Source organism: Lactuca serriola, chromosome 4 (genome assembly GCF_051521515.1).
Source record: "Lactuca serriola cultivar US96UC23 chromosome 4, Lser_US96UC23_V15, whole genome shotgun sequence".
Classification (NCBI taxonomy): Eukaryota; Viridiplantae; Streptophyta; class Magnoliopsida; order Asterales; family Asteraceae; genus Lactuca; species Lactuca serriola.
The window spans coordinates 53,623,428-53,695,516 of record NC_136411.1 but is presented as its reverse complement, the minus strand read 5'-3'; the positions used below and the strand labels follow the sequence as shown (position 1 = coordinate 53,695,516).

Below are 72,089 nucleotides of genomic sequence, written 5' to 3'. Positions count from 1 at the left end.
GTTCCAACCATTAAGGAGTCGATGGAGCTTTTATGTGATAATAAAGGAGCGATTGCCTTGACAAAGGAACCAAGAGATCAAGGAAGATCAAGACATATCAACAGAAAGTGCCATTTCATCATACATAAAGTAGAAGAAGGTCACCTCATTGTGAATAGAATATCATTCGAAGAGAATCCTGCAGATCCACTCACATAGGGTCTGAGTAGGGATAAACACATTCAACATGCCAGGAGCATTGGTCTAAGAGCTGATATTAGTTTTAGTACTTTGATAATTATTTTGAAACTTGTAACAAGGTAAATGTAAGTAACTTTTGGTCATTAAATAATAGAGAGTTATTTATGAGTTTGTTTACTACCTTTTGTCAATTGTGTATTCTTGTGTTTCGTTTTTGCATGTTTGTACTTACCAAATAATTCGATTATTCAAAACTCCATAGTTGTTTGTACTTTTAGAAGTAAGTAGTGAATTAAGGTTTTCATGAATTAAATTGTAGATTGTCTAATGAGTTTTAGACATTGCATTTGTATTGCTATAATGTTCATGAGTACTTACAAATGGAGATTTAAGTATTGGATAAACCCACGCTCAGAGAATTACTTCATGGAATTTATCATGAGTAATTCTGAGATGATAATATCTTATAATCTTAAAACAGAGATATATGAGTTGTAGTTTACAATTTGGTTGTACATTGACAATGTGTAAACGAATTAGAAAATTGATGTTATAAAATGTGTTGTTATGCATGATTTGATGAGTGAATGGTGCAAGCATATAATTCAATGTTTATTCGTTCCTTTTTCCCTAACAGGAAAAGTGATATCTTAGGCGTTGATTTATAGTGTCAAACCCGACCAGGACTGAATTGATGTGTTCAATTTGAAGTTCTATGTCGTTACAAATCATAAATCGGGAAACAAAGTCTTGGATAATGAGATTGATTCTATTCCATGTCTCATGGTCGAATGATATCTTTGAGAACGGAGGATTATATGATCACTTATCTTCAGGCACGTAACTGATTGGATCACAGTTCGACAGCGGGTTTTGAAAGCTACAATTCGCTGATCGATTCAAAAGTTTTACTAGAAATTATACTTATAGACTTATCCAAGTGGAGACCATTGGATTAGCTGTCTAATCCCATAACTAAAATTAGGTTTCCCTAAACCTAGCAATTGGACAGGATGATTTTTAGAGAGAGAGAGAGAGAGAGATTAATTTATTTTGTGAATAATAAATTAAATAAATATATTATTAAGGTGTTATGAAAATAATATATTAATTAGAAATCATATTATTTAATTAATAATTACTTAGAAATTAATTGAATTAAATTTTGGATTAATTGGATTAACTAAAAGTACAAGAATTGTTTGGTTATTTATTAATAGTTGAGAAAGGAAGTTCCTAGAACGTCATAGAATGAGGTGGACGAAAACCTCTAGGGAAAGCCTAAGAGATTTCGTCTAAGGCCCCTTGGACAAGGAGATTGGGCTGCTTGGTCACCAAGCAAAGGAATCAATGGCTTAACCCTTAAACCCTAGCTTTGGCACCAAGTTTCCTCAACTATATAAGGAACCTCTTGGCAATTGTTTTCATATACTGCTTCCCTCTAGAAGCCTTGGACAAAAATCTTCTCCTCTCTCTTATATTATCCTCTTGCTAGCTTGATTGTGATTCCATAAGAGGCACGACACTTGTGGTGCTTCCTTCCAAGAGATCAACAAAGTAGAATTCTAGTGGTTTTCTAAAACAACTAAAAGGTATGTAATTCAAAAACCCTCTTATCTAATTTTTAAAAATATACTAGGGTTTCTAGGGTTCTTTTGATGTTCTTAGTTATAGGTTCAATAGAGAAACCATAAATCCTATTTAGGTTGCATGCAAACTTAAGGGTTTTAATTTTGTGTGTTTATCTAAATCCCATTAGATCTGAGGTGCCAAGTTGAGTATCTGATGAGGTTGGCAGTTCCGCTTATTGTTAATCATGCAAACTCTCTAATAACTACTACTCCACCTCCAACAAAGGCTCTTACAGAAAAAGTAAGTAAGTGAATTTTTTATGATAGTTTTAATACAATAGGTTGCTAATTAATGATTTCATCGTATATTGTCATCCCAGAAAAGGAAAAACATTTATGTGGGTAAATCGACATCTCAAATACCCCCCAAATAGGTTGAACACCATGTAAGTTAATTAATACAATAATATGTTTTGTACACTTCTTTTCCAATAATTTTAACTATATTTCATAGACTAAACATGGTAAACTATTTTCAAGAAAGTCTGAATGAGGGTGAAGAGAATGTTATAGCTACGTGTGAGGAGCCACAAGCTAGGAATTCAACTGAAAAAGGAATACCGACACCTCAACCCAAGACACTGCAGCAACTGAACAAAGTAGGTATATTCCACTTGTTTACATAGATATACATGTAAGATAATTAACTTTGTACTTGTACATTTATTAATAATATGTACAAGTATATGTAGACGATAAAATGTTCACTGTTAGTGGCTCAACGTAGCAACGTCGGTGTGAAGGGTTTTGTCATGTATTCTACCGATGAAAATAAAAAAATACATGGAAAGCCACTGATGGCTGATTACTATAAAGTTTCTGTGGATGAAGCAGTAAAGCCATCCACCTGCATACCAAACGAAGAAAACAAACGCCCATTAACAGTTAAGAATGCAATAGGTTCTTTTGTGGCTTGGGAAAAATATCTTGTAATTTTGGATCCTAAGGTACTTTATTTGCATAAGTTATATTAATATTTATATTCATTGATTAAACATTATAAACTTTTTTAAAACGATTCTATTAGTTAATTACACACACTAATTGTGCATGTTTGCTTCAATGCATTTTCAACACCTATTTTAATTAATGTTGTTACAGAATCCGGATATACATGTAGTTGAAGCAAATAATGAAATACAAAAGCCCAAGAAAGGACAGCCTATTTAAAAGTAGCCCATGAATGATTGCCCAACAATTGAGCTAAGGAGTGCAACACCTATTTTAATTTAAGTAGAGTTTAATTTACCATTATATATTTGTATGTATGTTTTCTGATGTAATAACTTCTTAATTATTATTATTAAAAAATATTTTTTTGTTACATTATATTTTATATTTCCATTTTTGTGCTTCATAGTAATGAAAGGTGGTCAATATATGTATAATATAAACAATAGTAATGATATAAATATTGTCACAGCTACAATATAAATAACAAAAAACATATTGTGACGGCTTAAACATGTCAGTGTATGTAAACAATATTAATGATAAACGATTAAACATGTTAGGAAAGATAACTTATCATTACAGCTTAATTACATTTGTGTCTCCAAAGTCAACAATGATAGCGATAATATTTATAAACGGTCACCGTAAATAAACATTTATCATTCTACATGAAAAAACATATCACTATAAGTATTTTATGCTCAACGTTTAATTGTTTGTGAGTGAGTAACGTTCACAATATTCACAATATAATATTAAGCATGTCACTAAAAGTGATCAATAATCATAACAAAAGAAATAAAATGCTAGTATAGATCATTTTGGTGACGTTTTAATTTATTTATTTGTCAGCGTATGTAAGCAATAGTAATGATAAATGATTACAAATGTTATGAAACATAACTTATCCTTACATCTTAATTACATTTGTGTCTCCAACCGTCAACAATGGTCGTGATAATATTTATAAACGGTTACCGTAAGTAAACATTTATCACTCTATATGAAAAAACACATCACTATAAGTATTTTATGATCATTGTTTAATTGTTTGTGATTGAGTAAACGTTCACTATATTCACGATATTATATTAAACATGTCACTAAAAGTGATCAATAATCGTAATAAAAGAAATAACATGTTAATATAGATCATTTTTGGTAACATCTTAATTTTTTATTTGTTGGTGTATGTAAACAATAGTAATGATAAATCATTAAACATGTTAGTTAGGGATGAGTGTAGGCGGGTACCCGCCTCATTTGGCGAGAACTAAAACCGGAACCGGAACCGACGGTTCCTAGAAAGTTAGAACCGGAACCGCTCTAGGCAGCTCTTAAATGTTTGGAACCAGTCCTGGAACCGGCGGTTCCGATTCCGGGAGCAGGTAACCCGGTCGCATTAATTTTGTTAACTTTTTTCGACAAAACCGCAATTTAGTTCGATCTAAATCAAATCAATTCGGACCAAAGACGGACAAAATTGGACCAATATATTCTAAACTGGTCTAAGTAACACACATTTATATGAAATTTTATATATATATATATATATATATATATATAAACCGGTTCCGGCGAGTACCCAGCGGGTAGCGGTTCCGAAAAACGAGAACCGGAACTGGAACCACTTAAGGCAGTTCCATAACTTTAGGAAGGCGGTTCCGGTTCCAAAAGCGGGTACCCGGTTCCGATGCTCATCCCTAATGTTAGTAAAGATAGTTTATACTTATAGGTTAATTATATTTGTGTCTCCAAAAAGTCTACAATGGTCGCGATAATATTTATAAATGGTAACGGTAAGTGAATATTTATGACTCTAGGAAAAAAACCACATCACTATAAGTTTATTATTCATGACGGTTATCAATATAACATAGATATATCTCCAAAAACACCCTAGCATGTAATGACGGTTTGATTTATAATAACGGGTTTTCATGAGTTATACTCACTACAATTGAACAACAACATATCTTATCTTCAGTGATGCGACAATTCCTCTCATTTTCTTCAAAAACCCCGATATAAAATGTCTTTAATGACGGGGTTTTTACGTGGATAAAGCCCAGTTTTGTACTAATGATAGTTACTTTTAGCTTAGCACATGTCAAACTAAAACCATAATCCATAAGAAGTCCGTCATGTAACTTTTCCCTTTTTACCATTTGGTTCCAACACACAAATCAAGGGCTTAGATCTCACAACCAATATTATCAACTCTCCACAAGATCTAAGTATTACTTCCTCAAAGCCCATATCCTTTATATGATCGAATTACGGTCCACAAACCGTTGATTAAGAAAGATCCTAAAACAAGGTGTTACATTTGATCTCCTGATTTCCTCACCATAACTCCACAACATAGAGTAATGTTCCTTTAATGATCCTTCTATATCGTTAAGTGCATGCTTCATGACCCTCCTACACTGAGATAAGCTCACTTTGGTGTTCAACCTCTTTGTGATTTTACACTTCAGTTCCCTTATGCATAGATTCCTAGTAGTTAACAACTCTCTTTGAAATGATTGCCAAGTCATTTGTAAGTGAGAATGGTGCCAATAGTGAATTATCTAGAACAATTATGTGTCAAAATTGAAAGACTTGATTTGGACCACCTCTTCATTCTCACCCGTCTAAGATGCCCAAAGCTTAAAGGGAAATTATTCCTTATTATCCTTAACATATTTACCACATGTCACCAATGACATAGTATGCTCATTCTTTTGAAACCACAAGGGATAACCATTTGCAACAACATAGTTTTGTAACATATGCTTAAGCTATTTTGGAGAATCAAAACAAACACCCAATATTGGTTTTTGTGATTTCCAATGTGTGTTAGGATCAACGATAGGATATAAATTTGGTCGTTAACTTCATTTTGAGTATCAAACTGGGAGTCATGAATGTACTCTTCCTCCTCAATAGTAATCACCAGTTTAATAAAAAAATGTCATTTAGAGTGTTGTAGAAAGAAGGATTTATCTGATCTTCAGGAGTCTGCAAAAATGGGATGCCAGCACATGTTAAGGATTCCTCTTGCTCAGATTCCTCATCAGACGATGTATGGATGTTGTCCTTAGCTTCTACTACAACTTCACCTCGAATCCAATCAAACAATGGATCAATAAACTGATCCACATACACTCTCATTAGTCCACCAACTAATATCCCATAATCTACAAATTGTACGTAGTCCACTTCATCTTGAAGCTTCTTCAACCCCTCTGTTAATGTCTCACCAGGAAGAGCATAATAAACAGAATCACATCAATTTTTGATAACTTCCGTCAGTTCATCCTTGAAGTTGTCGTAGGTAAGAGTCACATTGTCGAATTGCGCTATTATCTCACTGTATCCACAGTCATAACTAAGAGGATTTGGGATGAATACACCATGGTAGTTTATCTCAATAGAGAACTCACGACTCCCTTTTGGCTTAGTAGTCATCACTCTCGGAATATGTTTTTCAACTTTAGGGTTCGTATTTTTGGAGTGGGATGATTGGAGGGAGAAGAAGAGATGTTTGTAAGTAAAGAAGATAGAGAACATTGGTAATTTGTATTTGACATGTTGTCGGTTACGAATGTTCAAAACAAATCCGTTAAAGCATTTGTTACCGTTTAAACGCAATTAACGGAGTCCTTTCATAGCCATTTCAGATACCACATAGGCATTGATACCGGTTAATTGGCTTCCCCGGGTTGCAAGGGACAAATCGAGCCAAAACTAAAACTTTAGGGTCCAATTTAGCGTGATAAAATCTTAAATGGCTAAATAGAGCCAATTTTGATACTTCAGTGGTCAAAAAAATCAAAACTCATTGTTTTTTGGATGGTTTTAAACCGCATAACTTTGATGTGGGTATGCACCTTACTTGCGAGTTTAATACGTGACTTTACATCTTTATGAAATATATACACACACTAGTATTTGAGCATGCGCTTTGTTGCGGGTTATTACATGTGTTTTTCTTGCGTATTAGATTAGGCATGAGAATTGATTAAATTAGTATAGCATATCACAACTTCAAAACACTAAAGTTTAAAAGAAATAAATGCACAGTGATTTATCAAAAGTTGAGAACAGTTTACAGACTATATTTGTAAGTTAGATGTTTTTTGAATAATCCTTCAAAACGTATGGGGCATAACTGTAAAAAAACATAGTACAATGCGCGTTATACAAAGTAGAGGAGGGAAAATCATATGATATATATATATATATACACACACACACACATTACGGGGATGGAGGATAAACACGAATGTTTAGAAAACGAATGGGTAAAAGTGACATCTTACAAACTTGAAGGTGGAGGGGGTGAAAGTGATATTTTAAAAATTAAAGTGATAGAAAATATCATTTTACAAAATAGAGGGGTTTCAAGTGTTAGATTATACAAAATTAAGAGATTAATTTACATTTTACACATTTCTTTGACAGTGTGCATTAGTTGGTTGTACTATTAGTTACATTAATATTGAGTGACGAAACGAAAGTTTATATTTTATATATATTTATAATAACTATAGGGACAGGGCACAAACATGAAAGTTTAGAAAATGAAGAGGTGAAAATAACATTTTATAAAATTGAAGGTGGAGGGGATGAAAGTGATATTTTAAAAAGTAAAGAAATAGAAAATATTATTTTACAAAATAGGTTGCAAATGACGGATTATACAAAATTAAGTGACTAAATGTGAACTTCATGCATTACTATGCTTGTGCATTGTGCTTTTAGTTCGTGCATTTAGCTATAGTGAAAACACTCACAACTTGAAAGTTAAGATTTGTATATATTTATAATACAAACTAGATGAGGAAGCCCGCTTTGCGGGGTATAGATTTATTAACAGTATAGAAAATAGGGGATTATTGATCGATATGGGGAAGATGGGTCATTATTGGATTTAATACACAAACATAAAAATTCCTCAAGATTTGATGGACATCAGTTGTGTGTGGAAAATTGAATAGATCCGAAAGTGGAAAATGAAATTGTAAGAAGCTTATCAACACAACTAAATGAATCTATTACATTATAAATCATCAAGTGTAACAAATTGATTCAAGTGGAATGCAACATTCCATTCCTCTAATTACTTCAAAAAAGTACACTACTTACATTTGTATGGGTTACATCTCGATACCCAACGTTATGAACTTCAATCATACATGACTTATCACCTTCCGCACCAGAATCACAATATTACATACAATTTTTTTAAAATGTCAACTTTTTGTCCCTTTTATATATACTAAAAAACTATGACCCTTGTAAAGAGATAGTTTTTAATGGTGTTGAAAGAGAATGAAAAGTCAAGAAACTAGCATCATGATTTTGTAAATATAGGACCATAGGGATTATATATATGGGATACCTAGAAAAAAAAGTGCATAAAAGTTAGAAAAGATTGCAAGAAAATACTAAATTAAGTGTAAAAAATAGAATATTTACAAAGAAACAGAACCCAACTCCATTGACATTAGTAATCAAGTGAATCACCATAAATAACCTTAAAGGGGTTACCTTGTTAACTAAAGGTGCACGATGATATGGTAAGGCACGTTCAAAATATTCAAAGATTAAAAGCCCGGGAGGATTTCAAATTTGAACCATAATAAGCTTCTACCATCAATCTTACTGAACATCATAATGTATTCTTTTATTATTTCATCCTACTTTCATTTATAGTAATTCTCAAAAAGATTGTGATAATAAAAAAATGAATTACACTGCTATAACCGGGTAGAATTTTCGATTTACAATGAATTTTTTTGAAAGTTGAATGTTGTAGTAGCAAGAAATGAAAATAAGAAGCTATAATTAACAAATAAATGAAAGGACATTACTATCAATAAAAACAAATCAACCATGGTCTTTCTCAATGCAACAATTGGATTCTAATTTTTGAAAAAAGAAATTATACATATTTAACATAATAGGTGATGAAAGTAGTTGAGTAAATTTCATTCAATATATCTTTAAGAGTAGTAATTTATAAATATAAACACCTGGACACATCTATTCAACCCATTTGTATCTGTAATCCCCTGAAACATCAAATTGTTATAAAGAAGTTACTTTCTACACAAATACTATCAAAATTAATTATAATTGAAACATTTTATTTGTTAACCAATGGAAGACATTGCGTCAAAGTCTCAAAGATGATGTCATTGTTTATCAGTCGTTCTTGGGGGAGTTTCTTAAGGATGTGATCTAGTTATGTTGCTTGTGTACACATAGTATGTAATCATGGAGGAAATAACAGAATGTTTGATCTGCTATAAATACGTAGTTTTTACACAAAAAATTTACCCATTGTTTCTTGTATACAAATCGAACACTAATTGAGCCATTTTCCTCCTCTATGCTTGTTCTTTGGGAACCTAACAACAAAAAAACTTATGTTACTGGCATAGTATCTCATAGAAACTACAAATCATTCGTATTCTAAATACAATAAACAGCAACATAAATGTTTAATCTATTGTAAATACATAGTTTTTACACAAATAATTTACCCATTGTTTATTTCCTCTATACAAATCAAACACCAATTAATCCATTTTCCTCCTCTATGTTTGTTCTTAGGGAACCTAACAACAAAAAACTTATGTTACTGGTATAATATCTCATAGAAACTATAAATCATTCATATGTTAAATACAATAAACAAAAACATATTTTTATTTTTATGTCAAATATAACATCATACTTTTTATTATAAAAAAGACATTGCTAAATTTAAAAAATGAAATGAATTATTACATGTTTTAAAATTACAGGAATGGTCTCTCTCCTAAATATATTTAATAGTAAGTATAGTCCATATTTAAATAAATTTATAGAAATGGTCCATGTTTAAAAATATTGTATAAGTAGACGTTTTTAACATAATTAACATATGAGTTTATTGTTTTTGTTATCTGTTTAAACAGGTCACATTGCGGAAAACAAAAAAAAACAATAAAAATGACTAAATTGGACAAAAATGGCAAAATGGTCATTTGGACAAAAAAACTAAGAAAAATTAAGCTTTCTGTTTTAAAAGTTTCATATCAATATTTTTTGTCAACTTAAGTATGCCAAGTTATAAAACAACTTTTTTTATGTAAGAATAACAAACTTGACCAAAAAGGTCAAAATGGTCATAAGATGTAAGAGCAATGGGGTGCAACTTATTGTAGAATGATACAAGTTCATAAGCTTCATATTGTGATTATTGTCTGCTTTACCACAGTTTATGATTCCTTGAAGATCTCCTATAGACTACAAGGAAATGTAAGAAAAATAAGTAATTAAAAACTCTCATCCATAAATAACAAAAATGTCATCAGGCTCACCTTTCCAAACTTGAAGAAACTCATCACTAACAAATGAAGCCCACCCCATGCCAACAAAGTTTGTCATATCTATAATAAGATTCTGCATGATTTGTAACTCTATTCTCATAAATTATTGAATTAAGGATAAAGCATGAGGAAATAAGCTTCTATTTCGGCTTTGAAGTTATCTATCGAACTTATCTAAGCTTTTAATGTGAATTGAACCAAATAAAACAGAAATTGGTGAACTGAAAAATGAAATAAGCTTTTGTCTTTTGTTAACTATTTCTGAAGAGGCATAAATAGTAATTAATTTTGTTAAAAACAGACATATAGTAACTGATATTTATGTTCAAAGGAAGAAATAAGCTACAATAATAAAATCAATTACTCGATTAACTTTTAATGACATTACTTAGAAAAGTTGACACAATATGGAGAAAATTTTATCAAAATACATAACATAACAGAAATTATTGAATCATAAATGAGAAGTCGGAAATTACCTCAACATTATGTAGTTCTGTCATCCTCATTTGGTAGTTTCATAGGCTCAAACTGAAAGAAAATAAGAAATTGCAAATATAATTTAAAACCAAAAGTACTTCAGAAGAGCAACATATTATAGAGGTTGGAAGAGGAGAAAAGAATCAGGTCGAACATCACCAAATTAAGACGCTACAACAATATGCATGACATTTTATCAGTATCAGATAGTAAATATATTAAAATTCCAACAAAACCTTTTGAAATGTGACATCGAAAGTTAGTCTTCCATACACATTCCAATGGGTCAACACGAAAGGCTTCATATTAAGAAAAAGATTCTTCATTACAAGAAGGAAGATGGATAACACTACTTATAATTCAAAAAAAAAACTACCAATGAAGGCATAACACTTTTTGTTACAACTTTATAATACCATGTTTCTATTAAGGCGTTGTAATTTGAAATTTCTATCCAAAAATAGAATTGTACTTTCAAAATAATTATAAATGAAGAAATAAAGTAGAATGTTATAACAACTAAATCAACGAAAGTGGATTGCTATATCTTGCATTTAAACCAAAAAGGAAATGGAAATATACCTGACAATGAATTAAAGGAACTGATAGACAAAGTGGAGGCCATGAATCATGGAGTTGATGCAAACCCATAAAATGTCATTGATGGGTGATCTTGAGAAAAATGTAATGGCTAAATTCCAAAAATGGTAACATAATTCTGTTAAATTGAAAATATGACACCATAAAAACAAATAAACGAATATACATGATGCTATTTTTAGCAATTAACCCAACTTGTAATGCTAATAATTTTTGCATTTAACACAGAAAATTAGTGATGCATTGTTTTTTTTTTTTTTTTTTTTTTTTTTTTTTTTTTTTGTATTTAACACCCGATCATAATGGCATGATATAACCCATATCTTATTAGTAAAAACTGAAGTAAGAAATTACTATTGTAAAATTTACCCATTGATCAAATCCTCCCAGAATGGTTACACTCGAGGGTCATCTCTACTACCCGCAGATGTTGAGGCCCTTATTTTGTTAAAATCTAAAAGGGTAGAGTAAATTTATAGGTATGGGTAACTAACCTACATCCACTTTAACGTTTATCATTCCTTCTTCCAAGTCACTTATGTTATATCCACCAAAAACTAAATAAAAGGGAATAAAAATTAAGACCATTTTTAACAGAAAAATGATAATAAAAAATAAAATATCGTGTTTCTTTCACAATCGCCTTTGTAGATCTTTCTTGGATTATGTTATGTGAAAAAAATGTCCAAAAGGAAAAACATGTAGGGTTGTAGCAATAATAGAGTGCATGCTTGAGATCCACAACAACTTACCACAGCTTGGTTAACGGGCAAAACTTCATCAGTTGTCAAATGAAGCCAACATCAAAACACTTTCTTTCATTTTCTGAATTCAAAATCTCATGATACACAAAACTTCTCCCTGTTACAACAACAAAACTCAAATACATGACAAAAGGAAAGGTATGGTGGTTATGTGTAAGAAATTTCATGAAAAAAAAGGTAAAAAAGAGACAACAAACTTGGTTTACTATAATTTATAACGAAAAATTCCTAACAGACATTCACATATATATCAAACATACAAATGTCTTTTATTGTATATTTTCTGTAAATATACACAATAATAATAAAAAAATCACAGATCTCAAACCTTCATACCAGATTCCAAACCTTCATATCAAATTTCAAACCCGCATTTGCTATTTCTCTAGAAACCGACAATTAGCCTTCGTTTTCAAAACTTCACTTGTCGATTACTGTGACAACTAGAAAATTTTGGGTCAAACCAAGTCTAAGGGGTGTTGTGTATATGTGTATCTACAATGTATATCTATGTAACTTTGAAGCAATAATGTTTATTGAAAGCCAAGAGGGCACCATTTGTATGATTAAAGATAATATACACTTGGAAATCCATGTTGAAATAAACCTTGAAAGGTCAATGAAAGTCAAACAAGAATCAAATGGTTTTAACACAAAAATATGTATTTATACCATGACCTTGAATTCTCGATTTTAAGGCCACCATCATTGTGATTTCTATTACTCAAGACCGAAAACACATCCATGGGAACACTATAAGACCGAAATATCTAGTTATGGCCCATTAAGGCCGAAAACTCTTCAATATAAGACCGAAATCATTGATTTGTAACACTTTAGGACTGAAAACACCAAATAGGAGTGTGTACTAAGGGATTTCGGTCATGCCTAGACCGAAATCACCTTCTTTATGGCCGAAAAATCAAAGGTGATCCATCCTAGAGTGATTCCAGTGGGATACAAAAGATAAGGTTTGACTTTAAGATGTGATATCTCACCCCATTTCCCATGCAAACTCGGCAGTATCCTAAACAAAACATACAACAAATAAACATATTACCCAACAGATAACTCGGCAAAGGTCATATCCAATATCCTCCTTATAATTAACAAAATCACCAACCTAAAATCCCCATCCATTTCATCACTCTTTGCTGCGACTTCAAACCCTCTTAAAAGAAAGCCAAAGCTTCCAAATACAAAATCTTTCAAGTGGGTTCTTAAACTTTGGTAAGTATTTCGTGATCTCATAGTGATTTAATACATTTTCATGTCCATGTCATCATATTTACACACATTAAAAGGTGTTAAACCCTTAGGATAATATCACCTCCAAGGAAGTTCATCAACTTCATCCAAGGGTTTAGGCTTGGAGATCTTCTCATCATCACCTCAAGCAACCCACAAAACCACTCAAGGTGAGTTCATACCCCTATATTTTCAAGCATTTTCATGTATTTAGCAGCGGGGGGGGGGGGGGGGGGGGAGGGTACAAGTAAAATTTGTTATCACACAAATACTTACATGTTTGCATCTTGATGTTAAAAATAAGATATTATTTGCATAAGGTATAATTATCCCTACTTTTATACAATATTTGTGATATATTATTTTTGGTATGCAAAGTTAACAGAAACATAACTCATTATATGCTACAAATATCATAAGGAAAATCATCATTTGGAAAACTACAAGGTTTTGACAGCTTTTACTAAAAGATAGCTTTTCTAGAAAAAATGGTTATAATAGAGTTACTTACTATTTTGGTGGGTTACAACCCAAAGACATTATATTTTGACTTCATATTTTGACACTAGGCAAGATTACAACTTTATATTTATATAAAAGATTATATAAATAGTCTCAACAAACATATAAGACAAACTATAATTGGTATAGTTTGTGAGTCATAAAACCACACTTTCATTTCAGAAGAACCATATAATTATCCAAAGGTATAATTATTTCATTTTACAAGAAAAAGGAGTCATACTTCACGTAAATCAGTTGATGCTCTTGTGAGACATTCTCTTCACCGTACCTACCTAACGTACACCTTAAGTCTTGCACTATAACCAAAGTCTCCTTGAGGGGGAGCGAGATAGTTGTGTATAGATCTATACGAGATTGACAACCTCACACCTCAGCTATTATCTACAGTTAGACCGGCAAGTCTGGGGTTACAAATGTCTACCAGCTCCGACGCCTGAAGAATGTCGTTCAGGCATATCAGTCATATTAGCATGGTTATAATAACTCACATAGGGATTAACGAAACTACTCGGTTTACGAGGTAACTTACACTTCACTAGTTTTATAAGAATATAAAACTACATACTATTTTTCAGTACAACATTTCTTACATTTTTGGTCTTAGGGTTTAAAATTACAGTTCGCATTTAAGAAAATATTGGATTTTCTAGAAACATAAACTATCATTTTTCAAGAAAGAGATACAAAGGAAATACATACATTCTAGTGTTGAGTATGAAACTTACAACTCGTCTTTAAAGAAAACATCAGATTTTCTAGCAGTATACAAATATCATTTTACACGAAACTGTTACAAATCCTTCTCATACAAAATGCTTATGAACTCACCAACTTAATTGTTGACACATTTCAAAATCACTTGTATTCTCAGGAAACCAGTAAATAGATATTCAAACCATTTTGAGGGCAGGCGTTGTTGCATCAGGAATTCTAATTTTCAATTACTTGTATTTGACTTTTGAACAAACAACGTTTGTAAACAATGTGAACATGTAATCTCAATGTATGATGTTTTGGGTTGCTATGATTCATTTATATTCAACTGTTATGAAACTGCGAAATTACGCCATCTACCCTCAGACGTTTCCGTCGTTCCGGTTCGGGGGTGTGACAATTACCAATGTTATGTATTTTTTTTTTCTTATCTTGAATCTCCCCATACTGTAACAGACATAATAAGAATCAACAATTTGATTTTCTGGAAAAAAAAAAGCTCAAATTAATGTAAAGATTGATATTTAGTTCTGCTTAATTGGTTTACTTGATTTCAAATGGTTTCAAATCGGAGGGATGAGGGCTCTTGAAAACAAAAATACAATAAATTAGATTCACTATTTCCAACCTATTCATGTATTGAAATGGGTGAATTGATTTGATATCAGTAGGAGAAAGCTGCAGATCAAAGATGGTTGAGTTGTGGGCGTCATTAAATACCGAGATTAAGTCGGAGATGTATAGAATGCAAACAAAGAACTTGGGTAGAGGGTTAGGGCACAAAAGCCTGTAAAGATCGAAATCATCTACTTCCATCCTGAATGTGACCGATGTTGGCTGTAGGGAACTTCCATGTAAAGAAACTGATAAACAGAACGTTTTTTACAAACACAACCACCCAAAAACCTAGAAACGAAAAATGGGTGGTGGTTCACCGTTGATTCGTGATTGGGATTTGTTTCTGCTGAATGGTGTACGATGTTTCTAGTGCCGATAGTGCAAGTGAGTTAGGGTTAGGGTTTTTGTTATCGACGAAAGCTATAAAATCTATGGTGGTGATTTTTTTTTCTGCGTAGCTTACTTGTCTGATGAGAGAGAGGGGGAGAGGAGAAAGTGGATTTTGGAACAGAGGGGTTGGCAGACGCTAGTTCTAGTTGAGGTGGATTTATGGTTCCCGGAGACTAAAAAGAGCGAGGTGAGAAAAGGATTCGCAATCGCTAGAGTATGGGCGGTGGAACAGTCGGCTTTGATGGAAGGATTCGATAGGATGAGGGCTTATTTTGGGAGAGTACACCGACTGATCGACACCAATCAAATCTCTACTGGTTTAGATTCGCGGTGGAAACAAAGGGAGGAAGCCACATATAGTATCATGTAAGATTAAAAAAATGAAAAAGAACAGAGAGAGTGACCATAGTAGAGTAACCCAGGTAAGATAACTCCATAAACAATATTATGGTCGAGTACGGTTCCTAAGAGTTGTCACTCTTTAATATATATATATATATATATATATATATATATATATATGAGACGGTTCACTTGAGATTAAAAAAAAAAGTAGAGATATTGAGATTAAACCTCAACCACATATTTCGTATTTGCCGCTCTAATGCTCCATCATACCAGCAACAACGACGTATGCCTAATCATAAATGATTATATGGCAGATATGTATAATCATACATGATTATACATGTTTATACGTATATGCATAATCATAAATGATTATACATATATGTCTGTTCACAGATTGAGTAATCATAAATGATTATTACAGTTAGTCGCAGAAGAGGTGGTGGTGACAGAGGTGGTGGTGGTATAAGTAATGGATGTGACAATGGTAGGGTCGACTGGTGTCACAGGTAGTGGCAGTGGTGGTGGCGGTGGCGGTTACGGTGGTGGGGATGGTGGCGGAGAAGAAAGGAACGGGTGGCACTGTGTAATCATTTATGATTACACCATACATGTCGCGCTGGTACGCCGAAGTGTTAGAGCGGCAGATGTGAAATACGTGGCTGTGGTTAAATCTCGATATCTCTATTTTATTTTTAATCTCAACGGAACCTCTATATATATATATATATATATATATATATATATATATATATATATATATATATATATATATATATATATATATATATATATATTTCTTTTATGAATTGGACCATATACGCACATATAAATACAAATATATAACATATATAGTGACATTATATGAATTAACCAACTTTGAAGACCTTCAACAAAACGTGCATCCAATAGTCAGACCACCATTTTAACACAATCAAAACAAAAACTTTCTATTAACAACAAACAAAAAAAAAACAAAAAAAAAAAAAAAAACAAAAAAAAAAAACAAAACAAAACAAAAAAAATACACTGCTAATTTGGCCACAACTCCCTCAATAGTCAATAGTGGTTATACCCTCTCCACTTGTATTTTCTACTGTTAGAAGGATGAATACACATAATAGTGGTTTCATCCTATTTCCAAATTTTCAAAGTTTTTTTTTTCTTTTTTTCTTTTTTTTTAATTTATAAGTAATAAAAATTTTATTAATTAAATAACAATTATTATTATTATTATTATTATTATTATTATTATTATATATATATATATATATATATATATATATATATATATATATATAATATAAATATCTTATTTATTTAATATACAATATAATCCCATATTATAAACCACTAAACTAAACTAAACATACGTGGAAAAATCCACCTAATAAACCTTGATCCCTACGCCAAGCAGATCCTTTAAACTCCCCCGGCCCCCTCATAAGCCATAATCTTAACCCAATCCTTATTCTAACCTAATCATGGAAACCGACCCTCTCTCCCTAAAATAACCTTACGCTTCATGCACACCGTCCCACATCTAAGGCTATCCGGAGTGGATAGTTCTTCACGGGTGAAATGGATAAATAATGACATGACATCCTTTTCACTCTTAAACCACCAGTCAGCCAAAGTCTCCTGCAACATCATTATTCTCACTATCCACACCTTAATTAGGGAATTGCACACGTCACCTTCATACTCTAATCACATGCAATAATATTATTCTAATTCTATGCAAACCAATTTCGTGGCATCAACCCTATATCGATCCACGTGGCCAATTAATTCTATTGCAAAACAAAAATATGAAATCTTCTACCTTATCATTCACGCAACCATTAACCCCTACATATTAGACCATCGTCTGCAATACTCACAACCAAGGAGACGTGGTTTACGCAATCAAAATCTCTCTTAGTCCATTTTTTTTTACTTCTATATTCATGCGATTAGAATACCCCAAAGGCCCAAACTCATTTTAAACGTGTTCCTCACTCAATTCAAATCCATATTAACCATGTCCCACATCGTCATTAAACGAAATACAATCCCTCCAATCAATCCCTATCATTCTAGCATCTCAAAATCATCGAGCAGCACATAAACCTATGATCCTAAAGCGCCACCAACGAGAAAGTCTTCAAGTTATTTCTTTATTACTTTATACACAAAGCTTTAATTTATCATTGTTTGAAGTTCATAATTTTTCATTTGTATATATTACCTATCATCTCCCATTATTATATACTAGTATAAATTAATTTATCGTTTTAACAAATCATTATGAAATTGGAAATGTTATATATCATTTAAAAACAGTGATTTATAATCGGCCATGAGCCACCTAAACCAAGTGATTGATTTCATCAATGCACCACCAAGATCATACTCCATGTATATAGTATATCATATGTGTCTCTCAAACTCTATTTCCACATGAAATACATAGCATCATCAGGAAATATTCATATTCTCTAATAGCAATCGTATACTCTTCGTCGGCAGTCACTTATAGCCAATATACAACATGTGTAAATCTCGGACTAGAAATAGTCGAGCCGATAGTCTGTCTCTGGCATTATGATCATGTTCGATTAGACTTTAGACCGACCATTTTGTTAATGTCACTAGCACAAGGTTCATGTTCTACAAAGTCATTTATCTTGGAGTTATTCAAATGAATACATTTTAATTTATATTATTTATTTGCAATAGAAACCATAAATAATTCTAAGAAAACAACAAATTATGATCTTTCACAAAACAACCGGGTTTTTTTTGGTTTGGTTGTATGTTTCAACGGAAATTTTTTCGTATTATTTCAATAAAGACCCCGAGATTGAATCATATAATAGGGGTTCCAAGGGAAAATTCCCTACATAATTAAGGAAATAATCTTAAAGAGAGTTTGCAGGAGTCGAACTCCCAATCCAACCCGTTCCAGAGGGTGGATGATAGGGACAACCATCCCGGACCCATTTTTTAAAGGGACTTAATTTTTTTTTTTTGTATGAGAATTGTTATATTTAGAAGATAGTACAAATAATTTTCTTTTAATTATTGAGTTATTATAAAAAAACTTGATGACATTTGTGTATTTTAAAAGTCATTTTTTCTTTCGTTTTGGGCCCAAAATATGATTGTAACGGCCTGATGGGGTGGCAACATCAGTGTCTCCTAACCAGTTTAATTATTCAAAATATGGACTACAAGATGTTTTTCTGCTTGACAATGCATATACTGAAATAATCTTTTTTATTTTAACTTAATATCGATTCGAATAAATGTATTTTTTAAGTAGAGTACTATTATATAAGAGCATCCTATCTTTTTAATTTATAAAAAACCTTAAATTTTCTCTTGCATTGTCTAATAGAATTATGATTTTAATTTGTTAGGACTCGATCTTGGTTGTGTTTCGTTAGTGAAGCTAAATAAGAAAGTACAATATGCATTAATTGATCATGACGTGCAATATATTTATTATATAACATAATGATGAACGTTTACACATGACGTGCAATATACTTAGGTCTAAACTATTTACAAGCACCTGGAGACAAATAAATACAACATGGTCAGTTTCGTTGAATGTATTCTTCGTGTTAGAGACAACAGACTTTGGGTTCGACTATTTCTGATCCCCACATCTAAACATGCTTGACATGGCTATGTTAATCTTCCTACGAGAGTTTTTAATTTAGGATTATTAGAGAATTCAAAGTTTACTTGAGCTACATGTTATTTCTAGCTAGCTACTGGCACCAAAGTTTGAGAGACACATCAAGTATGGATTAGGCTGTGGAATATGAGATGGATCCATAAATATTCCTGATTAATTTGCTAATCTTTAGGAATAGAGATTTTGTTTAATTTTATTTGTGCAAAAAGAACAATTAAAATAATAATCCCATCTTAAAGTGTGTGTTAAAATCAATCTACTATCGAGGAAGAAGCAAGGATCGACCATTTTGTAAATGTCATTAGCACAAGGAGCATGTTCCATAAAGTCGTTACTTTTTAGAGCCATTCACATAGGTACGTTTTAATTTAATTATTCCATGATGGTTTAAGAATATGATAAAGGATAGTTACAGGGATGTCGAGATAACTTCAGCAAAGTTAGCAAGAAAAAACTACAAGAAATTAGAGTATTACCGGCGACGGGCGTCGCCGCTAAAGGTCGAAAATGTCGCCGCTAAAGGGTCGTTGCTATTGCTTCGTCGCTAATGCTTCTTTGGTCATCGCTGTTGCCTTCTGTCGCCACTAAAGACGCGTCGCTGCTAATACTATCTGTCGTCACTAAAAGTGTCGCCGCTATTTATATGTATTTGTATACATACAAATACACATACATACATAATACACATACAAAATACCCATATACATACAAAAACACATACACATACATAATTTACATACAAAATACACATATACATATAAATGATCATACAAAAACACATATACATACATAAAAATACACTCAAAATACACATATACATACAAATGCAAATACAAATACATATCCACATCTACAAACAAAATACACATACAAATACACATCTAAAATATCAAATTTTCGTCATGAACAGTGGTGGTGGCGGTATACTCCGGCAAGAAGGTGGGAAATAGAGAGGAAGAGGGAAAACAGAAGTAGATCAGGGAAGAAAGTGAAGACGAAGCTGATTTTATTGTCGATGCTCTTTAGCGGCGACGGGCGACCTTTAGCAGCGACACATCGGAGGGAAAACTATCTGGGGTTTCCTACATCGTTGGATCATTGCTTAAATCAACGGATGGGGTTGAAATGACGCGGATCGCCAGAACAGGCAATAGCGGCGACGCCTTTAGCGGCGACACACCGGAGGGAAAATAACGCGGGGTTTTCTATGTCCTCCTAGTCATTGGATCATCATCTAAATCAACGGTTAGGGTTGAAATGACGCGGATCGCCAACATAAGCCTTTAGCGGCGACACCTGACAAAAAACGCGTTTGTTTGATATCGCTGCTAAAAGTGACTGTCGCTGCTAAAGGTGTCGCCGCTATTGCCTGTTATTCTTGTAGTGAAAGACGGGCATGTTACCACAAAAATTAAGGATAGCTTTGAGATCCTAGAAAATTACAATCCCATTGCTATACATGAACAAATGTGGTTCTTTTTGTGTAAGGTAAGTGGTCTAATACATTATTGTTTATTTTGTTGATTTTTATTCGGTTAATCTCTCTCTCTCTCTCTCTCTCTCTCACACATTTATATATATATATATATATATATATATATATACTAGTTGTGAGACTCGTATATTATACGGGTTGATTAAAACAAAATGTTAAATAAGAGCGATTAAATGAGAAGTTTATTTGAATTTGAAATTTGAAATAAGTGATAATTATGAGAAAAAAAACATGCAAAAAATAAATTAATTAAATTTATGTGTTTAGTTATCAGACCCGTGTACTAAACATGTTAATTATAACAAAATGTTAAACACAAAGGTTTAAACTGTAAATTTATTTAAAATTGAAATTGAAATTTAAAATTTAAAATTTAAAATTAATAGTCATTATCGTAAATTTAATTTATGGAAAGCAAATTAATGATATATTGGAAATCTATATCTATATATATACTTATAAAATGAGCATTTTTTTTCACCACATTCACTAGAAACTCACATGACTTAATTTTCAATTTTTTTACAATAATATTATAAATACACTACAAGGAACGAGGCATATACCGACGACTTTTTGAACACCTATGCCGACGACATATCGTCGGTAACACCTATACCGACGACTTGTCGACTGTACAAAGTCGTCAGTATAGCTTCGTCGGTAAAAGTAAAAAATGTCGTCAGTATAGCTTCGTCGGTAACACCTACACCTATGCTGACGACTTGTCGTCTATAAAGGATTGTCGGGAAAAATTTTCGAGGTAAAAAAAAAAGTTTTATTATAAATCTATACCGACGACTTGTCGTCGGGACATGGAGGGCTATACCGACGACATGTTGTCGGGAAAAGTTTCCAACATTTTTTACAGTAAAACCTATACCGTCGACATGTCATCGGTATAAGGTTTTTTTATATATATATTTTTCAAAGATTTGTTATATTTACCAAATCTGTTTTTTAAAACAAACCCTATACACATGCAGTGTATATGCAGAATAATATCAAACATTTTATAGTCATTAGACTTCAAAATCTACTACATAAAAAAATAACAAAAAAAACAAGTCTTCATGATCAAAATAACAAAAAGATAATCAAAATCTTCATTGTTCTCGTTTCCTCGGGCTCGTTGGTTAGGTAAGGGGTATTTCGGGTAAATTGTGGCATTGGTTGTGGTTTAAAGTTAGGAATTACGGACGCAAATGCGTTATTATAATCTAGAGCACTAAAAGCTATGGATTCATCCTCCCAAATAGAGACATCAAGACCATAGGCTATGGGAAAGTACACCCTGAAGAACAAAAAAATTATAATAGGTCATATGGATAAAAAGAGACACATATTCAATTTCTATTTGAATATCCAAATGTCCTAATTAAACTTATTGTTGCAAGTAGTCACCTAATACATATACAGTGTATATGTAGAATAATATCAAAGATTTTATAACCAAATGCGTTAAGATATAAGATAATTGTATATATCAACAGTTCAATTGTCCATGATAAATAAATTATCATGTTACCTCAAGAAAAGAACAACGGCATTGATATATAAGTTGCTTGTCAGCATGTTTATTTTGTTCCTATGCAAATTGCCATTAAGTCATCAGTTTATTTGTTTAATATGGAATAATATTTAGTTTCATTTAACCAATACATCTGTACATGCATGGGTATGAAGTGGTAGGAAGCAAACTGCAAATATCCAAGGCCATAGTAGACCATGACATATACAAAATCAATTGGATATGAAATAAGTGAACTTTTAAGAGGTGGGATCTCCACTTACAAAATGGGTAGTTATCATGTTTTATTCCTTTTGCCTTGTAAGATACAACAATTTAATTTTATATTCGGTTGTTCAACAAAACTTTTCAATATTATTTTGATATTAAATCTTGAACAGTGCAAGTAAACATTAAGTTAATTCAATATAGACTTCACAGGTGAAACAAAGACATGACATGCAATCCCACCTCAGTTATGCGAAAATATAGCTTTTCAAAAAAAACGGGGTGTCAATCCTTGTTGATCACTAAATGACTCGTCTTCCAACAATTCATTGGAAGGCCCCCATATTGTGTATGTCTTTCCACTCCCAGTCTACTCAAATTTAATTGATGGTGTGTAATTAATATAAGTAACCATGAAAACCAAAGAAAGAAAGTTGTTACATTTATAGTCAACACAAAGAAGACAAAGAATACCTGTGTGTATGCAAACACAGAACTATTAAATCCAGCAATACAATTTTCTACAAGGTGAGCTCCTACAAGCTGTAATATATCAACCTGTAAAAGCAAATTGAATGCAACAGAAACAGAATAACATCTCATCAGTGTTAAACTGTGTATTTAATTCATATAAAAATATTAGAAACCTGCCTGAGTTGATGATGCATCAGCTACAGAATCAAAAGTGAATGTTTGACCTAGAATGGACAAAGAATCGCCAGATGTATTCTATAATATAATTTTCCCCCAAGAACTGTATAAATCAATTCCGGTTTCATCCAAACACACATTCCAGATTAGTAATTAAGACTTCATGTCAATTATGTACCATATCCCAAAAACATCCCAAAACAGAAAAAAAAAAAAATCGGAACTTTAACTCAAAATTACCGGTGATATGAGAGGTGGTGAAGGACCGACGATGTACACCGGAATAAGGTCACCAGAAGGAAATGTAGATGCCGACCGTGGTGAAGGAATGTGAAGGCCAACCCGAGAAAAAAAAAAGCACCCAAAATCGTAGTAAATAACTTGAGCAATCACTAACAAAGAAGAATAGAAGGATCAAAAAGCATACCAGCTCGTCGCCGGTAAAGGAGAGTCGTCGGAGGGGTAATTCCTCGTTGAGAGATCAACAGAGAAACAAAACAAAGATGTGCTGCAAATGAAGTCCAATGACTTAGATTTGTTAGGTTTAAACCCTATGCCGACGACATGTCGTCGGTATAGGGTTAGAAAAAACTACGTCATTTCGACTTTCCCCACTTTTGATTTTTCACGCGGATCGCCAAGATTTTTTCCGACGACATGTCGTCGGGATAGATATCCACAAAACGCCGTCGTAATTTTGTTTCAGCACAAAGGAAAATAAATAAATCGAAATTATAAAATCCGTAACCTATACCGACGACATTTCGTCGGAATAAGTTTCAGTAGACTACCAAAAAAAAATTTGTTCCCGCCTAATCAGTGGCGACTATAAGTCATCGGAATAGAGTCCACGTCAAAGATAGTTGGTCAAAGTTTTCAGAAACCTGTGCCGACGACATGTCGTCGGTATAGCTATCTTTTTACCGACGACCTAGGTCGTCGGCATAGATGTCGTCGGTAAAGGATACTTTTTTTTGTAGTGATAAGTGTGTTTTATTACAATGTCTTAATCTCACATCGATGGTGAATGTAAACAAGAGAACTTATCATTTTCTATAAATATGAAATGTTGTGAAATGTTTCAACGGAACCAAACCATGAGAACTTCTTTATGCCTACCTTTATAGGATTTTGATGATATTATTAGGTGAGATTGTCTATATTGGTAAGTGTCTAGATAAGTTTTAGAATTCCAAAAATAGTTTTGAACCGTATTTTTTAAGGTTTAAACTATGTTTTTAGTAGAAAGAAAAGTTATGTAGTTTGGTATATTGAGTTGAATCGAAGTTGTATCAATTTGAACCGATAAATGAATCATTTTCCTTTCACCACATACATTTGAAACTCTCATGATTTTCCAAATTATTTCTAATAATATTATAAATAATTTACATAAGGTTATAAATATAAAAAAAAAAAAAACATCTACCTAAACCTAAAATTATAACTGTTTGAAAAATCACTTTGATTCAAAAGCACAAAATATATACAAACAGGGTTTCACTAGAAAAAAAAAGTTATTTAGTTTGGTATATTGAGTTGAATCGGTCCGAGTTTGATCAATTTGGACCAATAAATTAAACATTTTCCTTTGACTAGATACATTTGATACTCCCATGATTTTTCAAATTGTTTCCAATCATATTATAGATAAGTTACATAATGTTATATAAATATAAAAAAACATCTACCTAAACATAAAGTTATGATTGTTTGAAAAATCGCTTTGATTCAAAACCATAAAATATATACTCGATTATATTTTATAAATAAATTCGTTTTATAATGAACTTGTGAATCATGAAAATACATATAAACAAACTTTCAATATTAAGTACCTAACTAAATTTATGATTTTAGAATTTAACAAAATGTTATTTAATAAATACTTACTTTTTTGAAAAAATAAAATTGATTAAAAAACAAAAAATATATACAAACCGGGTTTCAGTAGAAAAAACGTTATGTAGTTTGGTATATTGAGTTGAATCGGTCCGAGTTTGATCAATTTAGACCGATAAATGAAGCATTTTCCTTTCACCACATACATTTGAAACTCTCATGATTATTTTATAAATAAATTCATTTTATAATGACCTTTTGAATCATGAAAATACATATAAAAAAACTTTATATATTAAGTACCTAGCTGAATTTATGATTTTAGGATTTAACAAAAAGTAATTTAATAAAAAACTTATTTTTTTGGATAGCAACTTACGAGATTTCTGAAAAATGGAACTATTGAACAATAAATTTTATGGATAACGTTTTATTTTTATTATTCAATGTTTTATCTATTGGCAAATAAAGAAAAGACTTTAATTAAAATGTCTTCATCTCACATCGATGGTGAGAATAAACAAGAGAATGTCTCCTCTTCTATAAATAGGAAAAGCTGTGAAATATTTCAAAGGGACAAAGCCATTAGATCTTCATTGCGTCTACCTTTGTAGGACGTTGAGGGTATTCTTTGGTGAGATTGTCTTTGTTGACAAGTGACTAATTATGTTTCAGAATTTCGAAAATGATTTTGGACACGGTTTTTTAGAATTAGATCGAGTTTGATTAATATCTGAGTGTCTTTTGACTGAGTTAGGCAAACTCGCTTCCATTGGAGGCCGAGTTTAAGTAACATGTCGAGCATTTGGCCGTGTTAGCCAAGTTTTACAACTTTGTATGTAATACAATTTTAAGTTCTAACCTTATAAAATACGTCGTTATTATCATATGCTCTACATAATTATAGTAATATTTGTGATACAAAAAAAATTAATTTACTATTTAAGATAAAAAGATGTCTCTATTATCGTATGTTCTACCTAACGATAACATTTAATATAAACTTTTTAATTTAATATGAAATTATTATTTAATAGATAAAAATAATGATTTATTTATTTTTTAAATTTTATAATTTTTTTTATTTTAACCATATAACTTTTGTATATGCACAACTTCAAGTTTCCAACTTATCTCTTGTAATATAATTGAACATAATGATAATATCAAAAATCATGTATATATTTGTTATGAAATTATTATTTAATTGTTAATAACAATGATTTAGTTATTTTTAATATAAAATGTTTTTTTTTTCCTATCCTACGCAACGCGCATGTATTCGTCTAGTGAAAAATGAAATAAATGGCAAGTGGAAAATAAATATATATCTCAAAATTATAACAAAATAACATGTGGTCAATGGAATAAGAGAATGAAATGTGACAAATTCATTCTTATTTATTAGGGTATATATATATATATATATATATATATATATATATATATATATATATATATATCATCCCTAATAAATAAATAACTTTTTGCCATATGTCATCTTCTTATTTATTTGGACACATGACATTTTCTAGAATTTTTGAATTTTGTATTTTTCACCTGTCATTTTATTGTATTTTTTATTTTATTAAATTAAAATTTCATATTTAATATGTAAGGTATTTATTAGAAATTGTGTATATATGTAATGTATTCAATATATTAATGTTATCATTAATTTTAATAATTCAATTGTTTTTCTTAGAAATTGTGTAAGAAATTCTGATACATTCACCATCGATGTGGAATCCTTTGAATTCTCAAGAACCTCGATCAGAACTGAGATATCATGGGTTTAATCTTATTGAATTTTAAAAACACTCAAGATTCGATCATGCATATATGCGGGTTGTTGCTTGAAGTTTTAAAAAAGATTGAATCAAGAACACGCATAACTAAGACCTTGTTATTTGATTGAATTATGTTCATTGTTGAATTCTAAAAACATAAAATACAGGAGTTGTTTATTGAAATTTCTGTGTTCTTTTTTTTAAACACAAAATATTAATTTTTAAAAGGATTTAACGAAGAACGTGTAACGACCCGTTTCCGGTATGTTAATTCTTTGGTAATTGTTGTAAGTTTTGCAAGAGGAACTCGGCGAGTTCATAGCCTGACTCGCCGAGTAGGGTCGCGGCTGCGAGCACGCGTGAGCCGGGGACTCGGCGAGTCCATATCCTGGACTCGGCGAGTCCATCCGTCTGGGTGAAACCCTAAATCCCCGGGTTGCCCACTATTTAAACCACCTTATAACCCCATTCTCGCCTCCCTCACCCTATGAACGCAGTGAGAAAACCCTAATCCTCCCTTGAGAGCTTATAAGTGTTTTTGGTGCCATTTTGTGAAGGTGTGAAGAAGTAGAAGAAGAAAGAAGCAAGGAGAAGAGTTGGAGTGCAAAGATCCAAGGGCAAGTCTGAGTTATTTGAGGTATTTTCGGAGTTCCCTCTTGTTATATGCTTTAAACTTCCATTAGGGCTCTCCTAAGAGCTAGTTGATGCTTGTTCCAAGCCTTATGTGTGCATGAATGCCTTAATAAGTCGAGATATCTTTAGATCTGAATGATGGGGTGTTGTAGAGCCCAGATCTACTGTCTTTTTGGAGTTACTTTGCATATTAACCATAGATCTACCCATTTTGTGCATCTTTTAGCCTTATTTCCCTTGCTCATGAGGTTGTACACATAAAGTTGGAAACTTTACGTGGTAAATCAGCTTATTGGACTCAGATCTATCAATTGTATGTGTTGGATTCAAACAAAATCGAGTAAAAATCAGTTGCATGGCGGCAACTCGGCGAGTCGGGAAGAACGACTCGGCGAGTTGGGTCGCGAGTCCCCGATTCCTTCATTTTATCAGTGTCGAGTGGATCCAGTGAGTTAGAGAGTGGACTCAGCGAGTTGAGAGTAGACTCAGTGATGGAGGGACTCGGCAAGTTGTTCATACAACTCGGTGAGTCCAAGGCAATCTTCTTAAGCTCAAGAACAACTCGTCGAGTTGTTCATAGGACTCGGCGAGTCGGATGAAGATTGCCTGAGTTCTTGGATCGGGAGAGTACTCGTCGAGTCGATGCCATACTCGACGAGTAGCAGCGAGTTAAGTCGAGGAGTGAGAATAGGGACTCGGCGAGTTGGCGGCCCAACTCGGCGAGTCAGGTCAACTATGGGTTGACTTTGACCGAGAGTTGACTTTGTCTGAGAGTTGACTTTGACCTGGGGTAAAAGAGTCATTTTACCCAGTGCAGTGTTTAGTATTTGATTGAGTATGTTTATGGTCTTGTAGCCGGGGAGACACCGGAGCAGCAGCAGTTAGCCCTCAGAGTTATTCACTCAGCAGCCAGTTCACGAGGTGAGTCTCCTTTCAGTAGGATCGGGTCTACGGCCACAATGCCGGCCCGTGTAATTATCAGTAGTCTGGTCTTTAGTTTGATATAGTAGCTAGCTGGCTTGACGTCTTTGTGATTCAAGCATATTGGTGTTATGTGTTCCGGACTTCGGTCCGATGCAGTCAGTTCCGGACTTCGGTCCGATGCAGTCAGTTCCGGACTTCGGTCCGATGCAGTCAGTTCCGGACTCCGGTCCGATGCAGTTAGTTCCGGACTCTGGTCCGATGCAGGGGACAAGGTCCCGGTCAGTTCCGGACTTCGGTCCGATGCAGCTAGTTCCAGACCTCGGTCTGATGCAGTGGGCAAGGCCCAGTATGTGATTTATATGTATTGTATGGTATGTGGTAGTTTGGGGGAGCTCACTAAGCTTCGTGCTTACAGTTTCAGTTTTATTTCAGGTACTTCCGCTTGTAGAGAGAGGAGCTCGGGATGATGGCATCGCACACACCGCAGCTTTAGCTTTTATCCTGGGAGTTGATTGGTTCTTGATTTTTATATAACATGGATATGATACAGTTTTTCGCATAGTGTTTTATTATTATTTTGAGATACATCATGTATGGTTTATGATATGACACTCAGATTATGGTTTTTGGTCATGTTGAAAAACGAAATTTTTGGGTCGTATTTTTGGGTCGTTTCAGAACGGATGCAAATGCACAATTTCGGTTCTTGTATTTTCTTAAATCCATATTTCTAAAATCCTTCAAAGTTCTTGAATTCAACAGTCGATAGAATCAAATGAAATGAAGAAGATTACCTGAAAACGACAATCTTCTAGATGAAGATAAAACTGTGAGCTATTGACTTGAAGGTGATTCTGAATCGAATATCAGATGGTCTGTCTTACAGGGGTGGGGCTAAACAATCGACTTTCTAAAATGTAGATTTTTTTGCCACTACTGTTTTATATAGGAAGAAAGGAGTCGGCTTGATGGAGCTTTGGAGTTTTTCTTCTCATTTCTGAATTATTTTTCGTATCAAATTCTAATTTATTTGTAACCTTTTCATGTATTTATTTCATGGAATTAAACAAACATCGTTTTAGTTTCTTTGCGATATAACCATCTAGATAACAGTTGCTCTCCGAAATATGATATGTTGGACTCGTTTTCCAGAAAGTACATCCAGGATGTATTTCTTCTTAAAAAGAATGGGCGTGAGAGGTCTAGGTTGTCGTTCCAAACACATTTCAACTTGTAGATGTGGATGTGTTTTCATTAAGAGTTAAATATCTATACCACTAGTCCACCGCCGAAATATTATCTTTAGCTGAAAGTGAGTTCATCTGACAGAATGCATGAAGAAAGTTGTGTCACCCTCACTATGTATTGTTTCAATGTAGAAAAATCAATCCGCATATCAAAAAAGATAATGTTGATTGGTTCTAATTCGTATTTCTTGTCATGGGTTATGTAGTAAGATTCAGTTTTAACACATCACTTGTTTGCTTACAATTACTATTTCATTAGTATTATTACGACGGATGGTCCACTAATTTGTAGATTTGAGCGTTTCTAATCTGCTTGAGATCGTTGATATTCATAGGTAATGCCCCTTTCAAGAGAACTACTTAGACACCATATTTTTAGTGGTTCCGATCGACGGAAACAACCAACTCCGGACCCATATGGAGTTGGAGCAACACAAAGTGTGAAATTGTGTTCCTAGTTATAATGAGGCTGAAGGAATGTCAAAGAGAGATTCATAATCCAGAAATCATATCTGATCCGGACAATTCATTCGACATTGTCGTTAAACATATCTTCCAAAATGCATATCACAAGGTTTATTGTTATATTTTTTGCAACCTACGACTACAATCACTCGAGTAGTGGAAGTTTTGTACTAAAAGACATGTTATGCGTATACAATGTCTAATTTTGAAAAGAGTTTAGGTAGGTTGCAACGTGTACTTTCAAGGCGACATAAATTGGCTTGATAATATCCTAATATGTAATATTTCAAAGACATGTACACATTATTGACAGATGAACATATTGTACATATATTGTTGTTCATTCATGTTTCCAAAGTATGGTATAATATTGGTTTAAATCCTCAACATGCTCTTAGGTAGCGCGAATGCACGCTTCTTGCCATGAGATCCATGTGTTCCCACACTTCGAAAAAATAGGTTTAGCATTCCACGACATCCTTCAATCTTAATTTGTAGTTTCCTAATTTACACAACAGTTATAGAAAGTCTATTTTCAAAAATCTAGATATTGTGTAGAAAAACCAAAATAGAAATTACTAGAAGATGTCTCTGCAACTTATTTTTCTCCACCTGAGTTGTGACCTAAGACTACAATCAATCGAGTAGTGGAAGTTTTGTTGTAGAAGACATGTCAATTGTATACAATGTATGAGTTTGAAATTTTTTTGGTAGGTTGCAATGTGCACTTTTGAGGTGACATAATTTGGCTTGACAATATCCTAATGTGTAATATTTCGAAGCCATGTACACGTTATTGACAGATGAACATAATGTACATATATTGTCGCTCATTCGTGTTTCTAAAGTATGATAAAACATTGGTTCAAATCCTCAATACGATCTCCGACAGCGCGAATGCATGCTTCTTTTCATGAGATCCGGTGTTCCCATACTCCCAAACAAGAGGTTTACCACTCCATGACACTCTTCATTCTTAATTTGAAGTTTCTCAATTTCTGCAACAGCTGAAGAAAGCCCGTTTGCAGAAATCAAAATATGTTATGGAAAAACCAAAATCGAAATGATTGGAAGATGCCTCCCTAACTCATTTTTCTCAAATTTAAAGTACGAAGATACTATTTCCAAATATGGTAACACCGGAGGTAAATATATAAATATCAACATATATGTAACTAGTTTTTACTGTTGTTTGGGAATAATCATAATAAATTTGAATAATCAGTGTAATATTTAATGTTAAACAAAATAAATGAGTGAAAAACATGGTAAAGAAGGCTAAATGGGGTTAATGGGAATTTTGAGCCAAGCGGGGTTAACCGGGGATTCGAGAGGAACACAGGAAACAAGGGCAGAAGTGGGGGTCTTCTTAAAATTTGGGTGTGCATGGGGTCGGGGATTTAGGGTCAACCATGAGGAATTAGGGGGCTATTTTTGTTCCTAATTGGTCACGTTGACATTTAGGATGAAATCACTTCATATGGACAAATGGTACTTGGAAGGATGAGAAATAAGTGTGAAACTTGGTGGGTATACCAGATCGACAACTTCAACTATTAGCTACAAGATGGTATGATGACTCGTGTTGTAAACTTAGAAGACCAGTCTTGTACATGTATGAAATAGGAACGATATGGTATACCATGTTTCACGTGATGTTGGAAGTGAAATCATTAGGCTTTAGGTAGTGTTACCATTTCGTTCATATTTTTTTCAACTTTGTAATGTATCAAGGAAATGATGCATCATCAACCAACACCCCCCGAATGGGAAATTCCCAATGAATTAATGATCGTTAAACCCTGTCTAATGGATTAATGTGCATTCAACCATTCAATTTGTTAGTGTGTGTGTGTGTATATATATATATATATATATATATATATATATTTGTATTGTCTTATGTATGTATTTAGGTTAACCCAATGATGGCCCAAAGCCTTTTGTATTTACTTTCTTCTGTACGTGTATGTATTGGCAATATGTAATGGGAAATTACCTTTCATAATATGGTATCAGAGCTTCAATAGCCGTACCCTAATTTTTTTTCTCTTCTTCCTTACGGCGCTTTCTTTCATCTTCATTCTCTAATAGCCACTTAAAAACCATATAGAATCACTAATATCCACGTTATCGTCCCCCTCATTCTCGACCTAGACCACCATAAATACGATGCATGGTGGGAACTATTTTATACTCACTGTGCAGGCTATAGAGTCACCAATCATTTGACATCTCCTACCCTTCTCAATACGATCCTAAAACCTAATGCTTACACTCACATTGTTTGAATGACTTTGGAGAAACTGTGTTGGGACAACAAGCACTCTAAAGCCTTTCAAATTGACAGTGAAATCAGAAACATCACCATGGGAGACTCCATGGTTTTTGCTTATTGCACCTACATAAAGGTGATTGCTGATTTGCTTTAAAATATCGACAACCCGGTAACGGAAAAGAACCTCGTCATCTATACAATAAATGGATTGTCTACTAAGTTAGATTTTGTTGCTACTCTTATCATACAAACTTATCCACCTCCTTCCTTTTCTAATTTTCGCTCCATGTTAGAGTGTTGGGGTCAAAATTGGTTGTGAGGTGTCGAAAGCTTTCTAATCTTGTATTGGTGTCGAATCTTGTCTTGTATGTTTCGTATAGGGGCATGTTAGTGTCGAAGCTTTAACGTTTAGTCCCTTATGTATTTTTTGTATGCTTCCGTCATTCCTATAAATAGGGGTAGATACTAGAGTTAGAGTAGCTTTTTGAGCATTTCGCTATTGTACTCTAAACTTTTCTCTGTATCTTTATGAAGCATAATTGAGCCATCTAGATCATATTTACACTTGGTGTTTATATTTCAATCTATACTTTGGTTCATTTCATACACTCAATATATAACCACTACAATTAGTATCAGAGCAAGATTCATACAACTGTTATTTGATTTTCTTTTGATTTCAAATAAAGTTTTTGGATCTGGTTCTAGATTCAAAATATTTCTGCACCTTTGAATATGAAAATATGTAAGGGTTAATTTTATTGTAATTAGTCGAAGTATATTATGTGTTCTTCGAATGTTTTTGTAATCTATTTTTACTAAGGCTCTTTTATACGAAGCTTAAAGTTTATGCCTTAGTATATTTTTTGTACGCTTTCTGTTTCCTATAAATAGGGAATTTTACTAAAGGTTAGATAAGTGTTTTACAGACCTGTCCTTGATTCTCTGTAAACCTGAAAATGTAATAAAGCTGAAACAAGATCATATTTACATCCGGTGTTCAATCTCGCATACTTAGTTGAATTTCATACTCTGATTCATTTCATTCTCGATTCTTTGATTCATTAATTGGTATCAGAGCGGGTCTTCAATATCAAGGTGATTTTTGAAGAACGATTCTCGATTTGGCAACTTTTGTCGCAATTTGAGCAATTTTGGTGAATCTCTCTCTATGATCTCTCTTAATCTCTTTGAAATCGTGCGTAATGTTTTTGAATTTTGATCATTTGACTCGTTGGATCAAATTTTTCTTGAAAAACCCACTTGTTATGATCCAATAAATTTTTTGTTGATCAAGCCCGATCCAATCTGATATTCGTTTGTTTGATTTGATTCTCAAATGACAATTGTTTGTTATTTGATTTGTTAAATGTTTCAAAGCTCAAAATTAAGTCTCGATAGTATTCATCCAATTATTACTTCTCATATTTTTTTTAAAGCCCAATGTACAAATGTGTGTGTTGTACATTTGATTTCGAAGCCCATATTGATGATTCATTTGTTTTAGCCCACTTCGGACGTTGTTTACTGATTCATTGTTCATCAATTTAAGCTCAAAAAGTTGATGTAATTATTTTTCACCTTGAAAAAGCCGTATTGAAATAATTTTTTCTCTCTGGATTCATCCTTTGTGATATATCATTTCTTTTAAATCGATCGAAGTAAAATTTTTTACTTACTAGAATCGATTGTCTTGTGAATCATTAATCAGAGTACTCAATCGTTGGTGATTTAATTGATTTTCGTTGTTCATTTGTATCATACTTTTCATTGTTAAAAGTCAAATGAATTTCTTATAAGTCAAAATCGGAATCAGTTTAGAAATTGAAATTGATTTCGATATTAGAGAGTTCTTTAATGATATCAGATGTGCTGAGTCGATGATTCATGTGTTAAACTGCTTGGTGTCGAACATTTGAATGGAAGTCGATTCTATGATCTGTTAATGTCACATATCGAATTATTGGTTTGTTGTCTGATGATCGATGGATCAAGGTTACGTTGAAGTCGAAATTAGTCTTGGCTGAAATCGATATTAGATATTGGATTCCATCGACTACCATTATCATGATTTCGGAAATATGAGTATCGTTTGATGATTTTGGAATTCAATTTTGGATCTTCAATTCTAAATTGATGGTCAAGGGTGGTTCGCTAATTAGTGTTTTCTTATGATTCATATGTTTGGGGAAAAATGAATCTTGGATTGTGAAAGAATGATCGAATGATTGAACTGTAAACGCAAAATAACTTTGTTTATAACGTGAAATCTTGAATGGATTTAAAATCGAATGATGTCGTAAAGGTATTGCTTTTGCAACGTAAAACTTACTTCTATTTTGTATAACATGAACAAAAATGGTTCAATAGATAACAACACTTCTCACACACACGACAATAAACATGAACAATAAACACACTAAAAACTACAAATTGAAAAGTAAATGTCATTAGATATCAAACAAATCTTTAGAAACAATAAAAGATTACAAGTGTTTGGGATTTTTTGTCTGAATATGACATAGTTTTATTGAATACTTACAGATTATTGGTTATAAACATAATGAGTTGAATGTAGTTTATAATATGGACATAAAGCTATAATAAAGAGAGTTTAGGTTATGTCTAAGTATGTTATGAAAAGATCAAATATTTTCATTGCTTTTTGGCATGTGTTCCTTCAAATAGTTTCATTGCTTCTTGGCATGTGTTCCTTCGTCTGCTTCGCCGTTGTTTCTATATTTCTCTCGTTTGGGACGTGGTTTTTTTGGTGTATCTGTGAAATGTAAGATGTTCATTACGTGTATGCAATAAATAATTTGCTATAAGTTGTTTTTACCTGTATTTTCCATTTGGAGGCGTTTTCCAGTTTCACATGATTTAGTAGGGGTGAGGTACTCCATAGTTGTTGTGGTTTGTTGTTCCATTGGTTTTGAAGGTGCAGTTTGTGTTTTTTTTGTTGATATTGTTGGTTGTGGTGTTTTTATGTCAATGATTGCAATGACTGTGAAACGGATACTTGTAGTGGAAGAAAGTTTTGTGCATTCTACATAGACATTCTTTGTCAACCCTTTACAACGTTCGAGTGGTTTAGGTAAAGTTTTTCTATCTTGACTGGGGAAGCCGTCTATGATTTCTTGTGTAGTCACATTTAGCAGAGTACATGTTGCTTCGTTAGACATGAAAACTATTGTGGTATTTGTATTGTCTGTGAGTACTGCTGAGATTTTATATCTATGGAAAGAGAAGTGATTTTATGTGTGATTTTTATAGATATATAAGTTATACATGGGAAAGGGAGTACTTACAAAAGTTTTGGTTCATTTATGGACCCATGGGAAACACAAAACCATCCATCACCTTTTTTGTGTGTTGATTTACCACATGTGGTACATGTAACATGGTACCATACATCTCTGAATGTGAAATCAGATAGTATGGTCTTTAAAACATATACATTGTCCTTGAACATGTTATAGATGTATGTTAGTGATTTTTATGTATGAAATAGTAGTATTAGACATAAGAAAACTTTTTACCACTATTTGAGAGAAATCTGAGCTCTTTAAGCGTTGTAATGTAGAGGTTATCACAGTTGATGATGATTTAGAGTGAAATTGGGTACCAAATCTGTATTAATGGATACTTGTTAGTGAATATATGTTGTATATATAATGTAGTTTATAGTTTGGTTAAGTATGGTTAAGATATGGTAGAAGCAGTATAACATACCTTGTAATGAGTGTGTCCGTTTTTGGTATTTTGGGATTGACGTACATGTGTGTTGCGCTGGTGCTTGTCAGTGTTAATCTTCCTGTGTAGTAAGATGGTATTTTAGCATACTGTGAAGTGAGTATTATAATAAGGGTGTTCTTATTACTTACCATTATACATAGCGGACTTGACATTGGTGAAAGCTAGTACCACCGTGTTAGAGTTCGATGTAAGGGCATTTCGATTGAATTTGTCTGGCGAATCTATGCATTCCTTCCATAAGAGTATGGTAATCTCCTCCGCACTTGAACCAGTTTTGTCATTAATAATAATTAAAGGAAATATAGTAGGTAGTATTTTTGTTTTGAAGAATATGTACTTACTTTTCATCTCTTAAAGTCATAAGCATGAAAGGTTCCTTTTTTTTTTTTGGCGATCTTTCATGTTGATGAGTACGCCTCTGAAATCTGAATGTAATGGTAAGCGTAATATTAGTGACAAATTATACTATTACAAATTTTTTGCATTAAAGTAATGATGTGTGTTGATGTTATAAACGTACCTGGATGCTCCAAGTTTTTGTCTGCTATCATTTGAAAGTGTGATCTTGGACTGAAGTGGAACCATGTTAGTGGAAGTGCATTGCAATTTGGTATTTCCTCAATTGTTGATGCTTCACCAATATTCATGTGTACTGGGTGATCGAAGACCTTTTGATATTTGTCTGGCTCAGTGCATGTATAGTCCTTAATACGATAACATCGAGATACTAGTAATGAAGTTTCTATGGATCCTTGATTTGTCTTTTGTGCAAGAAGCTGAATTGTATCTCCCTGGTCAAATAAATGTGTTAGGGTGTTTTATATATGAATTACTTTGTACAAGAGTGAATTATATATATATATATATATATATATATATATATATATCCTTACATGCTCATCAATTACGAGATACCATGTCTCGTCCTTTCTGAATTGTAGTGTCCATTTTTGCAAGACATGGACTTCAAGTGAATTTCCTGATGAGCCGAAGTGGAGGTCTGATATTCTATCCATGTTTGAGGGGATTGCTCTGCAATTAAAAAAACATTGTTAAAATAGTTTGAAAAATATGATGGTTATTTCCTACCATATATTTTAGGTATTAGATGTTTATAATAAGTATAATTGCAAAACAGGTAGAAAAGATGAGATTTTGGGTGATAGAATTATCTAGTTATTAGACGATTTGAAAATATAAACGTGGTGTAATAACCTCTTGCATATTAACTCTTGTTAACAAATCCTTGAAGACGACATTTCTGGTACAGTTGAATGGTAATGCATCTTCTTGTTGTAGCAGAATCTTTATTGAATCTGGTGAGGTAGCTCTTGACAAAGCCACATATAGTTGTCCGTGTGTGAAAACAGAGTTTGTTAGGTATAAACCTACCTTTTTAAGAGATTGGCCTTGACTTTTGTTTATAGTCATTGCGTAATACACTTTAAGAGGAAATTGTTTTCTGATAAATATAAAAGGTAGGTCAAAGGTATTATGTACAAATTTTATTCTTGGAATGTACACCCTTTTCCCAACAGATATTCCTGTTATTATGGATGCTTCAACCACATATGGTAATAATTGTGTAACAATCAAACGTGTTCCATTACAAAGACCTTCTTGTTGATTGATATTCCTCATTAGCATAACTGGAGTACTAACTTTCAAATTTAATGTATGTGAAGGAATACCAGAAAAGTGAAGATTGTTTAAATAATCTTGGGGATATAAGGTATCTAATTCTAAGCTATCATGGGTTTGTGACTTAATAGAATCATAGCTGTTGTATGCCACCCCTTGACTATTACTTTTTGATAGAATTAAAGCATTGACTTGATCAACTGTTTCATTCTTTGGACAAATAATGGCTCTAATAGATAACTCTTCAGGTGATGGATTGGAAATTATATCTTTGCCATATACAAAATGTATTAATGATTCTAATCCTTTTTCTCCTGATTCGATAAGGAAACAATGAGGTAACTGTATAATGTTTGTGCTTTCTGGATCATTGTTATCTGGTGTTCCGATATTTTCATTTCCAATATCGAGAAGCCATGAAGCAAACTGTGATATTCGATTAACATATTTATTTGAATTGACTGGTTGGGATAAACGCATATTATGATGCAATTTGATTACCGTAAAATGTGACCATAAATACGAATTGGGTAGAGTTAGGCTAATTATTTGTGATTTTATACTTTTAGGTTGAACAGGAAGAGTTTGTCGAAAGTCACCTCCTAGGAGCATTGACATCCCACCAAATAGATGGTTATCATCTTCAAGGACATTTTTAGTGATTTATCAAGAAACTCAAAGCAACGACGATCACTCATTGGAGCTTCATCCCATATGATCATAGAAGTCCTCTTTAGGAGCTCCGCTAGTTGTGTTTTTTTTTAATATTACCAGAAGACTTGTCTGTAAAGTCTATCGGAATAACAAATCTAGAATGAGCAGTACGACTTGAAGGCAACAAAAGGGATGCAATGCTTGAGGCAACAACAGCTAGTATAATCTTTCCCTGAGATCTGAAATATGAAAGTATAGTTGTCCATAAAAAGTTTTTCCTGTACCGCCAGATCCATATACAAATAATAGTAGTTGCTTTTTGTTTCGTTCAGCATCCACAACTCTTTCATAAATTGATAGTTGATCTAGATTCAATTGTGATACCATGGAAGTATTTTGAGAAATTAAGAGATTTGTATCATAATTAGTCTCTTCAAGAAGAAGACGATTTCTGAGAATGGAGAGAAAAGATGGAGATGGCATTGGCAATCCAAAGTCAGCAAGTGATTTGGAAGGTGTTGAAGCTAGTAGTGTCTTTTGAATTTCAAGAAGTATTTGTTGTTCTAGTGTATCAACACATAGAACTACATTTGGATCTGTAGAATTGGAAGTGAATGTATGGGTTATGTCATCGCCCATTTTAGGTTTTGCGGCTTCCCATTACAAAAGAGGGTTTCCTACTTCACAATACAAAAGTAGACGACAGAATAGAGAACGAAGTTCAGATGAGGTTGCCCAAGTCGATGCTTCTTCAAATGCGGTAAGCCACTCCTTATCGTCACCAGTTACCCCTAATGCTTCAGATGCATCACCAAAAGTTGAGTATGTGTTTTCATGAATGGTTCTAATGTCATAGAATGATTTACATCCTTTTTGATGGAATAGTAAAATCCTTAGATAGAATAACTCCCCAGCTGTTGGATGCACATATGCAAGTTTGCCGATGGTAGTATTTGTTGTGGTAGTCCTATGAATCCACTTCCTATCTTTGGTGTCCCAACTATATTTAGAAGGGTAATAATTGTATGTCAAGTCAATTCCTCGACCATCACGTTGATTATTTTGCAACCATTCCGTTAAAGTGGTAACACCAAAACCTGAGCTATCAATTAGAGAGCTTAATTGACTATTTTCTTTGAAAATAGTAGGTTGCATCCCCTCCAAATGGACGGCTAAGACTTGTACAGGTGGATCTCGTTCATGAATGGGGAAATTGAGGATGCACCATGCTGCTTCGTGTGGACATATATACCGACCATCAAGAAACTGATTGATTTCATTTACTGCGACTTGTATGGTAGAGGAAGTAGTAGGAGTATTTGCCTCTGATGTTTGAAGAGTGAAACGAACGCGATCAACCCCCTTTGATATGTACTTAAATAAGTACTTAATCATCATATTCCAACCACAATATTCGACATTAATGTGAGCATCGAATCGACTACATAAACGTTTATTGTATGGTACTACATAGCCGTTATCAGTTCTAATCCCACTTTGTAGGACATGATACGATCCAGCACGTCTTTTATAATGCACATAACCATTTTCATCAAAAGTTGTTAATGTGTTGAACGGTTTTGGAAATCCTTTCTTACATCTATCATCTACCATACAGGGGGCACCAATATTTAGGGAACCACAAGGACCATGTAGCATGCATGTAGTAACAGTCCTATATAGTGTTGATTCAAGTATCAAATCAGGAAGTTCAGCGGTTATGTATTTATCAATATCTGCACCTTCTTGAATTTTATAGGGTGATGTTACCCATAATAATGTATGGCAATGTGGTAAACCCCTTTTCTGGAATTCAATTGTGTAAAGATCTGTGAATAGAATATTTCATAATGATGTTATATAAGACATAAAGGAATAGAAGGCAATAAATAGGAAGAATGAAATAAGAGAAGAAAAACTTACATGCGCTAACATCTCCAAAAGTTCTGTCCTCTTTTAGGAAGTTAATGAAAGCATGAACTTTGATTTTAAAGATGTGTGCAATGATATCTGGCCTGTTTTGAATATCACGTTGACCAATAGCGTCCATATATCTTCTATACTCAGGCCATTTAACATTGCAAGTGAAAGTGATGAAATATTGTGGCTTACCATGAACCTTGCATATGGAAAGAGCGTCTTGATAGTGTTTATACATATACCTAGGTCCCCCAACGAAAGTTGTAGGTAGAAATACACGCTTTCCAATGACATGACTGTCTGAATCACCTCTGGACAAAGCGACGTAAACACCGCTGATGTACTCTATACGCAATTGTTGCTGATGGTGTTCAATAAAGTCAAGCCTAGATTGTTCAATGCAAGTATATGCATCCACTAAATATTGGTGGAAAAGACGGTGTGCACGTAAAATAAAAGAGTATGTGTGTCGATCATGAGTTTGATAACTGTAATACATATTATTTGTTAACCTTCTGTCATAGTTAATACGTAGATGCAAGCCAGGAGACCATCCTTCTTCACCGTATGGGAACAGTAATGGATACTGCAAAGGCATGTAAGTCGGATGAAGCTTACTGACACGCCGAGGTGACCCAGACTTTGAATAGACAACAATGTCATAGACAACGCCAGTAACATCATCACCACAAACTGTACAACCTAAAGTACTAGGGGCCGGTGGTCCATATCTTCTGTCAGGTACAACATTAAATAAACATACACCATATGAATCTAAATTCATTGATTGAGCTATTTCTTTCATAGTCTTAAATGTACAAACATACTCATTATGCGTGCGTAACATATGACTTAAGGATTCGGCAACTTCTGTAGACAAAAGTACTTCCCCATCATGAAAAGAACGAAGTCTATTTGCCACCTCATTTCAGTATCACACATGTACAATTGGAGAAAACGGGGTTGATGAATGTCTTGAGGATAAAAAGAGCCTATCCAGTGGTAAATCTGACCACTTACCTTAAACACATATGGTGCTCGACCTCTATTGATTGATTCGTCTTCGTTTTCACCAAAAGACGTCATAGAGAACATGGAATTATATGCTCTTATGTTACGCATGAAGTGATCATCTTCGTAGAATTGCATAAGCACATTAGGCGGACGAAGAGGGTATGGAAGAACTACATTACCCGACTTACAACATTTTGTATATTGTGGATGATTGGCTCTGGATAAATACAATACTCTCTCATGATACCAAAAATACGCCCCACAATACTCACATACACAGGTACAATTTCCACAATCATAATAAAAAGGTAATGCTGGTATCTCCACTAAAAGTGAACTCCTGCGTGAACGACGTGATTGACGGGGGACTATTGTATTGGAAGTAGAAGCCATATGTCGCCGTTTTGGAGGCATTTGAAGAAGGCTTTACTGAAATGGAAACGCAAAATTTATCGATGCTTAACATACTTTATATGTAAATGAAATGCAAATTTAGACTCAGAAAATTAATTTTTTGAAACTAACTCTTTGATTAGTAACCATTTGTTGGAGTAATTTTAACAGACATTTAGAAGAGATTAATAGGCTATTGTATGATTGTATTAATCGATAGAATCTTTGTATAGCTACTAGGTAGAGGTGAATATGAAAAGGTTATAAAGGTATTGGTTTTACAACTTTGAATAGACTTGTATTTAACGACATGAACAATAATGGATCAATAGATACCTACACTTCTCATACACATGACTATAAACATGAACAATAAACACTTTAAATACTACAAATTGAAAAGTAAATATCATTAGATATCTATATTTATAAGAGTAAACTATAAAAATGGCCTTTATGGTTTGGTTAGAATTCCGAATTTGGTCCAACTTTTAAAACCTTATAGATCACGTCCCTATTGATTCATTGTGCATATAAAAAAAACTATCTTGCCCTTTTTAACACAATTTTTCCTTTTTACCCACTTATAACTTTTTAAAAATATAATAAATACGAAAAAGACCTTACTAACTCAATTAACTTTATTAGAGAATCCATTCGTTAATTTACCATGGCTTTGTGTTTGGTTCTCTTTAAATATTGTATTCTCATCTATCTTATTAATGACGAAAATACACTTATTCTTGTTTTTCTTCAATGTCTTTTGACACACTTTCCCTTGGTTATTCTCAGTTATATTAAACAGGAGTTTGAAAAAAGACGACATATTTTCTAGAATGTTCCAAAAATTCCTTTACATTTCAACACTTTGAGGCCACATTCACAACCAAAAATAACTCAAGAAAAAGAAAAATACAAAAACCAAATGTAAATTCCATCAATGGTTCCCATAATTGGTTTTCGGAACTTCAGTCAATATTGACTGATGCAAAAACTTTTTGAAGGTATGTTTCTTTCTTCATTATTTTAAATTAATTTTAAAAAAAACTTATATTTGATGGGTTTTAGCTATAAGAACATCCTATGTGCTCATGCAAACCCTAATGCTTGGATCTAGGTTTCTCTATTGTACATGCAATTCATCCAAGACTTCAAACCCTAGATCTAGGATATGATAATCAATATAACATATAAATAAGGGTTTAGATCATACCTTGATTGTTATGTAGCAATAACAATCTCAAATCCTTCTTGTAATGACTTTAGAAAGCTTAGAGTCACAAATGTCACTCCTCTAATGGTTCACAAACACCAAGAGCAAGAGGATGAAGAAGAGAAGAGAAGGAGGCTGCCCAAAACATGTAGAAACCCTAATCAACAAGTTCCCCATGTTTTTGGGGCTTAAGGGTCCTTTAAATAGTGAGGCTATTAGGGTTATCTAACAAGGAAACCCTAATTTGGATGCTTAGGCCCTAAGCAACCCATGAACCCTTCTTTAATAAGCCTTGGACGATTTCTAATGGGTTTCCCCATAGAATTCGTCCAACCTTATTTTCTAAGGTAATCCATAGCCCAATTGCAATTATCTTATAATTACAATTCCAGTCCCTTAAGTTTAATTAATCTCTTTTAGCCACAAACTTAATTCTTATTAATTCTTGACTAATATTAATTAAACAATTTGATTTCTCCTTTAATATATTATTCTCATAATATATTAATAAATCATAATTAATCCTTTCTCTCCATAATTCATCCTATCAAGTTGCTTTGGTGAAGGCAACCCAAAAGGCCCATCCACCATCGGGTCAAGTACATACCAAAATAGTTATGGACTTAGACACTAATCCAACAATATTGTCATCTTCAATTTTTTTATTTCATTTATTTCCATATTTTCTAGGGATTGTGGTGTCATTGAAAAAATATTGCTGAAGGTAGAAATAGAATTCCATTGTGTGGTTCCACCACTCATCGAGGACATTATAGTCCATAGTAATATATATTTTTGTTAACTGTGGGATCTTCTTATGAAAGAAGTATAGTTATACCAATTTGACAAAAAATATGTAAATCTTGAGACATTATTATCTTGAACATGTGACTGCTGATTATTTTTATTGAGGCATATATATGGGACAAAAAGAGTTCCAAGGGTATTTTGGGAAGTTTTTTTTCATTGTAAAGGAGGAAGACTTTTGGATGAAAAAAGTTGCAATTAATAATATAGATGTGAAGAAATTTTGCATCAAAATTGAGAACCTAGCAAGTTTTTCCATAATTTAGTTCAAAAAGAGTTCCAGGGGCATTTTGGAAGTTTTAAGGGTTTGAAGATATTTTGCGTGTAAATTGAGAACTTTATATATGGGAGAAAAAGAGTTACAATGGTATTTTGGGAAGTTTTTTTTATTTACATACAGGAGGAAGGAAAATAACATAAAAGTTAATGTGTCCAGTTTTAATTCATCCATGGATAATTGACTTTGCATGAGCCTATTTCTTTTGAGATTAATCCATCATCAGGTTTGAGGGGATCCAAGTAGATGGAACTCCACAGAGCGAACAATATCAGTAGGCTTTACATGTGATTGTTACTCACACTATGATTTTGGGAACTTAGTCCTATATGTGTACTAAATGATTCATGGTTCCATGGTCTTCACAGAAAGGGTTCTTAAAATAGAAAACATATATGCTAAAAACTATGCTATACGATTAAAATGACATTAAGTTGTATTTTTTGTTTCCTAAAATAGGAGTGAGCGGCTTTGTTTAACAAAAACAGAAGGAACATCAATTATAAAGTAAATCAAGATCTATTAGAAACAATTTTAGACATACCGAAGTGTAAACAATTACACAGGCATTTGGTTGCTGATGTAGTTGGTGATAGAAATCGACTCCTGATTCTTGGACGGGATGTTGATAGTTAAACCCAAAAAGTCGGAGACATCGCTCAAAAACACAGAAGGATTAGAAAGAGGGGAAATTGAACCAAAATCATAAGGAAATTGAAAGAACCAACAACATACCGAACTTTCTCACACAGGCTGAGTTTTTGTGGTGGTTTGATGGCAGACTTGGTTGTTGACACAAATCGAATCCTGATTGTTGAATGGAAATCGTCGATTGTCAAACCCAAACAATCCTGATTGTTGAATGGAAATCGTCGATTGTCAAACCCAAACACTCAGATACATCGCTCCTAAACACAAAACGATTAGAAAGAGGAGAAATTGAAGAAATTTAATTATGTAATTGAAAGAACTGATAACATACCGAAATTCCTCACTAAACAGGGTAGCACAGGAGGTTGTTACTGCGAAATCGGATTGCTTTCTTGTTGGATGAAATCGTATTCCTCTATTTTGGATGAGAAATTGTTGGGATACTCAAATGATCATAGTCTCGAATTCTTACAGGAGAAGTCGCTGGGAGATTTCGAGACGATTGAAGAAGAAAGGGGAGAGCAATTTACAAATTCATATTCGTTGTTTTTGTGAGAATGATGAAATTGTAGTTCTGTATTTTGTGAGAAGGAAGAAATTGTATTTCTATACAAAGTGACGTGGTGAAAGTAAAAAAATTTAGAAGTTTACTGTTCCCATACGTGTTAGGATTTAATATATGTATATAATGGTGAAGAAGAATTAAAATTAAAATTGGTTGTTGTGAGGATTTTGTTCGAAAGGCTGAGGAATTGATGTTATGAGTAACGAATGGTTCAGGTTATTGATTGTAACGCCCGGGTTTCAGGGCTAAGCATTTTTGTCAATGTAATAGTCTAGGTCAACTCTTGTAACACTTTTTGAAGTAATAAAGATGAAATATTTGAGTATTATGTGAATTATGTGTGTTTATGTGTTTATTATTTAATTATAAGTGTATAATTAATAAATAATAAAAATAAGCGTCAAAATTAAAGTATGAGATAATCCCGATATCTCTACATAAAGTTGTAGAATATGTCTCAAGGTTTCCATACATATAAAGAACGCCGAAATCCGAGTTATAACGAAGAAGTTATGACTCATCGAAGTTTTACGGCAAAACCGGCACGGCACCGGGAAGCGTAAATAGTGAATTTATGATAGAGTGAGATTTAGCCTTATAAATCTAAACAAAAGTTGTAGAATATGTTAAACTAAGAACGTCGATAAAAAGAACGCCCAAATCTGACTTCGTATGAGGAAGTTATGATTTTTCTAAGATTCGGCTTAGCAGTGCACGGCTCGAAACTCGAATTTTTGTTCGAGCGGTTTTTTGCTTATGCGACCTAAATGAGAGTTGAAGATCTCATTAATAGGAACTCAACGGTAAAAAGATGGACGAAAACGGAGTTCGTATGAAGGAGTTATGAATTCTTCGCGGTCATTTAACAGTCTAAACGCCTCTTACTGTTAAATTTGAGATCGGTCGAGAATTAGCCGACGGAGTCTAAATGAAAGTTGTAGATCTTGTTTTTACCTACGCGTGGAAAAAAAGAACATCGAAAACGGAGCTCGTATGCGAAAGTTACGGGGTTTAGAAGTTGGCAAAGTGCTGCTGCAAAAGGGGTGACGTGGCTGAATATGAGCCAAGGCTTTCTCCCCAAGGAAAGTCATCAGATGATGACACGTGGCACTGACTCGGCGAGTCAGTGAACCGACTCGGCGAGTCCATCAGGATTTCACCCTATAAATAGAAGTGTCGGGTTCTCTCATTTCTCACACCTTTCCCCACTTCTTTCTCTCTCTACACTCTCTCTCTAGCCTATCCTAACCCCCCTAAAGCCTAGGTAAACCCCCTAGCACCCGAAGGAAGCCCCGAGGCTCCCGGAGTCCCGAGAAAAGAGCCTTTCGGCTCGGGAACGCTGCTCCAGCGAAGCCCGGTTTTCGAGAAAACCCGCTGTAAGTGAGCTATACCTACCCTAACTTTAGTTTAGCTTATGTTTTAATATAGTAACGTTATTAGGAACTTATAATAAGTACTTAGGCTATTATTATGGGTTATATAAGTATCGTTTAACGCTTATATAATAATAATAATAGCTAGACTATTAATTAATCGCGGTTATCGTTAGACTAAACCCTAGTGGTATTGGTACTAGGTTTTATCGAAGGAATATCGTTTTGAGAGTATCGAAGCGCTGTCCGAGTGCTGAGTCACCACCTTTCAGGTGAGTGCATAGTTACTTTCAGCTTACACATAGATATGAAGTATTTTATAAATTACGTGCTATGTGTGCATATTATCTGATTACTTGCTATCTATGCTGGATGAACGTTGTTATACATGTTTTCAATGATTTAAACTGTATATGTATTTTATATCTACGAAAATGTTGGGGTAAAACATGAGTAGATGTAATAGGTGATATGTGATATAAGGATGAGAGGTCTCGATGTTGATGTTGTTGTTTCTGTCATCTAGCGGAGTATGGATGACGACCACGGACTCTTCTAGACAGTCCAGTGGAACACTAGCAGGCTCGCAACCTGTAGGTGTTTGTGAACGATGTGTTCACCGGTGTACTCCATCCCCCACATGGTTGCCTTTAGGACATTTATTGCCGAGGAATCCCCTTAGCAGTAGTGTCCGTCCCGATGATGATCCTTAGGCTAGGTCCCTTATGATAGGTGTTTAGGGACGTAAAGTGAGGATAATGGGAACGGGTAATCGGGTTATTGTTGATTGATGAAATTAATAAACTTATTTATTGTGGGTTGAAAACCCTATGTGCTCACCAGGCTCCCAAGCCTGACCCACTCAGTTTTATGTATTACAGGTAGTGGGGCATGAGCATAGGTGTGATGTTTTGGACGAGGGATTACGGATATAGGCCTGTAGATATGAAATAATGTAGTAAGGCTTATATTGTACTGTTTATGCTTTTGATCTGTACGAACATGACATCCCGAGTCTTTTAATGAAATACATTTCTATGGAAATGCTTTTGATAAATCTTTATCATATTTTTGTTTTGGGACAAATTCCGCAACACTTTCATTTAAAATGTAACTCTGATTTTTAAACAAAGCATAAACAAACCGGTCTTTTCTGGCCGTGATTTTGGGGATGTCACAGCTGGTATCAGAGCATTAGTTTAAGTGAACTAGGAATTTGTAGGATTTCTAGACTTAAACTTAGAATGCTAAGCGATGATTGTGAGGTGTGAGCACTAGCCTATTTTAGGAATTGTGCCTAAAATGCTTTTATGTGCTAAATGCTTTGTGCATAATATGCTGTTAATTTTTCGGATCTATGGTCTGTTGCCGATCGGATCTGGAAACCTTATGTGTTTAGGATTCTAAACGTACGACTACGATATTAGAACTAACATGTAAACGTTTCGGAGTGATAAGGACGATTTAAACGTCTATCCTAAATAAAGGTCTAAATTCACCTTATTCGGTGTATAGATCAAGATGGCAAGGACCCGTAGCGGAAACGTGAACGCAAATGGAGATAGGAACCAACCCCCAGTGGTTCAGCAAATACCTGTTGTAGAAGAAGTTGCACCTGAACCAGTCACGATGGCCGGAGTGCAAGCGATGATCCAGGCTATGTTGGATCGTCAAATGGAGGAAACCAGACGTTTGCTCCAGCAAAATCGAGAGGAAGAGACTATTCAGATCGAACAGCCCGAGTTGAACGAAGGGCAGACTGAGGAGGGAAACTATAGTGGGACTGTTGGTCAAGCCAACCCACCGATATTTAGGCAAAACCACCAGGATGGAGGAAATGACGGACGTGGATGCAAATACAAGGATTTCATGGCATCCAAGCCACCGAGTCTATCTGGAAGCCCGACACCGGTGGAAGTCATGAACTGGATCTCTGAAATGGAGATGATGTTTGAGAGTTGCGAGTGTAGCAACAGGCAGAAGACCGCTCTCGCGGTTCCTTTGTTGAAATCTGGAGTACTAAGCTGGTGGAAGCTACTAGCTGACTCAATGCCCAAAGGTGAAGCAAGCAAGATGTCGTGGGAGGATTTTCTGGTACAGTTGAAGATGCAATACTGCTCTGAGCAGGATCTTCTGGAAATCAACAATGAATTCCAGAATCTGAAGAAGGGAAGACTGAGCGTTACTGAATACGCTGCAAGCTTTACTGAGAAAATGAAGCTTGTTCCTCACCTCGTCCCAACTGAACTCTCCAAGGTTAACAAATTTGCCCTCGGATTACCAGCGGACTTCGGTCCAATGGTCAAGCAAACTACCACTCTGAAAGCCGCCGTCTGGGTTGCTAAGAATGTGGAGACCCAGATACGAGAGAAGGGTCTGGAGAGAGCGGAAGTGGGAGAGAAAAGGAAATTTGACGGATCCTCAAGGTCCGGTAAGAAGGGTAGATTCTCGAAGCCTGGTTCGAGAGGAGGAGGATCAGAAGCGAAGTGGTGTGACAAGTGCAAGAAGAAGCACTCTAGGAAGTGTGACGGAGGGGTCACTTGTTACAAATGCGGAAAGCCTAGGCACTACGCCAATGAATGCACCCTCAACCAGAAGGCCTGTTATGGGTGCAATGAAGAAGGGCACATTTTGAAGGACTGCCCGAAGAAGAAGGAGACAGGAAGACCCAACATACCACCGAAGCCAAAGGCGAGAGCCTTCCAGATGACGCTCGAGGCTGCAAAGGAGGCAGCAGACGTCGCTTCAGGTACCTTTCTTGTAAATGGTTTGCCTGCAAATATACTATTTGATTCCGGAGCCAACTACTCCTTTGTGTCGCATAAATTTGGTGGGAAATTAGCATTGCCTGTAGAAAAACTTGATAATGCCCTGATTGTGGAAGTTGCCAGTGGCAAATTCGTACCTGTTAGTAATCGTATTAGGAACATCGTCATTGACCTAAACGAAAACGAATTCCACGAAGAGCTATTACCCATAGAGTTAAACGGTTTCGACATCGTTTTGGGTATGGATTGGCTTAGCGCCAACGATGCTGAGATTCAATGCAGAAAGAAGATAGTAAAGGTAAACCCACCCGAAAAAGAATCATTTATGGTGTACGGGGACAAACGCAAAGTGAATTCTGGAATCATCTCCCTGATGAAAGCCAGGAAATGTTTGTCAAAGGGATGTGCATCATACTTGGCATTCGTAATTGATGCCAAGAAGGAGAAGAAAGAGGTGCAGAATATACCGGTTGTGTGTGATTATCCGGAAGTCTTTCCCGAAGATCTTCCCGGATTACCACCTGATAGACAAGTGGAATTTCGTATAGACTTGTTACCAGGAACAACACCGATTGCAAAGGCACCTTACCGATTAGCACCGACGGAGATGAAGGAGCTTATGACGCAACTTCAGGAGTTGTTGGACAACGGTTTCATTCGACCTAGTTCATCACCCTGGGGAGCTCCGGTGTTATTCGTGAAGAAGAAGGACGGAAGTATGAGAATGTGTATAGACTACCGAGAGCTGAATAAGGCAACGGTGAAGAACAAGTACCCATTGCCGAGGATTGATGACCTATTCGATCAGCTGCAAGGTTCGAGCTACTTCTCAAAGATCGATCTTAGGTCAGGATATCATCAGCTGAAGGTGAGAAAGCAGGATATTGAGAAGACTGCATTCAGAACTAGATATGGACATTATGAGTTCTTGGTTATGTCATTTGGGCTAACCAATGCTCCTGCAACATTCATGGATTTGATGAATAGGGTTTGTAAACCATTCCTCGATAAATCTGTGATAGTGTTCATTGACGACATTCTCATCTACTCGAAAAGCCAAGAGGAGCATGGCAAGCATCTACGGGAAGTATTAGAAGTGTTGAAGAAGGAGAAGCTTTTTGCAAAGTTCTCCAAATGCGACTTTTGGATACGGGAAGTCCAATTCTTGGGTCATGTTGTTAACCAGGAGGGAATAATGGTTGACCCCGCAATGATCGAGGCTGTGATGAAGTGGGAACGTCCGAAAAGTCCCACAGAAATTCGAAGCTTTCTAGGATTAGCCGGATATTATCGACGATTTATCCAAGGCTTTTCTTCGATAGCTGCTCCATTAACAGCTTTGACTCATAAAGGAGCTACGTATACGTGGAATGAGAAACACGATGAGGCATTCGAGAAGCTAAAGAAGAAGTTATGTGAAGCACCGATACTTTCTCTACCCGATGGAGTCGAAGATTTCGCGGTTTATAGTGATGCATCTGGAGTCGGGTAGGGTTGTGTTCTGACCCAAAGAGAAAAGGTGATAGCATACGCATCTTGACAATTGAAAGAGCACGAAAAGAACTACCCCACTCATGATCTGGAGTTGGCAGCGGTAGTTTTTGCCTTAAAGATATGGAGGCATTACCTCTACGGCACGAAGTGCAAGCTCTTCACTGATCATAAGAGTCTCCAGTATCTCTTTAATCAGAAGGAGTTGAACATGAGGCAACGACGCTGGCTAGAACTTCTCAAGGACTACGACTGTGAGATACTTTACCACCCAGGTAAAGCAAATATTGTTGCTGATGCTCTCAGTCGGAAAGTCAATCTTGAAAGGAAAAGGCCAAAAGCGTTAAGAATTGAAGTCGTCTTGACGATTGTGGAAAGTATCAGGAAAGCTCAAGAAGAAGCTTTAGAGAAAAATGACCGAAAGGAAGAACGTTTGGGAAGAACGTTAGTGTTCGGTACAAACAGTCGAGGACTGAAGGTATTCCAAGATCGAATCTGGGTACCTAAGACGGGAGGAATAAGAGATCTTCTGATGGAAGAAGCACATAAGACCATGTACTCAATTCATCCCGGTAGCACTAAAATGTATAGGGACCTAAAACCCTACTACTGGTGGCCGACGATGAAGCTCGATGTTGCGAAGTATGTGGCCGAGTGCGTAACATGTGCGAGGGTTAAGGCACAACATCAGAAACCGTATGGGAGTTTAGAACCTTTACCTATACCCATGGGTAAATGGGAAGACATCACCATGGATTTTGTGACTAAACTGCCCAGGACGAAGAACGGTCACGACATGATTTGGGTAGTCGTGGATCGTTTCACCAAGAGTGCACACTTCATAGCAGCCAACGAGAAGTGGTCTATGGATAAGCTCGCAAATGCTTGCGTGAAGGAAATTGTAAGACTTCACGGTGTCCCTCTTACGATTGTATCAGATCGTGATAGTCGTTTCACGTCAAGGTTTTGGAGGAGTCTACAAGAGGAGTTGGGTAAAAAGTTATGTTTGAGTACTGCTTACCATCCGCAAACTGATGGCCAGAGCGAAAGAACGATTCAGACACTGGAAGATATGCTGAGAGCATGTACCCTCGAGTTCCAAGGGAATTGGGACGAGCACTTACCTCTGGTAGAATTCTCCTATAACAATAGTTTTCACTCGAGCATCAAGATGGCACCTTATCAAGCCTTGTATGGACAGAAGTGTCGTACGCCGTCTTGTTGGCTTGAAGCCGGAGAGAAGCAGTTTATGGGCCCCGAGATAGTCCATGAGACTGTTGAGAAGTTGAAGGTGATTAGGGAAAAAATGTTAGCTGCTCAGGATCGTCAGAAGAGCTATGCTGACAAGAAAAGACGACCGATAACCTTCGAAGTTGGGGATTCCGTTTTGCTTAAAGTCTCACCGTGGAAGGGACTTATACGATTTGGGAAACGAGGAAAGTTGAGTCCAAGGTTTATTGGACCGTTCAAAGTTCTTCAGAAGATTGGGAACCAAGCTTACAAGCTGGAATTGCCCGAAGAACTCAATGGTATTCATAACACTTTCCATGTGTGTTATTTGAGGAAATTCACGGGAGATGTTCCCGACATAATTCCAATCTCAGAGTTAAGGATGGATGAGAATAAAAGGCTGATCGAAGAGCCTGAGGCAATTGTTGACCGTAAGACTAAGAAGTTACGACGCAATATGGTCGACTTAGTGCTAGTCTGATGGAAACATTCGAATGGGCTGAACCTCACTTGGGAAACAGAGGATGACATGATGAGTCGCTATCCACATCTGTTTGCTGATGCATGATTCCGGGACGGAATCATCCTAAGGGGGAGAGAATTGTAATGCCCGGGTTTCAGGGCTAAGCATTTTTGTCAATGTAATAGTCTAGGTCAACTCTTGTAACTCTTTTTGAAGTAATAAAGATGAAATATTTGAGTATTATGTGAATTATGTGTGTTTATGTGTTTATTATTTAATTATAAGTGTATAATTAATAAATAATAAAAATAAGCGTCAAAATTAAAGTATGAGATAATCCCGATATCTCTACATAAAGTTGTAGAATATGTCTCAAGGTTTCCGTACATATAAACAACGCCGAAATCCGAGTTATAACGAAGAAGTTATGACCCGTCGAAGTTTTACAGCAAAACCGGCACGACACCGGGAAGCGTAAATAGTGAATTTACGATAGAGTGAGATTTAGCCTTATCAATCTAAACGAAAGTTGTAGAATATGTTAAACTAAGAACGTCGATAAAAAGAACGCCCAAATCTGACTTCGTATGAGGAAGTTATGATTTTTCTAAGATTCGGCTTAGCAGTGCACGGCCCGAAACTCGAATTTTTGTTCGAGCGGTTTTTTGCTTATGCGACCTAAATGAGAGTTGAAGATCTCATTAATAGGAACTCAACGGTAAAAATATGGACGAAAACGGAGTTCGTATGAAGGAGTTATGAATTCTTCGCGGTCATTTAACAGTCTAAACGCCTCTTACTGTTAAATTTGAGATCGGTCGAGAATTAGCCGACGGAGTCTAAATGAAAGTTGTAGATCTTGTTTTTACCTACGCGTGGAAAAAAAGAACATCGAAAACGGAGCTCGTATGCGAAAGTTACGAGGTTTAGAAGTTGGCAGAGTGCTGCTGCAAAAGGGCTGACGTGGCTGAATATGGGCCAATGCTTTCTCCCCAAGGAAAGCCATCAGATGATGACACGTGGCACTGACTCGGCGAGTCAGTGAACCGACTCGGCGAGTCCATCAGGATTTCACCCTATAAATAGAAGTGTCGGGTTCTCTCATTTCTCACACCTTTCCCCACTTCTTTCTCTCTCTACACTCTCTCTCTAGCCTATCCTAACCCCCCTAAAGCCTAGGTAAACCCCCTAGCACCCGAAGGAAGCCCCGAGGCTCCCGGAGTCCCGAGAAAAGAGCCTTTCGGCTCGGGAACGCTGCTCCAGCGAAGCCCGGTTTTCGAGAAAACCAGCTGTAAGTGAGCTATACCTACCCTAACTTTAGTTTAGCTTATGTTTTAATATAGTAACGTTATTAGGAACTTATAATAAGTACTTAGGCTATTATTATGGGTTATATAAGTATCGTTTAACGCTTATATAATAATAATAATAGCTAGACTATTAATTAATCGCGGTTATCGTTAGACTAAACCCTAGTGGTATTGGTACTAGGTTTTATCGAAGGAATATCGTTTTGAGAGTATCGAAGCGCTGTCCGAGTGCTGAGTCACCACCTTTCAGGTGAGTGCATAGTTACTTTCAGCTTACACATAGATATGAAGTATTTTATAAATTACGTGCTATGTGTGCATATTATCTGATTACTTGCTATCTATGCTGGATGAACGTTGTTATACATGTTTTCAATGATTTAAACTGTATATGTATTTTATATCTACGAAAATGTTGGGGTAAAACATGAGTAGATGTAATAGGTGATATGTGATATAAGGATGAGAGGCCTCGATGTTGATGTTGTTGTTTCTGTCATCTAGCGGAGTATGGATGACAACCACGGACTCTTCTAGACAGTCCAGTGGAACACTAGCAGGCTCGCAACCTGTAGGTGTTTGTGAACGATGTGTTCACCGGTGTACTCCATCCCCCACATGGTTGCCTTTAGGACATTTATTGCCGAGGAATCCCCTTAGCAGTAGTGTCCGTCCCGATGATGATCCTTAGGCTAGGTCCCTTATGATAGGTGTTTAGGGACGTAAAGTGAGGATAACGGGAACGGGTAATCGGGTTATTGTTGATTGATGAAATTAATAAACTTATTTATTGTGGGTTGAAAACCCTATGTGCTCACCAGGCTCCCAAGCCTGACCCACTCAGTTTTATGTATTACAGGTAGTGGCGCATGAGCATAGGTGTGATGTTTTGGACGAGGGATTACGGATATAGGCCTGTAGATATGAAATAATGTAGTAAGGCTTATATTGTACTGTTTATGCTTTTGATCTGTACGAACATGACATCCCGAGTCTTTTAATGAAATACATTTCTATGGAAATGCTTTTGATAAATCTTTATCATATTTTTGTTTTGGGACAAATTCCGCAACACTTTCATTTAAAATGTAACTCTGATTTTTAAACAAAGCATAAATAAACCGGTCTTTTCTGGCCGTGATTTTGGGGATGTCACATTGATCGAAGGGTATAATTGTGATTTTCATACGAAGGGGTTTTTAGGAAAATAAACGAAGGTGTATTTGTAAGAAGGGGATGTTTTGGGTTCATACGAAGGATACAATTGGGAAAATTAAAGAAGAAGGCTAATTTTCGAAAAAGGTCCCTCAACTTTCGTAAGAATTGGTCAATGCTTCGTATGAAGGATCAAAATGCTTCGTATGATTTGAACAAATGATCAATTTTTGAATTCAGCCCATGAATCTTCGAATTTTTGACACTTCGAAAATTAACCCAAGCTTCGTATGCTTGATACTTTTCACCCAAATTCGAATTTTTTTTGGAGATTGGTATATTTTGGGGATTCTTCGTATGATTTAAGCACAAAGGGCAGAATTTTTGAAAATAGTCCCTGAGACTTCGAAATTTTTGGCAGTTTGCACCCAAATTCGAAAAAGGACTGTTTTTTGCTGAAATTGAAGAATGTGCATTTCAGACCCCTGCAGTTTGTGCAAATTGACGCTCTCTACTCAGCTTTGGAAAAGGGGGAGAGTTTTGCATATTTTGCTGTTTTCGGCGCAACAGGTCACTGTAGAATTTTGAAATTGACAATTTCTACCCATTTTTGAGAAATTTTGTCAAAGACGATCCATGAACGAAGCTAAAAATTGATTATTTTTTGGATTTTCCGGATTGAAACACAAAGTTTATGCCACATGTTAAGGGGGAGTTTTGACACGAAAAATTCCGAATAGAGCACGTTCTTTTTCCTTGGGAGTCTTATAATCAAATTTCGATTATAAAAAGAGGGAGAAGTTTTATATGGAAATTCAAACTTGAATTTTATTATATTACGCGGATTTGAAGACCGAAGTGATCTTGAAGTTTTGAAGCTTACAAGATCATGCAATTAGAAGTTCGGAAGTGATGTATTTGAAATGGGTTTGATTTTATTGAAGATTTTTGGGGTGTGTTTTTATGCGCAACTTTTGGGTGATTATTTGAAGTTAATCATTCGTTGCTGCTCAGTTGTATGGTCTCACATCCTAGAGCCCAAATTGAAGAATCATGGAAGAATTGACGATTGAAGTTTGTTTCGACATGTGTCACCTTTGAGGCTTGAACCGCGTAGTTACTTGATTTTGGAAGATTTGAAGTGGGTCATCCATTCCTAACTTTGAGGGGGAGAATGTTGGGGTGCAAAGTTCTTCATGTGTGACTTTGTAATGGTTTGACTTGTGTAGACCCACTTGCAGGTGGTGCATTAGCTTGACTAAAGGGTATTTTAGAGTGAGAGAGAGACATGTAAACACCTCTATATAAGGTGGGTTTGTCCACTTGTAGAGGTGTGCTTGAGAGATATAGTCATAGTGATTAGTGAGTGAGATATTTATGAAGTTCTAGACTAGATCCCTTTTTGTACTCATTTACTATGATCGAATACATCTTTTAGCACCCAAATCACCATGTTCAATTGTGCAAACTTTAATTCCACATGCCAAACCATGTTCTTTTATCACTACAAAATCCTTACAGATTTGTTGTATTGATTCGATTCTACTTTCGTTTTGTATAATCGAGTGTTCCTCGTTTGATTTCTGGAAGTTTTATTCATCAAATTCTTAATTTCAGAAGCTTTTCTCAAATCTCTTTCATATAACAACGACTAATTTCAACATGAACACGATGATTTCTTATTCTAATCTTCCTGGTTCATCAAAAAAGGTTCCGATGTTGATTCATGAGTTCTATAATCAATGGGCTGATCGAATGGAAGACTATCTGATTGGAATCGACGAATATCTTTGGAAGTGTATTACTGATGAAATTCATCATGCAAGTCTGTTACAACAAGTTGGAACTACTGCTTCTAATTCTAATGTTGCTCAACAAATAGAGAAAATGAAGAAAAATCGGAAAAGATGCTTACGTGAACTCCGTGGTGCTCTTCCACCGATGGTTTACAACTATATGCGTGGTTGCAAGACATCTAAAGAAATTTGGGATACTATGAAAGAAAAGTATCAATGTAGTGAGAAGACAAGGAAAAGCTTTGTTAAGCAATGTCTGCTTGAGTTCGGAGAATTCCCGCAAAAAGAAGGTGAGAAAATCGAGCTCTACTACGATCATCTAAACGACTTAATCTTCAAGTGCAGCAGATATGGAGTTATCAGGTCAACAATGGAGTACAAATAACCTTCTTAATGGGGCTTCACAAGGAATGGGAAAATGTCAATCTGATAATAAAAACTTAACAATGCGTCAACAATTTTTCACTAAGTGATCATTATAATGAGTTGAAGGATCATGAAAGTGAAGTCACTGAGATAGCAGAAAAATAAGCTTGGGTGGTCCTCGCTTTGCTATCGAAAGTGAAAAGCAGAGAGACTGCGGTTGATTCAGCTGACAATGAAGGCTCAGAAGACAAAGGACTGATACTTAATTCTGATGATGAAGTGGTGGTTTTTTTACTTAAACAACAAAGTGAAGAAATTCAACAAGAATCCATTCAGTTCAAAGTCTAGAGCTAGTGAATCCCACGGAAGAGTGTCTGGGAAGAGTGTGAGAGAGGAGAAGAAAGTGAAGAAAAGGGAAGTTAAGGCTGAGGATGCAAAGACTGAAAAGAAGCTTAAGGGTGACTCAGGGTTCAACTGCCATTATTGCAATGGTGCGAACCACATGGCGAGTGATTGTATGCTTAGGAATAGGGATGAGAAGAATAATAAGATTAAAGACGAAGCCTAATATATGGAGAGGCTTGAAGAGGTTCATGTAAAAAAAAGGGAATGTCGTTGCTTGCTAGAGGATCTGGTGAAGAAGAAAGGACATACCCAATCTGTTCATCAGGATCAAATGATGAGGAGAAGCGAAACCCGACTCATGGAGTAATGTACACAAAGTTTGAAGAGGAGAAAGAGGATGAGGAGAATGTTACTGGAAGATGCTTTGTATTAACCATAGCTCACAAGTCTCACTACAAGAAAAAGACCCTTTTACGATGCGCAAACCACAACACTCATTGATTTATGTTACGCAAAAGAGAGTGACATTAAAAAAGTGTCATCTCTTCAAAAAATTTAAAGATTTAGGTCATGCATTATTCCATGCCCTTGAATTAGTGTCTAAACAAAAAAATACAGAGGGCACCTATAATAAAACGTGTGTCGTCTAAGACTGTCGCTTTATAAATTTTATGGAACGCACGTTCCATTCTTTAATAGCAGGGGGAAAATGAGATCCTAAAAATTTAAAAACCCCGCGTTTCATCCATCTTTTAGGGTTTCCATGTAAACCTTATAACTCATTTGCAGGTTTCATTCTCTGATCAAGTTGTTGCTGTTCGGGAAGGAATAACGAATTCATCCTCTCCACCAGCCGACAACCTTCACTATCTCCTTCTCCTTTTCTCTATAAACCCTAATCCGCCTCCCCCACTACTGAATCCCTTTTGTTTATCCTAAAGGAATAATGCAAACAAGCTCATATCTCAGATCAAGTACTCCGACGTGGAGTTAAGAATTGAGGGCCCGCTTCAGGCTCACATCCTCGCTGATGTGCATCACATGATATTCCAGACCCCCGAGGTTTGATAGAATTTAGGGCTCCACTCGGAGGCTGGAGCAGCGGCTCGGGTCCATGTTATCTGATGAAATTGATTGTTTTGGTATATATTTGTTTCCATATTTTTGTATTACGCGTAAATCAGTATCGTAAAGGCACGTCGTATATGCATGTCGTAAATGGTTGCTGAAGTTTATGACACGCAAATGCATGTCATTTTCATTTATGATAGGGGCTTTAATGATACGTAATGTGTGTCCTAAACGCCCGTCATAAGGTTACGACAAGCAAATGCGTGTCGTCTTCATTTATGACAGGGACCTTCCTTGATACACATTGAGCGTCGTAAATGTGTGTCATTAATGCGCGTCATAAATAGACGACGCACAAAAACGTGTCGTCTCTCGTTATGACATGGTCTTCCTTGACACGCATTTGCACATCGTCTGAGCGTTTTACAACACGCATTGCACGTTGTAAAAGGTTGTTTTTCTAGTAGTGTCTCTTATGAATTTGAAGGTACGGTCTCTTTTTGAATCCTTTAATTTTCCTTCTAGTTCATATAATTCGATATTATCTGAGTTTGATGTAGCTATTACATATGTTAATGATTTGCTCATTTCTACTAGTAGTGATGTTGAAAAGTCTAAATCGTTACTGCTAGAAACTCAGAGAAGTTGGGAATCGAAGAAGTCTAGGATGGACAATTTAGATTTACAATTGACAATTGTAATGTGTGACAGAGACAGTCTTAGAACTGATAACCAAATTTTGTTAAAACAAAGAAATATATATTGTAATTTGGCTAAGCGTCTTTATGGAAAATTAACTGATTTGCATCATTCTTTTGACATTAGCAAAGAACAACATAGGAAGCTTTTGCTCTTTTTAGCTTTCGAAAGGTTGAAAAACAAGCAAATGAAATAGTTTATCAAAAATCAAATGCTGAAAGTTTCAAAGAACAAATTGAAAAGATTTCAAAAGCAAATGGGATTTTAATGACAAAAGCAAGAAATAATGTTTATTAGCAAAATATTGAGTCTCGAAAGAAACAAAATGTTTTGTTAACAAAACCGTCTGAAAAGAATGAGTCTAAACTTGTTCAGACATCTTCTCAAAACAAATCTGTTATAAAGAAAACACCCGCTCAACCACAAAAATATTTGTCAGAAAGTGCATCACAAGTTTCGAATTCAATACCAAAACCAAATTTTCAAAAACCAAGACATGCGAATTTTATGAACAATCACCAATCAAAACAATTTGTTCCTAGTCATCAAAACAAAAGGTTTTCACAAAATCATTTTCAACGAAATGGTTTTCAATCTTATGAACAAAGGAGCTTTTCTTAATTTCCCAATCAAATACGATTTTCTAATACACAACCAGTTTTTCAACAAACAAATGTTGGTTATCATAAATATTTCCAAAATCGTTTTCAACCACATGATAAACCGGTGTTTTCAAATCAACGTTTTGAAAAGTTGGAAGTAAATGGAAAGGGGAATGCATTATTTAAACCCAAACAACATCATTTTCCCAATCCTCCTTCGAAGCAGCAAAGTAACGCTTCGTTTACCAAAGGTAAGTCAGATGTCAAGAACATTAATCACTGGTTGGACGGAAAAGGAAAACTTTATCAGTCTGGGAAGTTTTCACAGGAAGACACCAAGAATGCTTATGTGAGCTACATGAATGAATCTTCGAATGAAAGTTCTTCATCCAATGAGTCGAATCCTTCAGTTTGATAATGGAGAGTTGTTCCAAAGGCGAAGGTTGAAGTAAAACAAACTAACAAGGAAAAAGGGAAAGTCAGTGTTGAATTTAAACCATCAAATGATTTTATTTCAATACCTTTGACTAATATAGTGGACTTAATTGATAGTTTAAAATCCAATGTTTGTAATTGGGTATTAGGTTCTTCGTTTCACAATGTATTTCAAAACCTAAAAAGCCTTGGGGACCTAAATTTTTCCACTGATTGCAGGTTTTATGTAACGAAAAATATGACGAAATATGGTACATCGATAGTGGTTGCTCTCGTCATATGACTGGAAGGAAGGAAAACTTGCGAGATTATTATCGATGTCTGGAAAATGCTGGTGTGGTGAAGTTTGCCAACAATCAAAAATGTCAATTCAAAGGTTATGGGAAAGTCACAGATAGGAAGTTTACTGTGAATCGGGTAGCATATGTTGAAGGCCTTGAACATAACCTCATCAATGTTTCACAACTTGTTGTTGGGACTAGTAATCAGGTTATTTTTTGACGAAGAAGGAAAAGTGATTTCGAACAAAGAAACTAAAGAGATTTTTCTCAAATCCAAGAGAAAAGGCGATATGTTTACCCTTGATATCAAACCAATAGTTGATGTTCCCTCGGTTTGTCTACTTTCGAAAGTGTCGTCTGATATAAGCTGGCTATGACATCGCAGACTTTCTCACATAAATTTCAAAATTCTAAATAAATTAGTGTTAAATGATCTTTCTCGAGGCTTACCTGCTTTAAAGTTTGATAGTGATTCATTATGTGCAGCTTGAGAACAAGGGAAACAGCATCGTCAAGGTCATCCGATAATCATTGATTTGAAGATTGTTGAACCTATTGAGTTACTTCACATTGACCTCTATGGCCATTCGACTGTTGAGACTCTTAACAAGAAAATGTACATATTGGTCATAGTTGATGACTTTTCAAGGTTCAGTTGGGTATACTTTCTTTAACAGAAGTTTGAAACTGGTCAAGTAATGATCACTTTTATCAAAAACATCGAACGAAGTTTGCGAAAGAAAGTGAGGAAGATCAAAAGTGAAAACGGAACAGAATTCAAGAATCAAGTTCTTGATAAATTTCTGACTGATCTTGGCATATCACATAATTTTTTAGCTCCTTACACACCTCAACAAAACAGTGTTGTTGAAAGAAGGAACAGATCTTTATGCGAAGCAGCAAGAACGATGATCATATATACGAATCTTCCACAGTATCTCTGGGCTAAACCAGCTTCAACAACTTTTTTTTACTCAATAAAGATCTTTTATTCATCGTCGTTTTAATATCATCCCATATGAAATCATTAACAACAGGAAACCAAATTTCAAAATTTTCCATGTTTTTGGTTGCAGGTGCTTTATTATGAATCTTAAAGATAATGTTTCGAAGTTTTAGTCCAAGGCTGATGAAGGGATATTTTTGGGATATTCTCACAATTCTATTGCATATAGGGTGTTAAACAGGAGAACCAGGAAGATCGAAGAAACTTTCAGTTAATCTTACTTTTGATGATCATTATGTCAAAAGAGTTGAAAAGAGCTTTGAACAAAAACCAATCATGAATGAAACAAATGATGAATTTCAAATTTGAAATTCTTTGGATTTTGATTATGATTTACTTTTTGGTATTCCTGATAGGGAAATTGATGCAGAAAGAAACACTGATGATAATCAGATTCCTGAAGTATCAAAACATTCTGATGATTCGACACTAACTCAAGATGATGTTGATTGAAATTCATCAATTAGTTCTCCGGTTAACAACGAAAGTCAGACAGTTTTTATGAATGCTCAAGTAAAGGGGGAGCACTTGAGTTCGACCAATGATGAGTGAGAGGATACTTTTGAAGGGGAACATAGACAAAGGAATTGTAACATCCTGATTCGGATTGTCCGTGATTAGGGTGAGTGGGCCACGAGTCGGGCATGAGGAAGTCTCGGGTTGTGGCGAGTTGCTGGAATCGTAAGGCATCTCATCACCTTCCCATAGGTATGAGGATCTTTGGAATCATAGTTATATCAAAGAAGCTATGGGAGTTTGAAGCTTTGGCAAGACGAGTCTCTAAGTGGAGAAGTGTGGCAGCGAAGTACGTTGGGCGTATGCATGCGTACGCTTAGCGTACAATTACACGCGTTCCTTAAGCATGGGCCACCTAGTACGCTGGGCGTACTAGGCACATAAGGAAAAATCTAAATCTGAGCATATCTGATATGTGAGCTTCATTCCTATATAAAGAATGAGATGGCCTCATTCCTGGCCACCTTTCTTAGAGAACAAACCCTCCAAAACCCTAGTCCTTCATTCTTGGAGCTTGTATGTGTATTTAAGAGCTTTTGAGAGTTTTGTGTGCTCTTGAGGAGCAGTGGAAGCCTTAAAGAATAGGAGTTGGAGTCCAAGCTTCTAGATCTGAGCATATCTGAGATGGGAGCTTCTTTTTGAGGTATAAAGCTTCAAACTTTACCTTTCTTTTGTCTTAAGTATGTTAATGGGGTATTCTAGGGTTTTGTCCCAAAAAGGTGGAGACTTGATGAGATCCTGAACTCTAGAGACTAAGACCCTCCTCTTTTGAGCTTATTAGTGGTGTAATGTCAAAAATGAGACCTTGGGTGTTGGAATCAAGTTATGCATGAGATAAGAGCTTAATGGGTAAAGAGAATAAGTGTTTTGTGTGCTTGTGACTTCTTCAGCCATGCAAAGGCTTAAAGTCAATAACTTTATGGAGTAGGAGATGTTAGGAAGACCAGATCCAAGAGATGAGTTAAGGTTTTAACGGGTTAAGACCCAGAAATTGATTTAAGCAAAACTGAGAGTACGCCCAACGTAATTCTAGTACTCTCCGCGTACTGGGTTGAGGTCCCCGATCAGCTTTGAGCATGCTTAAGTAAACTGAGCGTACCAAAGGAGGTACGCCCCGCTTAACCCCTCTGTGGGCTTTTGGGCTAAGTGATGTGTTGAGCCTGGGGTTCGGGCTTCACACAATAGAGCCTTGGATTAGAGAATCATATGAATGTACATTGGGCCCTTGGGTTGGGCTTGCGTCTTAGTTGGGTTTTAGGCCGTGTGAGGGCCCATTTATTATTGGGCCTTGGTGGGCCCAATGGGCTTAGGGCATTAATGGGCTGGTAGGTGGTCTATCTTTAGACCCATTAAGTGAGAGGTTGGACTTAGCTCCTAATTGAGGTAATTGTAGGTTTGGCACAGGGTTAGAGGCCGGTGCGTGGCATCAGAGTTTATAGGAGCTTTTCTTCACCCGAGGTAAGTCTTCTCACTATACGTTACCTTGAGTGGTATTTATGTGCTGACCAGAGGGTCTTATGTGTTATGTATGAGAATTGTGCTATGTGATATATATATATATATATATATATATATATATATATATATATATATATATTCTATATGATTGTACAAACCGGACCGGAGGGTCCAACGATACAGACCAGGCCAAAGGGCCCAATGAGCTATGATTAGACCAGAGGGTCCAACGAGCTATGACCAGACTAGAGGGTACAACGAGCTATGGGACTGGAGGGTCCCACTGAGACACATCGACCGGAGTGTCGTACTATAGCATCGAGTGGCGTATGTGTTGTATGTGGTACTTTGGGGAACTCACTAAGCTTCGTGCTTACCGTGTTATGTGTTTCAGGTTTTCTTGTCAGGATCACGGGACGACACCGGCTTGATTGTACACACCATAGAAAGAGTTAAGAGGATCTTGGATTAATAATTGAATTGTGATTTGTAATTGAATAAAATAGATTTTTTTATAAGATATGTTATGAAGAGTATGCATTTTAAAAATGAAAAATTGTTTTAAATTTTCACGTCGTTCCATGTTGGTATGAGAGCCTTGGTTTAAGGGATTCGGATGCACCTTCGGGTATATCTGGACTCAAACTGAGGAATGGAGGAAAATTTTCGAAATAAATGGTTTTTGTAAAACGAGCAAGAGTTTCTAAGAGAAAATGAGAAAGAGGAGTGTATACAATCAGCCAGAGCCCGAACAGTGATTTCCCAAAATACCCTTACCTTATGTTTTATGAGATATTATGAGATATTATGCATGCTAGAGATAGGCTAGGTATTTCATATATTAGGACTAGAGTGGCCTGATTTATGATGCCTTAGCCTAGGAGTTGCTATTATCTGTGATGCGCTTTCGAGTATGTGCTGAGTAAGAGTATCCAACGAGAATCCTTGTAGAGAGGGATTTGAGTAGAGGAGTAATCTAGGAGAGATACCTAGATAAGCATTGGTGGAGCCTACCGAGAGAGTAGCCTGATACCCGCGGGGGTAGAGTTGTAGAGTTTGGTGATATCTTTTGGGTATGAGTAGAGCTAGTGGAGTTATCACCTAGGGCGGGTTATATGTGTTTATCTGACGCCCGAATGTTGTTTTCTTCGTGCTTTGTGGAACTCCCGATGATGGGAGTCAACTACCAACTGAATGTGACGATATTCAGGAAGTAGATGACCGACATCATAAGGACATTCTCAGCAGCTGATGGCGGAGAAGTGTGAGAACCTAGGAAGAGCCAAGGAAGTGACTTTAGTCAGATAAGTACGTTGACAGAGTAGAGCTTTTTGTTGGGGAGCAAGCGCGCGTGTTGAGATTGGTGATGAGAAGGTTGAGCAGCTACTTAGGGAATCTGGGATGGTCCGTGTAGAGAGTATGGATAGATATGGCAGGTAGTATGCGCTCGTACTACTGAAAGCAGAGGACCCATACTCGATGCAGGGAGTATTCCAAAGGTTCTAAGTAGCAGATCGAGAGGTGATGTCATGGTTCGAGTACCATGATTGGTAGCAGATCGAGAGGTGATGTCATGGTTTGAGTACCATGATTGGTAGCAGATCGGGAGGTGATGTCATGGTTTGAGTACCATGATTGGTAGCAGATCGAGAGGTGATATCGTGGTTCGAGTACCATGATTGGTGGAAGATTGAGAGGAGATATCATGGTTCAAGTACCCAGATATGTGGCGGTCAGTGCTTCTGGTTTTACTGGTTATTGCACAGAGATTATCTAGACCAAGGTCGGATGTGAAAGAGTATGGGTCCAGGAGGACAGGATGAATGAGTTTCAGTGGAGCACCCCTTTGATAGGGAAATCGAGTTAGCTCCGAGGGATTGTTGGTGATATGCCAGTAGAGTCGCAAGACTCAGAGTTGAGTAGGGACGGTGCGTTATGGAAGAATACGGTCGAAGCTGGGCAGCCGGCCGATAGTATAGATTTCACCTTTTGTGACCCGAGTGGTGTTATTTCCATTTCCCGAAGGAGACGTAAGAGGTGTTGATATTTCGGTTTCTATGTTGGGGGTGAGCCCTGTGGGATCACACTGATGGTGGTCTTCAAATTGAGTATCTGGTAGTAGGTATGTTGTAAGGGAATCATATAGCTTGAGCAGGATGTCAGTGGGGACTAAGATGATCAAGGACCAGGATACACCCTATTTGAGTATAGTAGGGAATGTGTTAGCTGCAGCGTTGGACGATCAGGAGGAGTATATCAGGGCGGTGACTCTTATTGTCTTTGATGGGTATAGAGAGTGGAAATGTGGTTTCTGGTCTTATGGTAAGGGACATGTTTGAGCATTAGGGGAGAAGTCGAGGATGAGGAGCATGATAATTCATTATTTCCAACTTAGGGGTCAGGGTTAATACTGGACATTTGGGAGGTCCGGTGAAGGTATGATGTGAGATTCTGATTGACTAGAGGCAGTCATGATGGTAAGTTCCGAGGAATTCCTATGAGATTTGGGTACTTGGAGTCGTTTGATCTCTGTCAGGGAGATCATCGAGCGTGGCAGGGCACCTTGCGGGATTGGGTGCGATGTTACTGGTGGAGACAGTCTGTGAGATAGAATGTTGGTGCACCAATTGGTGATGGTTCAAACCCTAAGTGGGGGAGGACCGGGTATTTTGTTGAGAGGATCAGAGATTTGTTTGAGATCGGTTAGAGATCTGGATATAGAGGCATGTGGTGTGAATTCATGTGATCAGGGTTATTGGTGTTTGAAACAAGGTACAGAGCGATATAATGCATGTGGCATGTGTTGGTAAAGGATGAATGTCTCCATGGCAAGTGGCCATCGATCGGAAACCTTGTGGTGGGTTGGAATTCTTTAAGGTTATTATGATGAAATCAAGGTGGTTGGTTTGTAGGGTAGTTCGTTGGTGGAGGAATACTGGTTCAATGTTTGGGCCGTTATGCAGTTTGGGAAGGGCAGAAGTTGATTAGTCAACTAATTTCAGAGTGATTATGAGTATTCTGGCATGAGTTTAGGGCAATAGAGGAGGAAGTTTCGGATTGTCATCTTCGTGTTTTGAGTCGTTGACAATTTCTCTGTGTTCTGATTTGGGAGATGGAGTGTTCCGGGGTATCCGAGTTTAATGTCCTAAATCTTGGATTATTATGAGTTTTGAGCTTGAGATGCCAAGTGGGGTATCGAGTGTCTATGGTTTCGGTGGGAGGCCTTTCAGCTAATTGACATCAAAGGGATTTATTTGAGAATGTGAATTGCAGCGAGAAAAGAGGTTTTGTTACGATGGTGGTCATCCGAAGTAGTGTTGCTTAGCCTGGATGGGTGTGGTACCTACCTATGTTGGGCCGCAAAGCATGAGTTAATGATCACAGTATGATGTCAACCTGAGGATAAGATTGTGAGGAGTAAGTGTTGTAAGACTATGGGGGTTGTAATTTCAATGAATCAGTGCCGAGAGGTTGTGGTGATGCTACGAGGAGCCATAGTACTCACTATTCAGTGAGAGGTTGTGGTGATGCTACTGTTGGAATAGTGTCTAAGCCTGTAACTATATTTGGTATGTACTTGACCCGGTTGTGCATGGTCCTTTTGGGTTGCCTTCTCCAAAGCAATTTGACAAGGTAATTTAAGGAGAAAGAGAGAGTATTATGATTTATTAATATATTATAAGAATAATATATTAAAGGAGAAATCATATTTATTTAATTAGTATTGGTCATGAATTAATTAAGAATTAATTTAGTGATCAAAAGAGATTAATTGAATAAAGGGGTATAAACTGTCAAATGTGTGATAGTTGAGTTTTAGGTTAAGGAAACCTATTGGGCTTAAGGGAGAACGAAATTATGATGGGTAACCATCATATTTTCGTCCAAGGGCCTTATTCCAGAAGGTTCCATGGGCTGCTTGGTGACTAAGCTGTCCATTAGGGTTTAGAGTGAAACCCTAGTAACCTGTAAGTATAAATATGACCCCTAGGGCATGAATTCGGCCACCACTTGATTCTAAGAGTACCCTAGGCCGAATTCTAGCATCCCTCTCCTTTTCTTATATTGCCTTCTTGCTTGTGGGGTTTGTGAACCATTAAAGGAATTACATTTGTGAGTCTAGGCTCAAAAGAAGAAGAGATACAAGATCTAAGCCAACAATTGAAGAGGTAAACATCTAGATCTGATTCTATATGTTAGTTTTGTTGTTTATATGCTAGATTAGGGTTTGTAAGTCTTGGAATCAAAGCATGTTTAATAGTGAAACCTAGATCCAAGCATTAGGGTTTGTATGAGCACATAGGAATGTTTCTTATGCATAAAACCCATCAGTGGTATCAGAGCTTTGATTGGTTTCAGTTGTATGTGATGCTTAACTGCTTTATTTGCTGAGAAAACAATTTTTGGTCCCTGCCCGACTCAACTCAGCGAGTCACTACTTGGACTCGACGAGTTGGCCCCTACTCGGCGAGTCCAGGCCTGACTCGGCGAGTCTGTTCGTCAGAAAGAGGGTTTTTCAGGTTTTTGCTGCTGTTTTGACTTGGACTTGATGCTTAATTTGTTTTATGAAGTTAAAATCCGAATTTTATCTAAATTAAGTGTTTATCCTTGCCAAAAGAATAGATAATTTCAAATCTTTTTAAATATTAGCTATTTATGTGATAAATATGGATTATTTAAAAGTTATTTGGTAATTATCTAATGACTAAAATTAAGATTAGGTCAAATATAGATAATTATGAAATTAATTGGTTTATTTGGATTATTTGTTATTTGATCCCTTATGTTTTGAAAAGTTCAAAACTTGCCCTCAAGTTTTGAAATTTGAATTTTGCAATTAAAAGTTTAATTTTGAATAATTTAAATTTCAAACCCTTAGAATTTTACAAGTTTAAAATTCAACCCTACACTATTATATATTATTACAAGCTTAATTAATATATATATATATATATATATATATGTATAACTTAAATGCTAGTCTTACGGTTAGTAGGCCTCATTCACGAAGCCGGTCTATAAGGTGGGTATAAGGTTGCTGCCTATAAAATGGCGCTTAGTGGGTGTACACTCACACCTACCGCTTGCTTGACTGGTGGAGGTCGTTAGCCGAACGGGTAGGATAGGGCAAGCCTCTCCTCATTAAAAGTATAATGTTGAATATAAAGTAACTACATGCTTTTTACAAATTCCCATTCCTAGTTACTTTATGGTAAAATGTGAAAATGATGCTAATCCATGGAATTACACTTCGTACCCTTGTCAAACGTTGATGGAGCGCGTGTGGTTAACCGGCACGTCAATTTGGGGATGACATAGGTAGCGAAGGGTGACTCGATGTTTGTCATAGATCAATGGAGCGTGTGTGGTTTACCGGCACATTGATTAGGTGATAGAGACATTGAGTGCACCACGTTGATTCGCATGGTTATTCACAAATTTGTTTGCGATCCTCGGCATCCCAGTCGCAAATTTGAAATGCATATCGAGATTTAAACATGCCATTGAAAAGTTCAATGAATCTCAAAGATCTAGGAGTTTTCAATACATTTAAAACCTAAATTGCTTTTTCGTTTTTCATGGTGAGAATTAGTGAATCGTCATTCACTTACCTTCAAATTATTTACTTTTAGAGTATGCCATCCTTTTCTAAGTTGTAAATAATGTTGTTGGATCCTAGCCCTAATTTCTCATTTGGGTGTTTAATTAGGGATTCATTTCTAATCAAACTTTGTTCCTTTCTTTTTCAGATGTCTGCTAACAACAACAACAACAACGCTTCTGGGTCATTCTCGTTGATGAACTTGTGTCAGAAAGTGACATTTGATGGTTCAAACTTCAACGAGTGGATGAGGTACATTCGCATGATCACACGCTACGAGGACAAAGAATATGTCCTCGATGAAAAGCTTGAGAAGATCATCCCAGATGTTGCTACTCCTGAGGAATTGGCCGCCTTTGAGGCCCACGAGCGTGATGCCACGAAAGTTCACTGCATCATGCTGGCCACCATGAACCTCGAACTCCAAAAGTCCTATTAGGACATGTATCCATATGAAATGCATCGGGATTTGCTGGACAGGTATCACCAGAGCGCGAGGCAAGAGCGCTATGAGATCATTACTAACATGATCACCGCTAAGATAGGGAGTGGAGAATCCCTAACCGCTCATTTGCAGAAAATGCAGAGGTATGTTGATCGTCTTCTCAAACTTAATGTTAAGTTTGATGAGGATTTGGCTATCGACATAATCCTCCACTCCTTTCCCTCCTGCTACAATCAGTTTAGGATGACCTACCATATGAACAAAGAGGAGGTCTCCTTGAGCAAGCTCCAAGGACTTTTGAGGACTGCTGAGAGCAACCTCAAAGACAAATCCGTTGCACCGTCCCCTGTTGTGGCCGCTCCTGTGATGGCAATAGGTCAAGGAAAGGGCAAAAAGAGGAAGGCTCCATGTAAGAGCCACCATAAGGGGAAACCCCGTGATGGTTCATCCTCAAGTGGGACCAAAGCTGGCCCTGCTAAACCCTCTTCCGATCCAAAAGAAGCAGAGTGCTTCTATTGCCACCAAAAGGGCCACTGGAAGCGAAGCTGCCCATAATATCTGCAGGACATAAGAGATGGGAAGATCAAGCCCACATTTGCAGGTATGTATTCTATTAAATCTAATAACTCATCATTTGCTACTTCATGGGTTCTTGATACAGGATGTGGTTACCACATTTGTTCTGATTTGCAGGGCCTAAAAAGAAGTAGGGAAATGGAGCATGGGAAGATGAACCTGATTATGGGAAACAGAAGATCGTCGCCTGTGACCAAAGTCGGTGTTTATTCTTTAGTGTTGAGTAATGGGTTAGGAATAGATTTAGAGAATTGTTGTTATTCTCCAGATATGGCAAGAAACATTATTTCTTTTCACGGGTTGTTCAGACAAGGTTTCAGATATTCTTTTGATAATAGTAATGGTTCTATTAATGTTTATTTGAATGGTGTCTTTTATTTCAATGCATTACCTTGTAATGGGATTTATGAATCTGTGATGATTGTTGATAATTTTGGAAATAATGTTTTGAATATTGATTCGTCTACTAGTCTAGACAAAGCATGCTTGTGGCATTGTCGCCTTGGCCATGTCAACAAGAAACGCATAGCCCAACTCCAAAAGGATGGAGTGTTGGAGTCATTCGACCTTAGGGACGATGACACGTGTGAGTCTTGTTTACTTAGGAAGATGACCAAGTCACCCTTTACTGGCACTTGTGAAAGGGGTGAGGGTTTGCTGGATCTCATACACACCGATGTGTGTGGGCCCTTTAGATCCACCACAAGGGATGCTTGCCACTTCTACGTGACTTTTATAGATGATTATAGCAGATATGGATATATCTACTTGATCAAGAAAAAGTCGGAAACCTTTGAAAAGTTCAAATAGTTTAAGAATGAAGTGGAGAATCAGCTGGGCAGGAAAATCAAGATGCTTCGGTCAGACCGAGGAGGAGAGTACCTAAGTCTTGAGTTTCACGACTATCTAAAAGAATGCGGAATCGTTTAGCAATTGACGCCTCCGAGAACGCCACAATTGAATGGTGTGGCTAAGAGACGTAATCGGACCTTGTTGGACATGGTTCGTTCTATGATGAGTCGGACTTCGTTACCAATAGCTTTTTGGGGGTATGCCTTAGAGACTGCCGCCCACATACTTAACTTAGTTCCCACCAAGAAGGTTTCCAAGAGTCCTCACGAGATGTGGACAGGGAAGGCTCCCTCGTTGGCACATATCAAGGTTTGGGGTTGCGAGGCTTTCGTAAGACGAGAGAATCACGACAAACTAGAACCTCATAGTGAGAAGTGTTATTTCATTGGCTATCCACAGAAGTCTTTTGGCTACCTTTTCTTTAGACCGAGTGACAATGTTGTCTTCGTTGCTAGAAGAGGAGTTTTCCGAGAAATGGAATTAATAGGCCAAGAAGACAGTGGGAGGCAAATTGAACTTGAAGAGATTCAAGATCAAAGCGATGAAGGAACCTCGGACACTGGCACTCAACTTGAGGAGGAAACTCCTGTTGAACCTGTTGATGAGTCCCTACCTCTTCGACGTTCCACTAGGGCTAGTGTTCCACCCCAGTTTTATGGTTTTCATATTACTACTGAAGGGGATACACTTATTAGTGATAGTACACTAGTAAATCTGGATGAACCTAGTAGCTATAAGGAAGCCATGGCAGGCCCGGAGTCTGCAAAATGGAAAGAGGCTATGGACAG

The 72,089-nt window shown here is 35.8% G+C and overlaps 3 protein-coding genes and 2 long non-coding RNA genes across 6 annotated transcripts; 2 read left to right on the top strand and 3 right to left on the bottom strand.

Annotated features, from left to right (window-relative positions):
* Positions 1-35,074: 35,074 nt before the first annotated feature.
* Positions 35,075-45,440, bottom strand: LOC145101586 (uncharacterized). Of its 2 annotated transcripts, XM_079038812.1 has the most exons (11): positions 45,228-45,440; positions 44,790-45,153; positions 37,220-37,358; positions 36,847-37,117; positions 36,668-36,751; positions 36,455-36,588; positions 36,303-36,384; positions 36,110-36,200; positions 35,879-36,033; positions 35,410-35,804; positions 35,075-35,346 (listed from the first exon to the last, which is right to left on the bottom strand). In XM_079038812.1, exons 4-11 carry the CDS (start codon positions 36,909-36,911, stop codon positions 35,261-35,263), a joined length of 1,092 nt encoding a protein of 363 aa, XP_078894938.1. In that variant the 5' UTR covers positions 36,912-37,117; positions 37,220-37,358; positions 44,790-45,153; positions 45,228-45,440; the 3' UTR covers positions 35,075-35,260. The 2 variants fall into 2 exon arrangements, with proteins under 2 accessions (XP_078894938.1, XP_078894939.1); XM_079038813.1 differs by lacking the exons at positions 44,790-45,153; positions 45,228-45,440 and adding an exon at positions 37,542-38,886.
* On the bottom strand, positions 37,335-39,260 carry LOC145098379 (uncharacterized). Its single transcript, XM_079036009.1, has 3 exons — positions 39,006-39,260; positions 37,542-38,393; positions 37,335-37,358 (listed from the first exon to the last, which is right to left on the bottom strand). Exons 1-3 carry the CDS (start codon positions 39,258-39,260, stop codon positions 37,335-37,337), a joined length of 1,131 nt encoding a protein of 376 aa, XP_078892135.1.
* On the bottom strand, positions 39,282-41,627 carry LOC145098378 (uncharacterized). Its single transcript, XM_079036008.1, has 3 exons — positions 41,562-41,627; positions 40,545-41,463; positions 39,282-40,450 (listed from the first exon to the last, which is right to left on the bottom strand). The coding sequence occupies exons 1-3, from the start codon at positions 41,625-41,627 to the stop codon at positions 39,282-39,284; spliced, it is 2,154 nt and encodes a 717-aa protein (XP_078892134.1).
* A 1,238-nt stretch (positions 45,441-46,678) lies between the features above and the next one.
* LOC145100127 (uncharacterized) lies at positions 46,679-47,836 on the top strand. Its single transcript, XR_013704842.1, has 3 exons — positions 46,679-46,837; positions 47,038-47,106; positions 47,716-47,836. It is a non-coding gene; the product is annotated as an uncharacterized LOC145100127 (long non-coding RNA).
* Positions 47,837-53,916: 6,080 nt separating this feature from the next.
* LOC145100126 (uncharacterized) lies at positions 53,917-55,081 on the top strand. Its single transcript, XR_013704841.1, has 3 exons — positions 53,917-54,077; positions 54,278-54,346; positions 54,956-55,081. It is a non-coding gene; the product is annotated as an uncharacterized LOC145100126 (long non-coding RNA).
* The last annotated feature ends 17,008 nt before the right edge of the window (positions 55,082-72,089 follow it).

What these genes read in the sequence shown, in the direction of transcription:
- LOC145101586 (XM_079038812.1), bottom strand. Translation starts at nt 36,911, where the DNA reads ATGGTTCCACTTCAGTCCAAGATCACACTTTCAAATGATAGCAGACAA. An exon ending in ATGACTTTAAGAGATGAAAA is followed by an intron (nt 36,589 to 36,667) that starts GTAAGTACATAT and finishes AACTGGTTCAAG; the next exon opens with TGCGGAGGAGATTACCATAC. An exon ending in ATAAATGAACCAAAACTTTT is followed by an intron (nt 35,805 to 35,878) that starts GTAAGTACTCCC and finishes CTCTTTCCATAG; the next exon opens with ATATAAAATCTCAGCAGTAC.
- LOC145098379 (XM_079036009.1), bottom strand. Translation starts at nt 39,260, where the DNA reads ATGGGCGATGACATAACCCATACATTCACTTCCAATTCTACAGATCCA. An exon ending in TTTCTCAAAATACTTCCATG is followed by an intron (nt 38,394 to 39,005) that starts GTATCACAATTG and finishes CGAATATCACAG; the next exon opens with TTTGCTTCATGGCTTCTCGA. An exon ending in CAAGAGTTAATATGCAAGAG is followed by an intron (nt 37,359 to 37,541) that starts GTTATTACACCA and finishes TTTTAATTGCAG; the next exon opens with AGCAATCCCCTCAAACATGG.
- LOC145098378 (XM_079036008.1), bottom strand. Translation starts at nt 41,627, where the DNA reads ATGACGTCTTTTGGTGAAAACGAAGACGAATCAATCAATAGAGGTCGA. An exon ending in GAGCACCATATGTGTTTAAG is followed by an intron (nt 41,464 to 41,561) that starts GTAAGTGGTCAG and finishes TACTGAAATGAG; the next exon opens with GTGGCAAATAGACTTCGTTC. An exon ending in TTTTGGAGATGTTAGCGCAT is followed by an intron (nt 40,451 to 40,544) that starts GTAAGTTTTTCT and finishes TTCTATTCACAG; the next exon opens with ATCTTTACACAATTGAATTC.